Source organism: Oncorhynchus clarkii, chromosome 16, assembly GCF_045791955.1.
Source record: "Oncorhynchus clarkii lewisi isolate Uvic-CL-2024 chromosome 16, UVic_Ocla_1.0, whole genome shotgun sequence".
NCBI lineage: Eukaryota > Metazoa > Chordata > Actinopteri > Salmoniformes > Salmonidae > Oncorhynchus > Oncorhynchus clarkii.
The window spans coordinates 11,482,378-11,542,377 of NC_092162.1; the positions used below are offsets into that span (position 1 = coordinate 11,482,378).

General features: G+C 43.1%; 3 protein-coding genes and 1 pseudogene across 4 annotated transcripts in view; all 4 read right to left on the minus strand.

Annotated features, from left to right (window-relative positions):
- The window catches only part of LOC139367844 (protein kinase C epsilon type-like), a 16,619-nt pseudogene extending 15,822 nt beyond the window's left edge, over positions 1-797 (minus strand).
- A 5,179-nt stretch (positions 798-5,976) lies between these two features.
- LOC139367963 (homeobox protein SIX3-like) lies at positions 5,977-7,671 on the minus strand. The gene is made up of 4 exons (XM_071106389.1): positions 7,522-7,671; positions 7,075-7,446; positions 6,715-6,878; positions 5,977-6,454 (listed from the first exon to the last, which is right to left on the minus strand). The coding sequence occupies exons 1-4, from the start codon at positions 7,648-7,650 to the stop codon at positions 6,322-6,324; spliced, it is 798 nt and encodes a 265-aa protein (XP_070962490.1). The 5' UTR covers positions 7,651-7,671; the 3' UTR covers positions 5,977-6,321.
- Positions 7,672-18,998: 11,327 nt separating this feature from the next.
- On the minus strand, positions 18,999-49,085 carry LOC139367962 (protein phosphatase 1B-like). 2 transcript variants are annotated; one of them, XM_071106387.1, is made up of 8 exons: positions 48,725-49,085; positions 29,347-29,838; positions 28,655-28,828; positions 28,349-28,522; positions 23,947-24,064; positions 22,975-23,086; positions 22,799-22,856; positions 18,999-20,924 (listed from the first exon to the last, which is right to left on the minus strand). In XM_071106387.1, exons 2-8 carry the CDS (start codon positions 29,827-29,829, stop codon positions 20,901-20,903), a joined length of 1,143 nt encoding a protein of 380 aa, XP_070962488.1. In that variant the 5' UTR covers positions 29,830-29,838; positions 48,725-49,085; the 3' UTR covers positions 18,999-20,900. The 2 variants fall into 2 exon arrangements, with proteins under 2 accessions (XP_070962488.1, XP_070962489.1); XM_071106388.1 differs by having other exon boundaries at positions 29,347-29,841.
- Positions 49,086-58,757: 9,672 nt separating this feature from the next.
- The window catches only part of LOC139367959 (metastasis-associated protein MTA3-like), a 32,130-nt gene continuing 30,887 nt past the window's right edge, over positions 58,758-60,000 (minus strand). Inside the window, exon 19 of the mRNA XM_071106384.1 lies at positions 58,758-59,717. Within this exon, the coding sequence (XP_070962485.1) occupies positions 59,546-59,717 (172 nt within the window). The 3' untranslated portion in view covers positions 58,758-59,545. The remainder of the gene's footprint in view (positions 59,718-60,000) is intronic.

A 60,000-nucleotide genomic window follows, 5' to 3' on the forward strand; every position in this document is an offset into this window, starting at 1 on the left:
ACACACAAAGACGAACAGACACAAATGTTACCAAAGGAATTTGAACCCAAGTGTTAGCCCTCTGAACAAAAGCCTAGGCATTAGTTTGGGGAGCTAATGCATGTCTAAATGTCTCAGTCAAGGTTACTAATCATGGAAGCATGATTCTCTCTCTCTCTCACACACACACACACACACACACACACACACACACACACACACACACACACACACACACACACACACACACACACACACACACACACACACACACCCCTTCCCAGGCCTGGTAGTGTGTGCTGCTGTTCTGCAGAATGTCCTCCAGCTGTATGGTGCAGTTAGCCACAAAGTCGTCATATCCGATTGGTGCATCATGGAACACTGACATCTCCAATTCCTCCCCTCACCTGGACTGTAAAGTCCTATAAAAAATAGAATAGAATAGCATTTGTGTCACTCTTTATCCATCTGCAAACCTTCTGCCCATTAGCCCACCTCTTTAATCTTAAGGCTGGCCCTAAACTGAAGAGCATAGTTCAGGTGTGTTAGTGTTGGTCTGGAGCAAAAGTGTGCCACCAAAGCTGCCCGGTCCTGGAGGAGTGGATCTGGTGCCGTACATGGCTCCATGCCAGGGAGTTGATCCTGTTCTCGGTGCAGGTCTGTCCCAGGTGCGTCTGGTCCAGGTTGAGGGTGAGGTAGGGATCCAGGAGGAATGAGGAAGAGTTCTTCCCCCCCGCATGGCGGAGTGCCCAGGGGGTGGGCTTCAAATCCACCGCCTCACACACACACACCTTCAGCAACCCATGGAACACTGGCATGGTGGTGTGTGTGCAGATGGTCTGTCTGTAAGTCTGTTAGTTCTAACTACTCACCATATTAGATGGGTGATCCTACATACCAATAATCCATTCAACCACTCAGAAATGTACACATGGTCACAGATATATACACACACACGCGCGGTAATGTTAAAAACACCCCTCTTCGTCCCTAATAGTCTATAGGACACAGTCCGGTACCGATCCTCATCGCGCAGAACCAGATCGGTTACTGACAGACGACAGTCGGTGCCTTCTGTGTTTGCTTACAGTCCGTCTGTGCAGATGGTAGATATAAGGAGGGTTATCGTCAGCGGAAAGAATAAGGAAGAGGTCTCGGTGGCGGGAGGAGAGGAGTAAACCCCGATGAGGAATCACAGAGAACGGCTCCGGTCCTGATCATCTGATCGTAGACTGTCCCAGTTAGAACAGCTTCTGACCCGGTCACGGGCTGGGAAGACCAAAACATCAGCAGCTCGCGCTCAGTAGCCTAAACAGCTTCTGAGCGCTGGTTCTCCTTTTTACCCGGGATGTCAGTCTGCTTGTCCGGTGGGTCCCACGGCTAACAGAGCTAACCAGTGGCAGGCTATCGATCCCCTAAATCGCTCTCTCGTTTCCTCTCTCCCTATCGCTCTCACCCATTTCACTATGTGAGCGCAAGCTTCAGGGAATGCGCGAAACGCATCAGCCGCGCCGCCTGCGCTGAATAGGTATTGTGTATGTGTGTGTGTGTGTGTGTGTGTGTGTGTGTGTGCGTGCTGGATACCACACCTAATATGGTCAATCAGACAGTCTCTGCGTAACGAAATAATACGGACACACACACACACACAAGTTTAGAAGAGATGGTTCAGTGAGCTACACTGATGAATAGCCTAGTGGTTTGGCTTTAGCTCAACGTGCTAACAGTCTTGTGGCACACTGACTGCGCAGACAACCTAGGTTCAAATCCAGTGGTTTACCAAAGGACATGAGGGGTGTGTTGATGAAAGCTTGACTGTCCCTGCTATAACATCATACATTAATTATATATATCTCCTTGCTGTCAGTAAACCCTTCTGTCACTGTGATGCACACACACACCCACTGTCTGAAACAGTGTAACTCCTTTCTTGCCCAAGCCTAGGTTTTTGAAAGCAGTTCGCTAACTCCCCTCGAATGTAGCCTACACCGAACAACAAAAAATACTCAAAACACTGTGATTGTGAAATGAAACCATGAAAAGTAGTGTACCTGAGCTGAGACCTGCACTATAAAACATTACCTGTAACACACATTTACAGCATATTACTTGAGCAACTGACTACAGTAGCATGTTCAGTGCATTACTGGAAGCACAGAGGTTAGTAAACTGTTGTATATTTACAGGGCATTACTGGAAGCACAGAGGTTAGTAAACTGTTGTATATTTACAGGGCATTACTGGAAGCACCGTGGTTAGTAAACTGTTGTATATACAGTGCCTTGCGAAAGTATTCGGCCCCCTTGAACTTTGCGACCTTTTGCCACATTTCAGGCTTCAAACATAAAGATATAAAACTGTATTTTTTTGTGAAGAATCAACAACAAGTGGGACACAATCATGAAGTGGAACGACATTTATTGGATATTTCAAACTTTTTTAACAAATCAAAACTGAAGAATTGGGCGTGCAAAATTATTCAGCCCCTTTACTTTCAGTGCAGCAAACTCTCTCCAGAAGTTCAGTGAGGATCTCTGAATGATCCAATGTTGACCTAAATGACTAATGAGGATAAATACAATCCACCAGTGTGTAATCAAGTCTCCGTATAAATGCACCTGCACTGTGATAGTCTCAGAGGTCCGTTAAAAGCGCAGAGAGCATCATGAAGAACAAGGAACACACCAGGCAGGTCCGAGATACTGTTGTGAAGAAGTTTAAAGCCGGATTTGGATACAAAAAGATTTCCCAAGCTTTAAACATCCCAAGGAGCACTGTGCAAGCGATAATATTGAAATGGAAGGAGTATCAGACCACTGCAAATCTACCAAGACCTGGCCGTCCTTCTAAACTTTCAGCTCATACAAGGAGAAGACTGATCAGAGATACAGCCAAGAGGCCCATGATCACTCTGGATGAACTGCAGAGATCTACAGCTGAGGTGGGAGACTCTGTCCATAGGACAACAATCAGTAGTATATTGCACAAATCTGGCCTTTATGGAAGAGTGGCAAGAAGAAAGCCATTTCTTAAAGATATCCATAAAAAGTGTTGTTTAAAGTTTGCCACAAGCCACCTGGGAGACACACCAAACATGTGAAAGAAGGTGCTCTGGTCAGATGAAACCAAAATTGAACTTTTTGGCAACAATGCAAAACGTTATGTTTGGCGTAAAAGCAACACAGCTCACACCATCCCCACTGTCAAACATGGTGGTGGCAGCATCATGGTTTGGGCCTGCTTTTCTTCAGCAGGGACAGGGAAGATGGTTAAAATTGATGGGAAGATGAATGGAGCCAAATACAGGACCATTCTGGAAGAAAACCTGATGGAGTCTGCAAAAGACCTGAGACTGGGACGGAGATTTGTCTTCCAACAAGACAATGATCCAAAACATAAAGCAAAATCTACAATGGAATGGTTCAAAAATAAACATATCCAGGTGTTAGAATGGCCAAGTCAAAGTCCAGACCTGAATCCAATCGAGAATCTGTGGAAAGAACTGAAAACTGCTGTTCACAAATGCTCTCCATCCAACCTCACTGAGCTTGAGCTGTTTTGCAAGGAGGAATGGGAAAAAATGTCAGTCTCTCGATGTGCAAAACTGATAGAGACATACCCCAAGCGACTTACAGCTGTAATCGCAGCAAAAGGTGGCGCTACAAAATATTAACTTAAGGGGGCTGAATCATTTTGCACGCCCAATTTTTCAGTTTTTGATTTGTTAAAAAAGTTTGAAATATCCAATAAATGTCGTTCCACTTCATGATTGTGTCCCACTTGTTGTTGATTCTTCATAAAAAATACAGTTTTATATCTTTATGTTTGAAGCCTGAAATGTGGCAAAAGGTCGCAAAGTTCAAGGGGGCCGAATACTTTCGCAAGGCACTGTATACAGGGCATTACTGGAAGCACAGAGGTTAGTAAACTGTTGTATATTTACAGGGCATTACTGGAAGCACTGTGGTTAGTAAACTGTTGTATATTTACAGGGCATTACTGGAAGCACAGAGGTTAGTAAACTGTTGCATATTTACAGTGCATTACTGGAAGCACAGAGGTTAGTAAACTGTTGCATATTTACAGGGCATTACTGGAAGCACAGAGGTTAGTAAACTGTTGTATATTTACAGGGCATTATTGGAAGCACCGAGGTTAGTAAACTGTTGTATATTTACAGGGCATTACTGGAAGCACAGAGGTTAGTAAACTGTTGTATATTTACAGGGCATTACTGGAAGCACAGAGGTTAGTAAACTGTTGTATATTTACAGGGCATTATTGGAAGCACCGAGGTTAGTAAACTGTTGTATATTTACAGGGCATTATTGGAAGCACCGAGGTTAGTAAACTGTTGTATATTTACAGTGCAGGTTTCTAGTGCCACAACAGGCAGTAATTCTGTTACATGTATTTGATTTAAGTATTTCAACACTTTCAAAACCTATTTCGTCATTTGAATTTTGCTGACCTGAAATACAATTCATGCAGACTATTTTGTAAGCATTTCATTAGAATACATGTATTTTGTATTTTTTTAATTAAAAAAACATACTTGCCCGCTAGATCGTTCTCCTTAACGGTAACGCCATCTTTTTATTTGCTATGACTGGGGTATATTCTTGTTTAACTTAGTTTCTTTCACTGACTGTAAGTCGTCTGCTAGATGACCAAAATGTAAATGTAAAAATGAAAACTTAGAAAGCACTGCTGGGTATTATTCTCATGACCTCTGCCCCCAAACAAGGCCAAATTTTATCAAAATACAAAATAGTTGAGGGCAGAGCTCGTTAGAATAAAACCCAGCAGCAGTATGCTTTGCAAATGCTGTTTTTTAACATTCACATTCTGGTCATTTAACAGACTCCCTTTACAGAGCGACATCCAGTCAGCACATTCATCTAAGGTTGATTTAAAAAGAACACATATCACAGTCAAATCAAGTAAAAAGCTGTTGTAGTTAAGGATACATTGGTCTTAAAAATATACTTCATTTGTAAAAAATACAAATAAATAAAACCTTTTGAATGTATCTTTTCCCATCCTGGTTAGTGCTAAATATACTGAACAAAAATATAAACACAACATGCAACAATGTCAAAGATTTTACTGAGTTACAGTTCATAAGGAAATCAGTCAAGGGGGTGTGGTATATACTTAAACAATAAGGCCCGCGTTGCGTCTTGCTTAAGAACAGCCCTTAGCCGTGGTATATTGGCCATATACCACACCCCCTCAGACCTTATTGCTTATATGAAGGCAGTACTGCTCACTTGAACTATTTCTTTTTGACTTGATTTTTGATTTTTTTTTTTTTTTTTTAGGTCCTCAACATTTTTGAGTAGCCAGAATTTATCCAGTTTTATAGTGTACCATGCCACCCACAAAAGGTTTTTAGATTCCAAAAATACAGTATGGTAATGTATTTTGTGGGGTGGTACTGAATTACAGTAAATTACTGGCAGCACAGTAGCCAGTAAGTTACTGTAGTTTTACAGGACACATGTAAAACAATATGGTACTGTATTCTGTGCGGTACAGCATTCTCACCAATGGCCTAGCGTCGTCAGAGTTATTGTGTCTTCCGCATGCCGAAATGTGTCTTCCGCATTTAACCCAACCTCTCTGTTTTGTACTGTTGGCGGTAGGAATATAAACATTTTGCTATACCTGCGATAACATTTGCAAAACGTGTACACAACCAATAAAATTGTATTTGTAAAAGACCAAGGACATGCTGTTGGCGCCATACAAATAGGTAAATGGCTCTGCATTCTAGTCTGTTGTCTCCATCCATTGGTCCCAAGGAGGTAGTGCGTCTGCCAGCATAATGACATCTCATTGTGGCCACCAGACTGCGCTGTTTCACATGAATTGATGCCAGTTTGTTCGCGCAGAGATGAAATAACACGTTGCAAAAAGCAGTCAGACTCCGTGTATGACAACGCTTTATAGAATAACCACCAACTCTAGTCCAATAATAAATGAACTCATAACAATGATCAACTTCACATTTATTTTCATAAAGTACATACTTGTCAATTATAAACCAACAAACAGGCCTTTACAGTGCTTCAAAGGACCATCTCTACAATTTTCCTGACATCAGGTGAATCATTTATTTACAGATAGACAAGACTAGGAAGGTGCACTAAACACCATGATTGTCAGAAAAGCATCAGAAGAGAGAGAGAAAGAGAGATGTATGTTCTGCACATAGTAAATATCATGTAGGTCTATTTCAGACAGCAAACTCATAACATAAAAATAAATATGTCCATATAAATTCTCCGGGAAATCCAAGCCCCTTAGTAGCATGTATCCCGTTATCAATGGGCAGTTTCAGATGTCAAAGTCAGAGTCGCTGTCCATTACCGAGAGGATCATCTCCGGGCTGCATGCACTTCCGGTGGGGCTGCATTCTGTCCTGGCCAGAGCGAGCATGGCTCCCGGTCGCATCCCGTGGTGCGCGAGCCTGGGAAATAACACACAAATTGTTGTATTACCCAGATCACAGCTCACCACCCAAATGTTTATAGACAGACACACAAATATTTGCGGCGCAAAATAGGTAAAAGTCCTATACACATCAGTGCGTCCCATACAATATGTTTATCCAGAACTCATGTAAAGTCCAAGGCTTTCCATTTGGGTTCACTTTGCAGAATCAGATTTCCCGTCTATGTACGGAAGTTGTGGATGATATAATCACTTTTATTTATGTATTGTATTAACCTGTTCTTGTTGGCGGCTGCGCGGTCTCTCTGTCTCCGGTTCTTGAACCAGTTCCCGACCTGTGTTGGAGTGAGCCCGGTGGCGCGCGCCAGCTCCCTTTTCCTCGCGGGGTCTGGGTAGGGGTCCTTGAGGTACCGTTCCCTCAGCAGGCCCCGCGTCCGCTCCTGGAAATGATCATCAACATCATAAACTGTAGGCTATTTACGGGAAAACAAATAATAATGTAATCCAAACAATACGGAAATAAATCTAAATTAAATGTAGGCTATCCATAACAATTAAAGTGTAGAATTGGACTACAACTCCATAAAAGCCACAGCCTGAACAAATATTAAAACACCAATAAAACAAACAAACAACCTTGAAGCAGTGTGTGTTTGTCTCGCCGTCCCAGATGGTTCTTGGTAAAGGGAACTTCTTCCTGATACGGTACTTGTCCACCGGGCCCAACGACCGCCCGCGCAGCCTCTCAGCCTCCCGGTAGTGCGCCTCGAGCCACATGGCCTGTAGTTTACCGTGCGAGGCGCGGCGCATAAAGCTGTGGTTCTCCAGGATGCAGTAGAGTTCGCGGTAGTTCCCGGTGTGAAAGGCGACCACGGCACGCGCCCTCCGGACGGACTCATGCTCTGTAATGAAGCACGCGCCACCTGGGGCCACCGGCAGGGACCACAGAAACCGCGCGAGCCGCTCGACGTCCCCGGTTTCCTCCAAAGTCTCACACACACCGGCCACCTGACAAGAACAACAACAACAACTGTAATCTCCAAAAGTAAGACACACATCACAAACAAATAAACACACACACACCTGCGCCGCGGAGAAACGGAGCCCAGGGAGAGCAGAGGCAGGTGCGCAAGCAGGGGGTTCCTCCGGTAAGAGCATGCCGGGCAGGAGGAAATGGGCGGGAAAGAGCTCTAGCGGGGATCTGAACACCATCGGGTCAGCGTAGAGAGAAGAAAAAAAAAGAAGAAAAGGCCAGTTGTCCGCTATGAGCTCCGTTATGAGCGCGACAGTCTGGTGGAGTCTTTCTATAGCTCACCTGATGGGCGGGGTGGGATCCTAGGTCTGCATCTCCATTGGGTGCCCTGCTGGAAGGGGCGGGGCTGTGAAAGCAGCAATGCCCATCACAGCCTAGCAAGTGACAGACCCTTTCCCCTCCGAAGGGGGTCAAACACACATGAAGAAGAGGATGAAGAGAGGAGAGAGTGTTAGAAAAAGGGTTACAGTTTATCCAGAAAAAGTGTTCTGAATTCTACAACATCAATGTAAAATCTCAATTGGATTTATTTTATTAATCTCATGCCTCCTCCCCTTCATTTTAAAAAGTTCAAAGGTAATTGAGGAGAAGCAGTGAGGAGAGGGAACTTGGAGAGAATGTGGAAACAAATGTGCTTGTAAGAAATTAGACTCTCGTCCACTAGCATGTCATCAGGCAAATGATGTTTATAGAGGTGGAATCCCAAAATACATGTGTAAAGTGGTAAAAATATATGTAGCTAGTTGGTGAAATTAGGTGAAATAGGTGAAATAGCCACTGGGGATGTAGAATTTCAGGATATTCACTTTAAAAACAAAAACATTCACACCCCTACTAATTTCACCCCTGGTGGTCTCCCATTCTCATTGGGTCATAGCACTATCAATATGGCTCAGATTGAAAAGGAGGAAGTGCATTCGTTCTGGTGGTTTTCCTGTTGGCTGGGGAAAAAAATGTGGGCAGCAAATTCAGAATGACCGAGATGCTGACAGAATCTTGTCCTGGAGGCAGAACTGAGTGATTTCCACTAGATGGGCCAGCTGCAAAGTCAAATTTGTCTGTATTGTAAAATCACGTTTTGGTCTTCAGTTAAGGTTAGGCAGTAGGGTTAGCAGTGTGGTAAACAATAGCTTTTTAATTCCCCCCCCCCCCCCTTTATTTAACTAGGCAAGTCAGTTTAGAACAAATTCTTATTTTCAATGATGGCCTGGGAACAGTGGATTAACTGCCTTGTTCAGGGGCAGAACGACAATATAGCAACCTTTCGGTTACTAGTCCAACGCTCTAACCACTAGGCTACCTGTCGCCCCGGTCTACCTACTGAGGCAGAGGTCCTGAGTTCCAGCCTCGGTATGAGCCAAATCAGGAGGAAGTGGTACTCGCTAAGCAAGCAGCGTGGCCTCCTTTAAACAAGGAACATCAACCCAAGTCCCTTTCGTATTCTAGACAGGATTACTTTTGAATGGAGTGCCATCACTCCAATGACGTGGCTAAATGGGCCATCCATTCAAGCAGTCCCTGGGTACTGTCCAGCTGTCACCTGTGTGTGCTTTATGTTGAATGCACTGTAGCTGATCATACAAAGTGAACATACAGACAAGGGTCGACACACCAGGGAATGGGTGGACTTGAAAGTGGACTTGATCCACTTTATTGTAAACATATAACCTGCAGAGGTGGTTTCATATTGAAAGTGGATCTCATCTCCCTCTGACACACTGGTTGAATCAATGTTGTTTCCACGTCATTTCAAATGAAATGACGATGAACCAACGTGGAATAGAACGTTGAACTGACTTGTGTGCCCAGTGGGTCCAACTGCCCAGTGGGTCCAACTGCCCAGCGGGTCCAACTGCCCAGTGGGTCGATACTTATACCTAATTTGAGTGTCACTACAGTACCAGGCATTTTGTTGATGTGAATGAGAAAAAAGTTACCTCTAACCAAGGCTGGAATTAATCGTTACATTCTTAGATGTGTTTAGTGGACATAGTTGAGTTAAATAAATAAATACCCTGGATTCTGGAATGTATAAATGATCAATTATAATCTCATAGACCGACACAAACTAAGTTGGGCTCCCGAGTGGCGCAGTGCTCCGAGGCACTGCATCTCAGTGCTCCGAGGCACTGCATCTCAGTGCTCCGAGGCACTGCATCTCAGTGCTCCGAGGCACTGCATCTCAGTGCTCCGAGGCACTGCATCTCAGTGCTTGAGACGTCATTACAGACACCCTGGTTTGAATCCAGGCAATATCACAACCGGCCGTGATTGAGAGTCCCATAGGGCGACGCACAATTGGCCCAGCGTCATCCAGGTTTGGCCGGTGTTGGCCGTCATTGTAAATAAGAATTTGTTCTTAACTGACTTGCCAAGTTAATAAAGGGTCAAATGAATAAAAGTTGCTCTGGATAAGAGTGTCTGCCAAAGGAATAAAAGTTGCTCTGGATAAGAGTGTCTGCCAAATGAATAAACTGTCAATGTAAGATGACGTTTAGCCTTGGCTAGACCTGTGTTTTGTGCATCTCTTAGAAACGGGGTATTCTTATACAAAATATGATTTAAATCAGATTCTTGATGAGAATGAATACCCATCTGTTCACTATTTGATGATGTACTGGCATTTCAATAGCAAAACAACTCAACCATCCATGTCCTTGTTCGTAAAAGCTTGTCCTGTTATGTGACATGCATGTCCCCATTTTGAAACACCATTGGTACAGGATCAATTGTGTAAAGTCTCCCATTGGACCTTTGACAGTAACATCTATCAGAAGAGGAAGCTGTCAAGGTCTGGGCTCTTCTTCCAGCCAGATAGTAGGAGCCAGGTGCAACCAGAGTAAGTATGTGAAGACACAGCGGTTTAGAAAACTAGCACCTTAAATGTAAGATATACAGTTGAAGTCAGAAGTTTACATACACCTTAGCCAAATACATTTAAACTCAGTTTTTCATAATTCCTGACATTTAATCCTCGTAAAAATTCCCTATTTTAGGTCAGTTAGGATCACCACTTTATTTTAAGAATGTGAAATGTCAGAATAATAGTAGAGAGAATAATTTATTTCAGCTTTTATTTCTTTCATAACATTCCCAGTGGGTCAGAAGTTTACATGCACTCAATTAGTATTTGGTAGCATTGCCTTTGAACTGTTTAACTTGGGTCAAACGTTTTGGGTAGCTTTCCACCAGCTTCCCACAATAAGTGGGGTGAATTGTGGCCAATTCCTCCCGACAGAGCTGGTGTAACCGAGTCAGGTTTGTCGGCCTCCTTGCTCGCACACGCTTTCTCAGTTCTGCCCACAACTTCTTTCGGATTGAGGTCAGGCCACTCCAATACCTTGACCTTGTTGTCCTTAAGCCATTTTGCCACAACTTTGGAAGTATGCTTGGGGTCATTGTCCATTTGGAAGACCCATTTGCGACCAAGCTTTAACTTCCTGACTGATGTCTTGAGTTGCTTCAATATATCCACATAATCTTCCTGCCTCATGATGCCATCTATTTTTGTGAAGTGCACCAGTCTGTCCTGCAGCAAAGCACCCCCACAACATGATGCTGCCACCCCCGTGATTCACGGTTGGGATGGTGTTCTTCGGCTTGCAAGTCTCCCCCTTTCTCCTCCAAACATAACGATGGTCATTATGGCCAAACAGTTCTATTTTTGTTTCATCAGACCAGAGGACATTTCTCCCAAAAGTACGATCTTTGTCCCCATGTGCAGTTACAAACCGAAAGTCTGGCTTTTTTATGGTGGTTGTGGAGCAGTGGCTTCTTCCTTGCTGAGCGGCCTTTCAGGTTATGTCGATATAGGACTCGTTTTACTGTGGATATAGATACTTTTGTACCCGTTTCCTCCAGCATCTTCACAAGGTCCTTTGCTGTTGTTCTGGGAATGATTTGCACTTTTCACACCAAAGGACGTTCATCTCTAGGAGAGAGAACTCATCTCCTTCCTGAGAGGTATGACGGCTGCGTGGTCCCATGGTGTTTATACTTGCGTACTATTGTTTGTACAGATGAACGTGGTACCTTCAGGCGTTTGGAAATTGCTCACACGGATGAACCAGACTTGTGGAGGTCTACAATTGTTTTTCTGAGGTCTTGGCTGATTTCTTTTGATTTTCCCATGATGTCATGCAAAGAGGCACTGAGTTTGAAGGTAGGCCTTGAAATACATCCACATGTACACCTCCAATTGACTCAAATGATGTCAATTGGCCTATCAGAATCTTCTAAAGACATGACATCTTTTTCTGGAATTTTCCAAGCTGTTTAAAGGCACAGTCAACTTAGTGTATGTAAATTTCTGACCTACTGGAATTGTGATGCATTGAATGATAAATGAAATAATCTGTCGTCTGTAAACAATAGTTGGAAAAATTACTTGTGTCATGCACAAAGTAGATGTCCTGACTTTCCAAAACCATAGCTTAACAAGAAATGTGTGGAGTGGTTGAAAAACAAGTTAATAACTCCAACCTAAGTGTATGTAAACTTGACTTCAACTGTATATATACACACACACAATTTCATTTATAATGTATATACAGTGCCTTGCGAAAGTATTCGGCCCCCTTGAACTTTGCGACCTTTTGCCACATTTCAGGCTTCAAACATAAAGATATAAAACTGTATTTTTTTGTGAAGAATCAACAACAAGTGGGACACAATCGTGAAGTGGAATGACATTTATTGGATATTTCAAACTTTTTTAACAAATCAAAAACTGAAAAATTGGGCGTGCAAAATTATTCAGCCCCCTTAAGTTAATACTTTGTAGCGCCACCTTTTGCTGCGATTACAGCTGTAAGGCGCTTGGGGTATGTCTCTATCAGTTTTGCACATCGAGAGACTGACATATTTTCCCATTCCTCCTTGCAAAACAGCTCGAGCTCAGTGAGGTTGGATGGAGAGCATTTGTGAACAGCAGTTTTCAGTTCTTTCCACAGATTCTCGATTGGATTCAGGTCTGGACTTTGACTTGGCCATTCTAACACCTGGATATGTTTATTTTTGAACCATTCCATTGTAGATTTTGCTTTATGTTTTGGATCATTGTCTTGTTTGAAGACAAATCTCCGTCCCAGTCTCAGGTCTTTTGCAGACTCCATCAGGTTTTCTTCCAGAATGGTCCTGTATTTGGCTCCATCCATCTTCCCATCAATTTTAACCATCTTTCCTGTCCCTGCTGAAGAAAAGCAGGCCCAAACCATGATACTGCCACCACCATGTTTGACAGTGGGGATGGTGTGTTCAGGGTGATGAGCTGTGTTGCTTTTACGCCAAACATAACGTTTTGCATTGTTGCCAAAAAGTTCAATTTTGGTTTCATCTGACCAGAGCACCTTCTTCCACATGTTTGGTGTGTCTCCCAGGTGGCTTGTGGCAAACTTTAAACAACACTTTTTATGGATATCTTTAAGAAATGGCTTTCTTCTTGCCACTCTTCCATAAAGGCCAGATTTGTGCAATATACGACTGATTGTTGTCCTATGGACAGAGTCTCCCACCTCAGCTGTAGATCTCTGCAGTTCATCCAGAGTGATCATGGGCCTCTTGGCTGCATCTCTGATCAGTCTTCTCCTTGTATGAGCTGAAAGTTTAGAGGGACGGCCAGGTCTTGGTAGATTTGCAGTGGTCTGATACTCCTTCCATTTCAATATTATCGCTTGCACAGTGCTCCTTGGGATGTTTAAAGCTTGGGAAATATTTTTGTATCCAAATCCGGCTTTAAACTTCTTCACAACAGTATCTCGGACCTGCCTGGTGTGTTCCTTGTTCTTCATGATGCTCTCTGCGCTTTTAACGGACCTCTGAGACTATCACAGTGCAGGTGCATTTATACGGAGACTTGATTACACACAGGTGGATTGTATTTATCATCATTAGTCATTTAGGTCAACATTGGATCATTCAGAGATCCTCACTGAACTTCTGGAGAGAGTTTGCTGCACTGAAAGTAAAGGGGCTGAATAATTTTGCACAGCCAATTTTTCAGTTTTTGATTTGTTAAAAAAGTTTGAAATGTCCAATAAATGTCGTTCCACTTCATGATTGTGTCCCACTTGTTGTTGATTCTTCACAAAAAAATACAGTTTTATATCTTTATGTTTGAAGCCTGAAATGTGGCAAAAGGTCGCAAAGTTCAAGGGGGCCGAATACTTTCGCAAGGCACTGTATGTGTGTCTTTTTAAAAAAAACGTATGTTCCATGGTTCAGGAAGCCTAACCTAGAGCATACTGCTGAGCCAAACTGGATCTGTGTTAATGCAGATTGAATGTGTTTATCAGACTAATGTTGGATATGATAATCTGACTATAATAGAATGGCTTAACACTCAAATGATGAATATGATGAAGCAGAACAGTGGTTAGAATAATGGCTTATATTAAGGGCAGAACACAGAGTAACACATGCTCCGTCTGTGGTCTAGGTGAGATTCTCCGCCACAATGCCCCCGTACCGGATGTTTGCCATTACCAGTATTAATGGGGCAAGCTGCTTAACGGTGATATAGTGGACAGAGGTCACACCCTGGACCTGCGGTTTATTTCATCATAATGATAATTGTCTGTGTGCATGTATGCGCATATGTCCAGTGTGTGTGTCCACTACCTTGGGATGCAGACATCATACAGTGAGATTTGATTTCAGAAAGATAGATGAAGATCTATATATCTGCAGGAGTGCCCATGAGGTCTGGGGAGTTGATTTGGGATGGGGCAAGATTGTTGTGCCCTGTCCAAAAACAACCGTACACCAGATAGGTGATTGACACATCTGATCACTTATGACACATTGTTGTTCTTCATGCTTCCAGATGAATCAAAAACAACGAGAAAAAACACACACAGGCCCATGCAGATGTGTCAGTGTGGACTGTGGGGGGGGGGGGGGGGTCACTGCACAGCTCAAAGAGTTAATGCCTATTACCCCTACATGCAGATGGACCTGTCTGAGCCCTGTCAGTGTGTGTGTGTGTGTGTGTGTGTGTGTGTGTGTCTGTGTGTGTGTCTGTGTAGTGTTCTGCATTGTCTAGGAATGTGTTGTTTTATTCACTCAGGGTGATGCATCTGAACCAGGATATGTCAAAGCTGTATCCATTCCATCAATTCTCCAACTCTCTCGTTCTCTCAAACAAACACGCGCAACTAGAAATGTCTTAGCTATTGGTCACAGTCTGTCAGATCCACTGTGGAGTCTAAAGCAGACTGCTGGATCTATAATAGAACTATGACACCAGGTAGGTGTGGTTCTACTTGACCCACACAAGGAGACACACAAAGGTACGCTGGTATCAATGTTCTGTCCTTATAAGCTGTATAGCAGGCTGGTTCTATACTCAATACACATCTATTGTCCCCAATCTCCCCATGGAGAAATATTAACCATACAGAAACATTTAAACTGGAGGCCAAATATGAGGAGGAGAGGAGTAGAGAAGGGGAGGAGGAGCAAAGGGAAGGAGATGAGTTGCCTGATGATTCTCACTGAATTTAATAAAAAACAAAAAAAGTGAGTAGGCATTGTGGTCTGAAGCCAAAAAAGAAAGTAAATTCACGAGCACAATGCGCTACTTTACCCAACCAAGGTTTTCCAGCACACTGCTTTGACCCACTACAGTAGCTATGTTGGTCTAGTGCACTTCCAACGTTGTGTAGGCAGGATGCTTATGATTCAAACCTTCTCAAAACAGCCTAATTCATAGTCTTTGAGGAGGCTCTCCCACAATGTAATTTGTACCGCACACAAGGTAATGTGTTGCATTTCTGTATGGACCTCGCTTTGTGCACGGGGGGCACTGTCATGCTGAAAACGGGAAAGAGCCTTGCCCAAACTGTTGCCACAAAGATGGAAGCACAGAATTGTCTAGAATGTCATTCATTGTGTTGTGGTGTTAACATTTCCCTTCACTGGAACGAAGGGGCCTAGCCCGAACCATGAAAAACAGTTCCAGACCATGATTCCTCCTCCACCAAGCTTAACAGTTGGCACTATGCATTCGGTTAGGTAGCGTTCTCCTGGCATCCGCCAAACCCAGATTAGTCCCGTCACACTGCCAGATGGTGAAGTATGATTCATCGTTCCAGAGAACGCAGCGAGATTTACACCACTTCAGCCGTTGGTTGGCATTGCGCATTGTGATCTTAGGCTTGTGTTTGGCTGCTCTGCCAAGTTTTAAACCAATTTCAAACTCCCGATGAACAGTAATTGTGCGGACTTTGCTTCCAGAGGCAGTTTGGAAGTCAGTAGTGAGTGTTGCAACTGAGGACAGACAATTTTTTACGTACTACGCGCTTCAGCGGTCCCGTTCTTTGAGCTTGTGTTGCCTACCACTTCGTGGCTGAGCCGTTGTTGCTCCTAGACGTTTTCACTTCAAAATAACAGTACTTACAGTTAATCGGGGCAGCACTAGCAGGGCAGAAATTTGAGGAACTGACTTGTTGGAAAGGTGTCATCCTTTGAAGGTGCCATGTTGAAAGTCACTGAGCTCTTCAGTAAGTAACTCATTTTACTGACAATATTTGTCTATGGAGATTGCATGGCTGTGTGCTCGATTTTCTACACCTGTCAGCAACGGGTGTGACTGAAATAGCCAAATCCACTAGCTTGAAGGGGTGTCCACATACTTTTGTATATAAAGTGTACGTCAACTTGACACTATTGAAATGGACAGTCTGGTGACGACAGTTACAAAATGTGTTTGTTCATTTACTCTGTTTATTTCGCTTGCTTGTCTGTCTAAAACAGTTGTGTTGGAAACAAGTTAGCAAGCATGGATGACAGTCTTCTGACTGCACACAGGTCGCGTAAGCAATTAACATAGTGATGTTTTATCTGGGTGCTTCGTGTTTAACCCACAGCCCTGCTACTTTTTACTGGGTGGATAGCGACTTCAGGAACACATTAATAAGTAACTTGACACTGTACTGATCAGTCAGTGTAAAATTGGATTATAATGACAAGAAAATGTCATTGACAGAGGAAGGAGTGTACTGAATTCTCACATAAATTAAGGGATATAATTTGCTCTGGGTTTTCCAACAGCGACACGTCTGATCTGGTGTGTGTATTATACATTAGCAGCGTTGCAGTTTTTCTAAAGTTCCCAAAGTTTGGTGTTTCTAACTGGCTCTGATAGCTGCCAAGGATGTCCGCTAGTTTATTTGTTTGTGCCCGGATTACGCAGAAGTGTCCAGGTCAGCAGTTAACACATTACTTCAACCATATGAAAAACCTTCCATAGTAAAAATCCAGCTACCTTTTGCTTCTCACCTTACTGGTGTTAGCTGCTACTATTGAGTAGAAACCGAGTTGCACCCGGTTTTAGAACTTGGCTGAAAAGATTTTAGCATTGTCAGAAATGCTACATAAAAAGGTAGCACAACATTGGTTTGTATTGGGCAGAAATGTGCACGTGAAAGCCGTACATCGTGATTTTTTTTTAAATTATAAAATTTAAAAAAAAACTGTTGCACCTACAAACTTAAGTCCAAATCTAAAGGTCACTTTATGGATGCTGTAGCCTTGTTAAAAATCCGACGTTTAGAATTTGAGAAAAACTATTTGACGACCCTAATGCTAGCGACCCTGTAAAAAAACAAAATAGTTATCGGTAACGGTGGGACAGATCATTACGAGAGGTGTGTTGCATACCTCCAATTAAATTCATTTGTGAATTTTCAGCGACATGTGTGTCATTGGCTTAGATATGACGGTAGGAAAATGTGAATTCAACACGGAGCTTCAACCGGCGCGACTATAATTAATCTCTCTCTACATACATTCAGTCAGACGGCCCTCGTAGAAGTCCTTTGTGCTTAATAAATCATCAGTAATTGGATCAGAGTATCAAAGCCAATAACTATTTCCTAAACGCTGCTTTACTCACCTGTTCAGGCTCTGGGCCAACCCATCGGTTTCTGGGACCAATCAGAACGGTTTGAATGTGTTCACATTCGAGAAGTCTTCAGGGAGGAGATCAAATCCAGCCTCACAGTGGAAAATAAACATTAGTGGGCCTGGTGTTTGGCAGGAGCAATGTGGATGAGTACCCACTCAATTAAAAACACAAACACCCATCACACACCCAAAAGCATAAACACTCACCTATTAACACAAAACTATAAGATTATAAATAGATAATATGTCCCAAATAAGTCCTCTTCTGTGTGTATGTTTGGGTAAATTGAACTGGGCAGATTTTTTTAAACAGTTTACTCTAATTAAATAATTATCCAGTAATATGGTGACATCACATTAACAAGGTTGTTTTTAATGACTGTGTGGACAAAAACACAAACAGCTGGAGGAACACACTCAAATAGACAGGACAAACTGAGGAGAGAGAGAGGACAGGACAAACTGAGGAAAGAGAGGGGACAGGAGAAACTGAGGAAAGAGAGAGGACAGGAGAAACTGAGGAAAGAGAGAGGACAGGAGAAACTGAGGAAAGAGAGAGGACAGGAGAAACTGAGGAAAGAGAGAGGACAGGAGAAACTGAGGAAAGAGAGAGGACAGGAGAAACTGAGGAAAGAGAGAGGACAGGAGAAACTGAGGAAAGAGAGAGGACAGGAGAAACTGAGGAAAGAGAGAGGACAGGAGAAACTGAGGAAACAGAGGACAGGAGAAAAAGGAAAGGGACGAGGGAAGGAGGGAGTTGTGAGTCATGTTTACTGTTTAATATATACCCAGAGGGTGGCGCTATATATATATATATATATATATATCCATCTATCTCTACTTCACTTGCTTTGGCAATGTAAACAAGCTTTTCCCATGCTAATAAAGCCCTCAAATAGAATTTAATTGAAAACAAGGAGGGTCGGAAGAAAAATGGACAGAGATAGGAAGAGGAGGAAGGGACAGAGGGCACAGGAGTAAGGTAGGAGGGAGGCAGCAGTAGGGGAGGGGCATGGCGTGTCTTTGTGCGGATAATAATCTGCTCTAATCCAGAGCGTGTTAACCCATCTGAGCAGTCAAAGCAGATTATCCCTCTAACAATGGCCTGACCTCATCTGCTAAATGACTCCACTAGAAATCATATGCTGTCACACACACACACACACTTTTACTATCTATATGCAGAATCGTCCACAAAACAAAAGAATCGCAGGACAATGTCCAGTCACACCTCTGCCCTAGGAGAGGCGCTGGTGTGTGTTACCTTGAGGTACAGATTAATAAAAAATAAATATTTTCTAACTGAAGATCCTCTGACCCCGGGAGATAGAGTAACCCATCACAAAATTAAACAACTCCCCCACAAAAACACACAAACGGCCCATAATCCCCTAATCCAGCTCAGATTAAGAACACCTTAAAGATGTGATTTCAATTGGAGATTATGGTGAAATGATGATTGAGAAACAGAGGGTATTGGGGGGGGGGTCTGCAGTTTGATTCTCCCTGAAGTGTACACTCCATTCATTGTCCCTCCATGAGGAGGCATGAGTGTCCACTTCCAGAAAAATAAGTGAATAATAAATAGGGTAAGGCATACACACTACCCAGAGACTGTGGCCACTGGTCCTTGGCAGGTATTTTATTTCATATATAGACGCTTTCTGTAATCAAATGTGAGTGCAACCAAACAGCAAAAACAAAACATTACCGATGTAGTCCGAACCAGGAACAACACTGGGGACTCTACCTGGGTTAAAAGGTACATGCCACAGTCTGACGTCCTCATACAGTGAGGGCAGCACTCTGCTTTAAAGAAAACAGCAACAGATTATTAAGTGTCCGTTTTGGCAGATTTTAATTGTGTAACCAGGAAGTTGCCCTGCAGTGTATGGTTATGTCACATTGCGGGGTGCACCTTTAAAACTAGAAGCCTGGGGGCCAACTGAGTCTACCAGAGGGTATGTCGTCACAAAGCAGGATCAAATTTTTAGGTAAAGTTCCTAAATATTCTCAAAATCCATATTTCCTAGTTTTAAAAAAGCGACATTTGAATTCAGCTTCTGTAATAATTTGTGAAATAAAACGGCTACGTGACTGTTGATCAAAGTGACTAGGTTAACCATTGATCCTGCTTCGATCAGGGGGCAGGGCTGGGAGGTGGTGAGAGAGCGGGATCTAGGAGAGGTCTGTTTTAGACATTGTAGGTCCAACAGTGACACCCTAAACCCTACTCCCTCCCTCCCTCAGTCCAGCCAGTGACATCACACAGGATGAGCTCTTCACACAAAACCCACCCCCTCAGAATCCACCATTGTGAGCCCATTCCCACCCGAGAGAAGAGAGATTTATAGTCCTCTGCTGAATCCCAAACCAGTCCCATGCGTCTACCAACTCACTGAGGTCCCTCCATTGTCACACTTGCTGACAAAACAGAGGCTGATTTTCCGCACAACGAAGTGATCAATGAACCCCAACTTTGGGACACACATGACTTGCATGATGCAATTCACGTTCATAAATTAAATGTGCATGAAATCCTAATTGAGAAACGTCCCATTGTTTCAATATAGTGTAAATCGTAGTAAATTGAACATTTCATTTGGAAGGAATTATAATTCATTACGTCAGAACAAATGTGTGTGACAAATTGTGAAAATACGTGCCTAATTATGAAATTACACAAACTCCAAAACATGTTGTGTTGGGTGTCGGTATACTAGTTTTCTGTGAAGTATCAAGGTGTAACAGAGGGTCGAATTAGCCCCTAATCCCACAATATTTTCACTCCCTCAGCTTTGGGAATCTAGGGCCGAGGGGGAAGGAACTGGTTTTGGATTCAGCACTCCACTTTCTCCTCCTTCCTTTATCTGACAGCAAACAAGAGGAAAAGAACATCACAAATCTCCATCCATCAGCAGGAGCCAATCAGAGGCAGTCAGGTGGGATCAGTTTTAACCAATAACTGTCCAGTAGCGGTGGCGTTTTGCAGAGGGGGTCATGAGGGGTTGGATAACCATCAACATGTAGCACGTGGACCTTCCTCTGAGTGTGTGTGTGTGTGTGTGTGTGTGTGTGTGTAGGTGGTACATGCATGTGCAGGGTGTGGTGTGTAAGGTTGAAGGATGTGTGTGTGTTCGGGTCCAAGACAAGAGCCAGATTGAACCAGTCTGGTTCCTGGTCCCCCACCTCAAAGCTTTCTTTCACACACACAAACAAATACACCTCAGGTCCTCATGTCCGTGTGTAGTCGGGTGATCAATGTCAACAACATCAAAAAAATAAAATAAAACACCAGAAAACCTGGAAGGTAAAAATCATCTTCTACCATCCTGACGTTTCATCAGTCCTTAAAACCGCAACACCTCCAAAAACACACTCCTCCCAGGTAACAGCAGAGCGTGTGTGTGTGGGTTCGTCCTCACACACATGCACGTCGTCCACTGGGCGTGTGGAGGAGGCAACTCCCCCTCTGGGTGGCTAGACCAATCACAGGAGGAGACCGGGGTCGCCGTTACCACGACTACCAGTGGTCCTCCAGATCACACTGAGAGAAAGAGAGAGGACAGAGAGAAGGTGTTTATGAGGTGGCATAGGAAATACAATATAAATCTGATGTTATTTACGTACTGATGTTGAGAAGTGTGTGTGGATCCCAGGCTAAGAATGTGAGGGGTCGATATGTGGGATGAGTCCATCTTGGACTCTGACGGTGGACTACTGAAAGGCCGGCTGTGTCTCAATTCTTATACTAGGCTACATCCCATTTAATAGGATTTGTGTCAGGAATATAACATTTGTACTGAGTATGCTAGAAATGCCAGGATGCCTATGTAATAGGAATTCACTGTACACTATTCAGCACGTGAAGAGCCATTTCAGACCCACAATGGAATGTTTACAGGAAAAAGTGTTTCTATACCAGAACAGAAAGACTGTCAGACACCGACCAAATCTGACAGACAAGAGACAAACCAAATCAGATACAGATCTTAGTATGATTATTAAATCAAATCACTTTTATTATTTTATTTGTTCACAAATCGCTGTATGGAACAGATTCAGCACCCCCCATAGCCTTTTTACAAGTGAGAACCGGCAAAATGTCTTCAGTTCTCTCGATTTTAGTTGGTTTACTGTTGTTGTGAGGACTTCTGGTACTCGGACGTATAGTAAAACGCGCATACACACAAACCATCATTTTGTGCCGTGTATTTATCTCAGAATATGGCACTTAGTATATGAGGGCAACAACTCAGTATTTAGAAATACAACAATGATAGGGGACAAAGCTTTTGAAAAGCAAGTATTTCAAAAAAACTTCTGTATTTTAAACTTTGCATTCTTTTAGAACATTGTATTTTTCCTGAATTTTGAAGTAGAACAGGACCTTAAAGTACTGAAGTGGACACACACACACACACACATTCTAGCAAACACACACACTGGCACGCACAGACTCTCTCTCACGCATGGCCGACCAGACAGGCAGGCAAGACAGACACAGACAGGTGGTTTATGGGAACTTGTGCTTTTATAACGCCAGTCCAGTAGAGGAGAGAACTCCTCTCACTCAGTCGGGTAGAGGTCCATACATGATCGGCCCCTAGACTTAGACCACTCATCTTTCCATCTGTCCCCTTATGGTGTCTGAGAGCGTGGACGGGGGGAGGGGGCCTGGTTGGACAAACTTTTTCGGAGCCACCGGAGGATCTGGTTGGTTGATGTCTGCCAGAGCTGCTAGAGGGGCCATGTCTTTGGTCCTCTCTGCGTCGGGGTGGGGGGGTTCTGGTGTCTCGACGACGGCGGTGAAGGTGGGGGAGAGAGAGGGGGAGTCAGGGAGGTCATCTGCAATAAATGAGGAGGATTCCTCACGTATGGGCTGTATTTTCCCCAGGCAGACGGTAGACAGCGAGAGCTTTACTCCAGCACTGAGCGATACTGCCCCCGGTGGTGCAGGTGGAAATGACGCACACTTACGCACGCACACAAACGCTTCTCACGCCATACTAGCCCTACCCCTGTGGCCAGCTACCCGTAGTGACATCGTCTTTGTCCAGTGAGGAGAGGAGAAGCCACCAGTGCCTTCCAATCCCCCACTACGAGTCCCAATTCCCAAAACACAGACACAGTAAAGACAGTCTAGACTACGCCATATAGCTAGTTCCTGTTCTTAAGACGTCCTGGACTTTAGTGGGATTTTCTAAAAGGTTGGGACATGGCAGGAACATCAGGGAGCAGTTTTCATGTCATGTGAAAAAGTCTCGACTCTGGATCAAGTACTCCATTTTGATCACGCTTGGTAATCGAAGGTCCTCGAAGCCCATTCACACCCCGGCCCAGAGGGTGGCGCTGTTGTGACTGGGCTGGAGTGGATCATTGTGGAAGTGGGAGGTCAGCGGTCAAAGGAGAGTTACTCACCCCTTCCTCTTCTCTGTGTGGGTTCAGCCTGCTGTACACCGCCTCGATCACACTGCGCCTGAATACACACAGAGATTATACATTATAGTTTGTGTGCATTAGTGAAGATTGATCTGAAAAGAAAATGGACAATGAAGTACATTTCTTCAGTGTGAGTGTGTGTTCATAGTATTTACTTGCTGGCCAGGCCTCCTCCAGGAGGTAGGTTGGGGATGTTCTCAGAGGCGATGTACCTCAGAACAGACACAAGGTCAGGAACCCCCTCTTCTCCACAGCCACCCAGCAAGTCTATGGACAGACACAGGGTTAAAGTGGAAACAGAAAGATGGACGGCTGGGTGCCTTTGAACAGATTCTACATGTTGAATCGGCGCAAACAGCCATTGCTCGTGGCTCGCTAAAACACACTGCAGCGACAGCTAGCGATAGGGCGGCTGGCTAAAACACACTGCAGCGACAGCTAGCGATAGGGCGGCTGGCTAAAACACACTGCAGCGACAGCTAGCGATAGGGCGGCTGGCTAAAACACACTGCAGCGACAGCTAGCGATAGGGCGGCTGGCTAAAACACACTGCAGCGACAGCTAGCGATAGGGCGGCTGGCTAAAACACACTGCAGCGACAGCTAGCGATAGGGCGGCTGGCTAAAACACACTGCAGAGACCGCTAGCGATAGGGCGGCTGGCTAAAACACACTGCAGAGACAGCTAGCGATAGGGCGGCTGGCTAAAACACACTGCAGAGACCGCTAGCGATAGGGCGGCTGGCTAAAACACACTGCAGAGACAGCTAGCGATAGGGCGGCTGGCTAAAACACACTGCAGAGACCGCTAGCGATAGGGCGGCTGGCTAAAACACACTGCAGAGACCGCTAGCGATAGGGCGGCTGGCTAAAACACACTGCAGAGACAGCTAGCGATAGGGCGGCTCACTAAAACACACTGCAGAGACAGCTAGCGATAGGGCGGCTCACTAAAACACACTGCAGAGACCGCTAGCGATAGGGCGGCTCACTAAAACACACTGCAGAGACAGCTAGCGATAGGGCGGCTCACTAAAACACACTGCAGAGACAGGGCGGCCACTCTGCTTTTAGCTGTTCTTCGGTGCAGTGTGTCCAAGCTCTCAGAGAGGATGTGCGTGTTCTCACCCTCTACACGAGTCTCCAGGTATTTGTCCAGTTCCTCCTCTTTCTTCAGCGCTTGTTCAGACACCTTGGGAGCTCCCGGTAAAGTCACCAACACCACACTCATGTTATCCCTACTGCCCTGGACACACACACACACAAAGAGTTGGAACGTCAAATAAAATCTTATAGGTCACGTGCTGATCGTACTGTGAAACGCTTATTTACAAGCCCTTAACCAACAATGCAGAAAATAAAAATAAGAATTTAGAAAATATTTACTAAGTAAAAAAGTAAGAATAAAATAACGAGGCTATATACAGGGGGTACTGAGTCAACGTGCGGGGGTACGTACTGGTTAGTCTAGCTAATTGAGGTAATATGTACAATCAAAGTCGGAAGTTTACATACACTTAGGTTAGAGTCATTACACCTTGTTTTTCAACCACTCCACAAATGTCTTATTGACAAACTATAGTTTTGGAAAGTCTGTTAGGACATCTACACGTTTGAGATCTACTTGACACAAATAATTTGTCCAACAATTGTTTACAAACACACTCTGCAGTGTGTTTTTCACTCATAATTCACTGCATCACAATTCCAGTGGGTCAGAAGATTACATACACTATGTTGACTGTGCCTTTACACAGCTTTGAAAATTACAGAAAATGTCATGGCTTTAGAAGCTTCTGATTGGCTCAAATGATGTCAATTAGCCTATTGGAGGTGTACCTGTGGATGTATTTCAAGACCTACTTTTAAACTCAGTGGTTCTTTGCTTGACATCAGTGGGAAAATCAAAAGATATCAGCCAAGACCTCAGAAAAAAATATTGTAGACCTCCACAAGTCTGGTTCATCCTTGGGAGCAATTTCCAAACGCCTGAAGGTGCCACGTTCATCTGTACAAACTACAGTAAGCAAGTATAAACACCAAGGGACCACGCATCCATCATAGCGCTCAGGAAGGAGACGCGTTCTGTCTCCTACAGATTAACGTACTTGTGTGAAAAGTGCAAATCAATCCCAGAACAACAGCAAAGGACCTTGTGAAGATGCTGGAGGAAACAGGTACAAAGGTATCTATATCCACAGTAAAACAAGTCCTATACCGACATAACCTGAAAGGCCGCTCAGAAAGGAAGAAGCCACTGCTTCAAAACCACCATAAAAAGCCGGACCACGGTTTGCAACTGCACATGGGGACAAAGATCGTAGTTTTTGGAGAAATGTCCTCTGGTCTGATGAAAGAAAAATAGAAGTGTTTGGCCATAATGACCATCGTTATGTTTGGAGGAAAAAGGGGGAGGCTTTCAAGCCGAAGAACACCACCCCAAATGTGAAGCACAGGGGTGGCAGCATCATGTTGTGGGGGTGCTTTGCTGCAGAAGGGACTGGTGCACTTTACAAAATAGATGGCATCATGAGGCAGGAAACTTGTGTGGATATATTGAAGCAACATCTCAAGACATCAGTCAGCAAGTTGAAGCTTGGTCACAAATGGGTCTTCCATATGGACAATGACCCCAAGCATACTTCCAAAGTTGTGGCAAAATGGTTTAAGGACAACAAAGTCAAGGTATTGGAGTGGCCATCACAAAGCCCTGATTTCAATCCTATAGAACATTTGTGGGCAGGACTGAAAAAGTGTGTGCGAGCAAGGAGGCATACAAACCTGACTCCGTTACACCAGCTCTGTCAGGAGGAATGGGCCAAAATCCACCCAACCTATTGTGGGAAGCTTGTGGAAGGCTACCATAAAACAATTGACTCAAGTAAAAAAAAAAATACAGCAATGCTACCAAATGTGTGTAAACTTCTGACCCACTGGGAATGTTATGAAAGAAATAAAAGCTGAAATAAATCTACTGTTATTCTATAATTATTTCATATTTTAAAAATAAAAGTTGTGATCCTAATTGACCTAAGATAGTAATAATTTACTAGGATTAAATGTCAGGAATTGTGAAAAACTGAGTTTAAATGTATTTGGCTAAGGTGTATGTAAACGTCCGACTTCAACTGTACATGCACAGTGCCTTGCGAAAGTATTCGGCCCCCTTGAACTTTGCGACCTTTTGCCACATTTCAGGCTTCAAACATAAAGATATAAAACTGTATTTTTTTGTGAAGAATCAACAACAAGTGGGACACAATCATGAAGTGGAACGACATTTATTGGATATTTCAAACTTTTTTAACAAATCAAAATCTGAAAAATTGGGCGTGAGAAGAAATCCAAACAGGAAGTGCGAAATCTGAGGTTGGTATATTTTCAACCCATTCCCTATTGAAATCACATTGGGATATGAATGAAGATTCACTTCCTAGGGCTTCCACTAGATGTCAGCTGTCTATAGAAACTTGAATGAGGCATCTACTGTGTTGTGGGACTGAATAAGAGGGGAATGAGTCAGCTTACTGGCAGAGAGCAAGGTCCTGGTCATGCGCATACCACATGTTATCTTCCTGCGTTCTGTTCCTCCTCAAGACACAAGGGAATTCTCCGGTTGGAACTTTATTGAAGATTTATGATAAAAACATCCTAATGATTGATTCTGTACTTAGTTTGAAATGTTTCGACCTGTAATATAACTTTTTGTAGATTTTGTCCGAAGAAATGGTCGACCAGCACCAGCGTTTGGATAGGTGTACCAAACGCGCTAAAAAAGGTAGCTAATTGGACATAAATAACGGACATTATCGAACAAATCAAGCATTTATTGTGGACCTGGGATTCCTGGGAGTCCATTCTGACAAAGATCATCAAAGGGAATATTTATCATGTAATTTCTGGTTTATGTTGACTCCAATGGCGATTTTATTATATTTCTGAGCACCGTCTCAGATCGCATGGTTTGCTTTTTCCGTAAAAAATTGAAATCTGACACAGCGGTTGCATTAACCTCTTGAAACTAGGGGGCACTATTTTTATTTTGGGAAAAATAATGTTTCCAAAGTAAACCGCCTATTTCTCAGGACCAGATGCTAGAATATGCATATAATTGACAGCTTAGGATAGAAAACACTAAAGTTTCCAAACTGTAAAAATATTGTCTGTGAGTATAACTGATATTGCAGGCAAAATCCAGAGAAAAATCCAATCAGGAAGTGACTCTTATTTTGAAACCCCCGTCTTTCTATGCATACCTATTGCCCATTGAAAGGGATATCAACCAGATTCCTTTTTCTATGGCTTCCCTAAGGTGTCTACAGCCTTTAGACGTAGTTTCAGGCCTTTATTTTGAAGAATGAGCGTAAACGACTACATTGCGTCAGTGGCCAGCTGAGGGCTCTTAGAGTGATTCTTGCATAAAAGACAGAGGTAGTCATTTTTCCTCTCACTCCTACTGAAAAGCCAATCGTCCCGGTTGATATATTATCGAATAGATATTTGAAAAACATGAATATGAATATTTTCAAATATTTTTTGACCTATGCTATTTAGTGTAGTTGATGACAATTCTCCTGGATCCAGGATGGGTAGTTCCAAGAGGTTAACGGACTTGTCTAGTTAAATAAAGGTAAAGTAAATATTCCAGTCTATGCTAGCAAGACTCCTGTAGCTTAGCATCTGCGTCATCTGACCACTTTCGTATTGAGCGAGTTACTGGTATTTCCTGATTCAGTGTTTTGTTTGTAAGCAGGAGGATAGACTTATGGTCATTTGCCAAATGGAGGGCGAGGGAGAGCTTTGTATGCATCTCTGTGTGTGGAGTAAAGGTGGTCTACAGATTTTTAATCCTGTAGTTGCACATGCTACATGCTGGCAGAAATGAGGTAAAACAGATTGAAGTTTTCCTGCATTAAAGTCCCCGGCCACAAGGAGCGCCGCCTCTGGATGAGCATTTTCTTGTTTGCTTATGGCCTAACACAGCTCGTTGAGTGCGGTCTTAGTGCCAGCATCGCTTTGTGGTGGTAAATAGACAGCCACGAAAAATATAGATAAACTCTCCTGGTAAATAGTGTAGTCTACAGCTTATCATGAGGTACTCTACCTCAGGCAAGCAAAACCTCAAATATGAGATTTCACGCACCAGCTAGCCTGTCTTGCCAATGCACGGAAAACCCAGCCAACTGTATATTATCCAAGTCGTCGTTCAGCCACGACTCGGTGAAATATAAGAGATTACAATTTTGGTTGGATAATCTCGAACGGAGCTCATCCAGTTTATTCTCCAATGATTGCATGTTGGCCTATATGATGGAAGAGGCGGGTTACCCACTCGCCAAACAAATTCTCACAAGGTACCCGGATCTGTATCAGTGCTCTCTCTTCATGCGAATGACGGGGATTTGGGCCTGGTCCAGCTGCAGTAGTAAATCCTTTGCGTCTGACTCACTAAAGAAAAACTCTTTGTCCAGTTCGAGGTGAGTAATCGCTGTTCTGATATCCAGATGCAGAAACATTGTGTGATGTGTACCTTGTGCAGGCAGGTGTCCACGACAGCGTTGCAGACTCTCTCCAGGTCGTCAAACACCTGTAGCCGGGACCTGACGAACTCGCACAGCTCCTCGTTAGACATCACATCCCAGATCCCATCGCACGCCAGCACCACAAACTCATCCCCCTCAGCAGCACGCTCCAACACACACACCTGGGGGAGGAACACACACCTCAGCCTGAGAGATCACACACACACACACACACACACACCTCAACAAGGACAAAGAACTATTAGCTGTTCCAATCAACATGCTACAGTAATAAAGGCTTTTTAAAAACACACCTCTGGCTCTGGGCTGACCAGCTGTTCTGTGGGACCCTTCCCATCCACACACTTGTAGTCATAATCCCCCAGGGCTCTGGACACAGCCAGGGAACCATTCACCCTCTGGATCATCACTGACCCCCCTGCATTCTGGATACGCTCCTTCTCTCTGGGGTTACACGGCTTGTGGTCCTAAAGGGGGGGTCATATGTGCATCCCAAATAACTACTCATTACATGATCAAGATTAGAGATTCTGCACCTCACCTAGCTCAAACAGATCCCCTAAAAATACATGATTAATGTCACTATCGCTCAGTTCCTTCATCAATCCCACCCTCTCCTCTTACTCACCCTCAGTATTATACTCGTGTAGAAAATCCCCCCTTCCACCCACTCTCCCTTTGAGTGTGTGTATCCCAGTATGTATGTATCCCAGTATGTATCTATGCATGCATCCCAGTATGTATAGATATATTGTATAGTATTAGACCATTATAAATCTAGTGCAGGGTTCCCCAACCCTGTTTCCGGAGAGCTACTCTCCTGTAGGTTCACTCCAACCCCAGTTGTAACTAACCTGGTTAGGCACATCAACCAGCTAACTATTAGAGTCAGGTGCTCTAGATTAGAGTTTGAGTGATAACCTACAGGACGGTTGCTATCCAGGAATAGGGTTGGAGAGTCCTGGTCTAGTGCGTAGTATTGTACCTGTGTGGAGAATCCAACTCGCCCTTCTCGGCTCAGCACGGCCCGGGAGTCGCCACAGTTTATGAAGTAGAGGTGGGAGGGGCTTAGCAGCACACCCACTGCCGTGGAGCCGCTGCGATCCAACCCATGCCGCAGGTCCGAGAAGTTGCGCATGTACTCGTCGATCCTCAGGAAGCCGGCGCGGATCCCATCTTTCACGCCCTCCACTGAGCCCATACCCGGGGTGAACTCTGCCCCCCCTAACAGGATGTGCTCCAGCAGGTGGGCAGAGCAGTAGTTGGCGACGCGGGAGCCGGCGTGCCCGTCATAGACGGCGAAGAAGGACCAGTCGTTGAGGCCTTGGGGAAGGCCCACCATGGCAGTGTGGGCATCCTCCATCTCCACCCGCCAGCCCTGCATGCTACTCAGGCCATAGTGCAGCCCGTTGCCCTGGCCATGGGCCGTGTGCTTCTCGGTCTTAGGCTTGTCCAGGAACGCCCCCATACCTACACACTGCTGACAGACAGTACATAAGGTACATAATCAACATTGACATATTAACGTATGACTATGTTACCTTTAGGAAGTCTAGACACTTCTTTTATGTTCATGAGGTACAGGTTTTAGACAAACTTTTCCCACCGGTGCCACCATTTCCACCATTTCCACTGGTGCTACCATTTCCACTTGTGCAACAGCAACTTTTTCCAGTTGACTGCCCCAGCACAAGGTTTGGACACACCAATTTATAATTAAAGGTCCTATCAAATCTATTTTATTCTCTTCCCGAGTCCATTCTTCCCCCCAAGAATGATGTTTCCCCAGTTTTTCACTAAAATATCTCTTTTTTAATTAAATCACACTTTATTAGAAAAACAACCAAATTGGATGTTCTAAATCCGCAACAAAGCTTAAAACACACCCAGAGACCACTTTTGAGGTCTGGGAATTGTGGGTGTAGTTATCCTTTAATGCAACTGTGCACCAGCCAGAGACAGTTGTTTGGTTAGCGATGTTTCGGGGGTGCTCATATTGCAGAGTTTGCAAAACAAATGGCCACTGGATTGATACAAATAATATATAATTCTGCCAGGTAGTCATAGGCTACTTTGCAGTTAACATCTAATTGAGAAGGTTTATGGGAAATCATTTCAGTCTACCAGAAGACTGTTTTCATTAGCATCATCGCTAACGGCTAAACACAGACGGCACATGAATACCCCGTTTCAGAAAGTTACATGAAAATACAAATCACTGATGCATTATGATTACCTTGGGCTAATTAATGCATTTAGTTGATATCCTACTAATAAGTTTAATAAAAAAATATTGTTGAATTCCGTTTTAATGTCCGAAATCCATGATTCCGTCTGCGTTGTCCTGTGGCGATAATGACCTGACCTGTGTGGTTTATACAATCAATTTGACTTTGTTCCTAATAACAGTAATCATTTATTTGAACAGTAAAATCTATTGATACTTTGCGTAAATCAAGATGTAGCCTAGGCCTACTCACAATGCAGGTGAATAGGCTGATTTCATGGGGCTACAGACAAAAAAAATCCCTTTCATTTGTGACTTATTTTATTGTTGTGATCAACATACGCATAGAAGAAGCAATGTCTTCTTTTGTACACAGTGAGAGAGAGAGAGAAGAGACGCGAGGGAGACTTAAGGCGTCCGCGTGCTTCCCAGCCAAAACAGTTCGGTGGAGTTCGTGGATATATTATGACGTTTTGGACTTTGAGGGATATTTTTGATTGTTCGGACACACCAAAAATATTCTGGAGGCAAACCGAAGTTCTGAGGCTAAATATACGCCCCTTCGTGGGTGATTGGTCGACAGTAAGGATTATTCAATAAAGTGTGTTATCATTCAGCGAGAGACGACTCATTTTCATGCACGTTTTTTCATGGCGAAATACCACACCAAACATTTTAGTTAGATGTCAAATTGCACGACTAAAATGTCCTAAGTAAAAAAACGTAAAAACTCATGAAATCTGTCATTACCATAGATTATTTTGACGAGGTTCATACTGGCTACGGCGTCTCAAAATGTTAATATTGATTTCCCTCTGAAAAGTAATTTAGCTTAGGCTGCTATTGGGTCAATATAGGGCTGTACAATTAATCAAATTTTTATACAAATTGCGATACTGATATGTGCCATATCCATATGGCAAGAGGCCGTGATATTTTGAAGGGAGTGGCTCCTAAGCCGTCAACATATTTAATATTTCTGGGGCTCTGTATCCATGAGCACGCAAATTCTCGCAGTATTTTGTGGGAATTTGGGACTTCGTCCATTCTCATACTGAAACCAGATTAGATACATAGCTAATTAAATCAGAGTTAAATGCCCAAAAGATGATATTCGCAATGTCAGTAAGCAAAAAACAGCAATAGCCACTACAATGTCAAAACATGATTGTCATGAGTTCAAAACCATTTGCTTGATTTTGCAGACCCACGACTATGGTGTAGTCATTTGCTAGCGACGCTAACATTAGCAAGCTAGCAAGCGTTAGGTACCTAGCAAAGAGGCACTGAGTTTGAAGGTAGGCCTTGAAATACATCCACAGGTACACCTCCAACTGACTCAAATGATGTCAATTAGCCTATCAGAAGCTTCTAAAGACATGACATCATTTTCTGGAATTTTCCAAGCTGTTTAAAAGGCAGTCAACTTGGTGTATGTAAACTTCTGACCCACTGGAATTGTGATACAGTGAATTATAAGTGAAATAATCTGTCTTTAAACAATTGTTGGATAAATGACTTGTGTCTTGCAAAGTAGATGTCCTAACCGACTCGCCAACACTATAGTTTGTTAACAATACATTTGTGGAGTGGTTGAAAAACAAGTTCTAATGACTCCAACCTAAGTGTATGTAAACTTCTGACTTCAACTGAATGTGAAATACATAATAATAAACATAAGAAATATGATAAGGTTGGTAACTACATAATATACTTACACCAACCTAATACGTACAGTTCAAGTCAGAAGTTTACATACACTAAGTTGACTGTGCCTTTTATAAACAGATTGAAAATTCAAGAAAATGGTGTAATGGCTTTAGAAGCTTCTGATAGGCTAATTGACAACTTGAAGGTGTACCTGTGGATGTATTTCAAGGCCTACCTTCAAACTCAGTGCCCCTTTGCTTGACATCATGGGAAAATCAAAAGAAATCAGCCAAAACCTCAGAAAAAAAAAATAGTAGACCTCCACAAGTCTGGTTCATCCTTGGGAGCAATTTCCAAACGCTTCACAAAATAGATGGCATCATGATGCAGGAAAATTATGTGGATATATTGAAGCAACATCCCAAGACATCACTCAGGAAGTTAAAGCTTGGTCGCAAATGGGTCTTCCAAATGGACAATGACCCCAAGCATTCTTCCGAAGTTGTGGCAAAATGGCTTAAGGACAACAATGTCAAGGTATTGGAGTAGCCATCACAAAACCTGGCCAACAAAACCTGACTAAGTTACAGCAGTTCTTTCAGGGGGAATGGGCCAAAATTCACCCATCTTATTGTGGGAAGCTTGTGGAAGGCTACCCAAAACATTTGACCCAAGCTAAACAATTTAAAGGCAATGCTACCAAATACTAATTGAGTGCATGTAAACTTCTGACCCACTGGGAATGTGATGAAATAAATCACTCTATATACTATTATTCTGACATTTCAGTCTTAAAATAAAGTGGTGTTCCTAACTGATTTAAGACAGGGAATTTTTACAAGGATTAAATGTCAGGAATTGTGAAAAACTGAGTTTAAATGTACTTCACTACTTCAACTGTATATTTCTCAGAAGAATGTATTTTCTTCAGGATTGCTCTGTTTTTGGCCAGCTTCTCCATGAACTCCTGGCAGGGGAGGTAGAAGTTTGTCTTCACAATAAGCATGGCCTTGATGGTAGGAACAGTGAACCTATTTCTTGCTGCTGTCCATATATCATTCATTTGGGAGAACAATCTCCCGACTGGTGCATTACTTCCAGGTAAGCACATGACAACTGAAGCTAATTTAGCCAAGTTAGTGTGTGGGATGTCATTTCCTTTGAAGTGGGTAACCACCGTGCTCCATCTCTGACTACGCAGTGTCTCCACCGTGCTCCATCTCTGACTACGCGGTGTCTCCACCGTGCTCCATCTCTGACTACGCGGTGTCTCCACCGTGCTCCATCTCTGACTAAGCGGTGTCTCCACCGTGCTCCATCTCTGACTACGCGGTGTCTCAGATGTTTTTCGTTCTTCAATCGAACTCCCCTTCAGGAACTCTTGCAGGCTAGTAACCTTGTCAAACAGTGCATCCACATTGATGGTTGGATCTCTTCACATTGAGGTTGCCTTTTTAAAAGGAGACAATGTAAATCTTATAGATTATCTGTGTGCTTTTCCCATGCTTGCAAGTAGTTCACAGCCGTAGTGAAGAATGATTGGGATGTTTTGAGAAAGCTCTCTTTAGACATGGTTCCATTGTCCTCTAGCTCTCTCAGAAGTCCTCATCACGTCTTGCAGTCGATTTTGCCTCACCGTTTCTCACAATTGCAGCGGACTCCACAGCACAGCGGTCCTGGCCTTCAAGCATCTTGATCGTGTCACTGAATACAGTCAAGTTTCCATGGACAAAGGCCAGCCAAAGTTCAGTCAGTGGCTTTTCGAACATTGTTCGCAGGACAACAGGGCATTTGTCTTAAAACCTGTTGAGGATATGGCAGACTTATGCCCCCTTTGGAGGAATTGGGTACCCCTAGTAAACTGAAAAAAAAATCTGTCAAAAATTGGTAATATATGCATATAAAAATTATTATTGGATAGAAAACTCTAAAGCTTCTAAAACCGTTGGAATTATGTCTGTAAGTATAGCAGAACTCACAGGGCAGGCATTCTTCCAAACTAGTTTTTGTGGTCATGAAAGTTGGAGCAACTTTGACGTCATCGCCCCCACCCTTCCCAACCAGTTATGAATCTGGGGAGACTTTCTATGTCTTCCACTAGATGTCCTCATTCAGTAGAGCTTTTAATCGTCCAAATCCCGCGAGAATTGGCCCTATGGGAGTGAAATTAGTGTGTGCCATGAGAAAATATGTTGTGCGTTGGGGCGCGAATTGGTCCCAGCCATTCCTTTGTTCCAGCACTCAGAAGAAGGGCAAACAATGACCGGTTGAATTGAAAATTGTTTTGTATGTCTATAACATCCTAAAGCTTGATTCTGCACTTAGTTTGACCAGTTTAGTCGACATATAATATGCAATTTTGAAGTTTTGATGCGCAACTTTTCCGGACCAGAGGACATTTTGGGTGCATTTCAGCTGATGTTATTAGCAGTAGCTAATACAAAGACGCAAGACTTGAAACCAAACGATGTATTGGGTAAGTATGAACCTTTCCAGAACATTCTGAACGAAGACCATCGAAGGTAAGGGAATATTTATGCTGAAATCTGTGTTTCTGTTGACTCCAACATTACGGAGAAATGTAGCTTATATCTGAGCGCCGTCTCAGAATATTGAATAGTGTGCGATTTCTGTAACGTTAAAAATAAATGTAACAAAGCGATTGCATAAAGAAGCAGTGTATCTTTCTAACTATATGTAGAACATGTATATTTAGTCAAAGTTTATGATGTCTATTTACGTTATCTTGCCGCGCTACCTAGATTTCCTGCGGACATTTTTGAGTATTTTCTGAACATGAATTCAATGTAAATGGACATTTATGGATATAAATGGCATATTATTGAAAAAAAAAAAATGTACTGTGTAACATGTCCTATTACTGTCATCTGATGAAGATTTTCAAAAGGTTAGTGAATGATTTATTTTTTAATCCTGCTTTTTAATCCTGTTGATTGCATGTTTTGGCTATTCAAATGAGCTGTGTCTGGTGGTGGTTTGACATATATATGTGCTATGTTTTCGCCGTAAAACATTTTAGAAATCTGACTTGCTGGCTAGATGAGCAAGGTGTTTATCTTTCATTTGAGCTATTGGACTTGTTAATGTGTGGAGGTTAAATATTTCTAAGAATATTTTTGCGTTCCATGCGCCACCGTTCCAGCTGAACGTGGGAGGGTAGATTCCCAAATGGGAACCAGTATCTTTAACAGGTTTTAAATTAAGAAAGAAAAAAGGATTTCAATGGCACATACATTTTCAGCACTCTTTCTAGAGCAGGGAGCATGGACAGCCAGCGAACATTGCTGTGTCCTAAAATGTTATGGTGCTCCTGGCCAACAAACTCACCTAACTCTGACATGAAAATATCTTTTTGAGCAGATACTCAACATCATATCCAAAGCTGTTCTGGCCGTGTTATGAATGATGTGTGCAGGACAACCTAAGCCAATCACCTCCCGCTGCAGCACATTTTTGGTATTTGTGTTGTCGGCAGAGTATGTTTTCCAGGTTACATTTTTGGATGACCACACAGACCTCAGCTGCAATTTCCTCTGTTTCTCCTTTCAATTCAACAAAATCAAGCAGTTTTGTTTCCACTGATGTGCTGCCATCATATATCTTACAATATCTGACTACTAATGGCAGCAGCTTTACATGTCCATGACTGGACAGGGACACAAATTTAACCTGGTCTAGGTCCTGTGTTTGCCAAAGAAGGTGCCCATGTTGCTAACACGTTACCCACTATGGCGTCACATTTTGGCCTAACACATGTAAACTTTGACTCATAAAGCTTCCGTGTCAGTTGTGCTGTGCAGTCCATAGATCATTAATTAACTATGATTGTGTAGCATAGTGTGGTATACAAAGAAGGCTCTACCTTCTTGAAGAATGTGGTAACAGAGATCATACCAACACTGCAATCAGAGAGGCTTTATGCTTTTCGTCTGTTGATGTTCTACCACCGCTGTCAAATGAAAGAGGAATTACAAAGGGTGCAGTGATCAACTATCGTCTTGACCTGAGAGTATAAATGGAAATTCTCTCATGTCATAAAAAGTGCATTTCTGTTTCTTGGAAAGAGCCATTGTACCTCTGTCTGCTCTTCTTCACTCTCCTTGTCGCTCTTCATACTCTTAACTTTTTAATTCTCCTCTTTTCTTCACTCGTCATCCTTCCTTTCCTTCTCTTTACCTTTCCACACTCGCTTCACTCTTTACTCCCTTAATTTTTCCTTCTCCTTCCTTTCCAATCTTGAATAATAAATAGTACACTATTAGATAAAACAGATTCCCATTGCTTGCCTAATTTTTGTATTTTATCTCAAAAACATTGTTTGGAAAAATAAATTGGCAGGCTCTGTAATCATATCTTTCCTCCTCCTCCTCCTCCTCCATCTTCCTATCCAGTCTTCCTCCTCTCCACTGCTAATGTTATCCATGAACACATTCCTCTACTACCCCCTCCATCATCCCTCTCCACCCACTGGCCCCTCCATACATCCACCCACCCACTAGCCCATCCATCCACCCCTTCCCTCCACAAGCCCCTGCATCCACCCCTTCCCTCCACAAGCCCCTGCATCCACCCCTTCCCTCCACAAGCCCCTGCATCCACCCCTTCCCTCCACAAGCCCCTGCATCCACCCCTTCCCTCCACAAGCCCCTGCATCCACCCCTTCCCTCCACAAGCCCCTGCATCCATCCCTTCCCTCCACAAGCCCCTGCATCCATCCCTTCCCTCCACAAGCCCCTGCATCCATCCCTTCCCTCCACAAGCCCCTCCATTGTTTTTAGCCTAAATAATCAATATTTCAACCGGACAAAAGCGTTTTAAATATAAAAGAAAAACGAGAAAAGCGCGCTCTCGGTCGCGCAGCGAAGAGCTCTGGGGACATCACAGGGTCCACTCCCTCAATGTGGTCATTCTCCCTAATTTTTCAGAATAACAGCCTGAAACAATGTCAAAAGACTGTTCACAACTAGTGGAAGCCATAGGGAATGAAATCTGGATAGGCTTTCATTGGAAAAACAGCCACTTCAAAATAATGGCACTGCCTGGATGGATTTCTCAGGTTTTCGCCTGCCATATCAGTTCTGTTATACTCAGACACTATTTTAACAGTTTTGGAAAACGTGTTTTCTATCCAAATCTACCAAATATATGCATATCCTAGCTTCTGGGCCCGAGTAGCAGGCAGTTTACTTAGGCCACGCTTTTCATCCAAAATTCCAAATGCTGACCCCTATCCTAAAAAAGTTAAGCCATTTTGCCACAACTTTGGAAGTATGCTTGGGGCCATTGTCCATTTGGAAGACCCATTTGCGACCAAGGTTTAACTTGCTGACTGATGTCTTGAGATGTTGCTTCAATATATCCACAATTTTCTTGCCTCATGATGCCATCTATTTTGTGAAGTGCACCAGTCCCTACTTCACCAAAGCACCCCCACAACATGATGCTGCCACCCTCGTGCTTCACGGCTGGGATGGTGTTCTTCGGTTTGCAAGCCTCCCCATTCTTCTCCAAATATAACGATGGTCATTATGGCCATAAGGTTCTATTTTTCTTCATCAGACCAGAGGACATTTCTCCAAAATGTACAATCTTTGTCCCCATGTGCAGTTGCAAACCGTAGTCTGGCTTTTTTATGGCGGTTTTGGAGCAGTGGCTTCTTCCTTGCTGAGCAGCCTTTCAGGTTATGTCAATATAGGACTCATTTTAATGTGGATATAGATACATGTGTACCTGTTTCCTCCAGCATCTTCACAAGGTCCTTTGCTGTTGTTCTGAGATTGATTTGCACTACTTGCACCAAAGTAAGTTAATCTCTTGGAGATCTCCTTCCTGAGCATTATGACATCTGCGTGGTCCCTTGGTGTTTATACTTGCGTACTATTGTTTGTACAGATGAACGTGGTACCTTCAGGCATTTGGAAATTGCTCCCAAGAATGAACCAGACTTGTGGAGGTCTACAATTTTTTTTCTGGGGTCTTGGCTGATTTCTTTTGATTTTCCCATGATGTCAAGAAAGGAGGCGCTGAGTTTGAAGGTAGGCCTTGAAATACATCCACAGGTACACCTCCAATTGACTCAAATGATGTCAATTAGCCTATCAGAAGTCATGACATCATTTTCTGGAATTTTCCGAGCTGTTTAAAGGCACAGTCAACTTTGTGTATGTAAACTTCTGACCCACTGGAATTGTGATACAGTGAAATAATCTGCCTAAACAATTGTTGGAAAAATTACTTGTCATGCACAAAGTAGATGTCCTAACCAACTTTCCAAAACCATAGTTTGTTAACAAGAAATTTGTGGAGTGGTTGAAAAACAAGTTAATGACTCCAACCTAAGTGTACGTAAACTTCCGACTTCAACTGTACATTGCTCCCTCCACTAGTCACTCCATCCCTCTCTCCACCCACTAGCCCCTCCCTCCTAAAAACTAGCTACTCCATCCATCTCCCCCACCACTAGCTCCTCCCTCCACTAGCCCATCCATCCCTTCACTAACCCCTCCTCCATCCATCCCTCCCTCCATCCACTAGACCCTCCATCCACCCACCCACTAACCCTTGCATACATCCACCCACCCACTAGCCCCCACCATCCCTCCATCCGTCCCTCCCTCCCTCCACTAGACCATCCATCCACTAGCCCCTCCCTCCATCCATCCATCCATCCACTAGCCCCTCCCTCCATCCATCCATCCATCCATCCACTAGCCCCTCCCTCCATCCATCCATCCATCCACTAGCCCCTCCATCCATCTATCCATCCATCCACTAGCCCCTCCATCCATCCATCCACTAGCCCCTCCATCCATCCATCCATCCATCCATCCATCCACTAGCCCCTCCATCCATCCATCCATCCATCCATCCATCCACTAGCCCCTCCATCCATCCATCCATCCATCCACTAGCCCCTCCATCCATCCATCCATCCACTAGCCCCTCCATCCATCCATCCACCCACTAGCCCCTCCATCCATCCATCCACCCACTAGCCCCTCCATCCATCCATCCACCCACTAGCCCCTCCATCCATCCATCCACCCACTAGCCCCTCCATCCATCCATCCATCCACTAGCCCATCCATCCATCCATCCACTAGCCCCTCCATCCATCCATCCATCCATCCATCCACTAGCCCCTCCATCCATCCATCCATCCACTAGCCCCTCCATCCATCCATCCACTAGCCCCTCCATCCATCCATCCACTAGCCCCTCCATCCATCCATCCACTAGCCCCTCCATCCATCCATCCACTAGCCCCTCCATCCATCCATCCACTAGCCCCTCCATCCATCCATCCACTAGCCCCTCCATCCATCCATCCACTAGCCCCTCCCACTACCTACCCATCCCTCCATCCACTAGCCCCATAACTCAATCACCTTTACCTCCTCATTTTTTGTGTGTGCTTTGTAGTCCACCATTCACAGCCCACATTTCACCAACCACTCACATTTTGTCCAAGCCAAGAAATCACATGCACATGGTTTTGTAATGCGAAAACAATTTATCACAGTGTATTCTATCCCTTTTCTAGCAAGCAAGGTCTCCATCGTTCTGTCTATTGTATGAACCCACGCAGTACCCCACCCTGCTTTCACCACTGTAGCGTTGAGACTCTCTTCCAGCACTGACATACGCACAGAACTATGGAAAAAAATAAAATACAACCGCTCCCAAATGCTGTGTGACCACCCACCAATGTGGCCAGTAAGAATAGACATTCTTAACATACATTCTAGCATTTTGCTGGTGGCTGGTGTTGATTTCCCACTCTGTCAGTGTCTGTCATGTAAGGCAGCAATGCTACTCTCTAAAAATAAAACAAACTCACTGTGCAGTTTAGGCTTCATTCAGCTACCTCAGTCCACACAATCTCGCAAAATGGGAGCAGTGTGTGTGTACTGTGTTAGAGGTAGTTGCATAGCCCGCCTGTAACGACAGGGAAACACATTTCTTAGCACCCCCTTTATTCTCCTGTGTCATTTAAGATGGACTGCCACACACACACACACACACACACACACGTAACATAGGCATAGCTTTTATTGAGAGACATACACCCCCTCACTTGGACGAAAGCACACACACACACTCGACCATTCAACCCTCAGACCGAAATCAGATTTCCCACAGAGGTTTTTTTCTGCATTAGAAAAGTGATCAAAAGGGGTGGCAAAACAATTTTCTGTGGAAATGTGAAGTTAGTCAGCGGACGTTACACAAGCTGCACGGCAACTACTGCGATGAGCAAGATACAAGACTTCACTCTCACAGTCAAACACAGCCGTGCACATGCGCCGATACTTCGCTTCACACACACTTACAATGTGGGATCCAGGGGACCAAGACAGTGGAGAAGTTTAGCCTCGCACTCCAACGCTCTTAGTTGTTGCTGAAATGTACCCACTATGCGGTTTACTTTGCGCATCTACGTCATATCGCAGAGTCCACCTTTAATACGACTAAAACCAGATATAAACCACGCAGGAAATATAATGAACCTATAACTTGTTGTTGATTAAAGCGCCAAGACAAAAAACAAAACAGGGGGAGGAAACATTTTTGTTTAGGCCCCATTTATTTTTGTTATGTTTGAGTCACTCAGCATAAGAAAATGGCATGAACCATGGCAAAATGTGTAGATTTGTAGGAAACTTGCTTTAAAACGGCAACATTTGGTCTCTGCGGCCAAGAGGGGCTCAAAAATGTACCGTCGGTGACCGCGCCATTGGCCAAGCCCACTGGCCCCGTCACGCCCACCACCTAAGCCCCATTTTGATCCTGAAAAATCCCTGACATGGCTGCCAAGTGCCACTGACTCTGCAGAGGGAATGAACTCTGAGTTCAGCTCTGTGGTCACACACAAATGTACTTTAAAACTGTTCACAGATCCATTTAGAATCTTCCAATACACTGCTTCTTGTCTATAGGCTCCACTCACGTAATCACCCAGTTAACACACACACCCACCCACCCACCAAACCACATTCTGGGTTTGAGTCATTCTGGCCAACACCCAGACACACCCATCTCATGGCATATAATGTACACACACAACCTTCTGCAGACAGTCCTCATCTTTCCCTGACCAGACCCCTCTGGCCTCAAGCCCAGCCAGGGTGTGAGAGTTAGCATCTCACCTTTAGGACCTCATCTGCTGTTCACCCAGTTCATACTAACTGGACCCATCTCGTATCAACTCTGCCTAACCTGGTTCTAGACCCTACACACTAGGGATGGTTAATTGAATATCAACTCTGCTTAACCTGGTTCTAGATCCTACACACTAGGGATGGTTAATCTCGTATCAACTCTGCTTAACCTGGTTCTAGACCTTACACACTAGGGATGGTTAATTGAATATCAACTCTTCCTAACCTGGTTCTAGACCCTACACACTAGGGATGGTTAATCTCGTATCAACTCTGCCTAACCTGGTTCTAGACCCTACACACTAGGGATGGTTAATCTTGTATCAACTCTGCCTAACCTGGTTCTAGACCTTACACACTAGGGATGGTTAATCTCGTATCAACTCTGCTTAACCTGGTTCTAGACCCTACACACTAGGGATGGTTAATTGAATATCAACTCTGCCTAACCTGGTTCTAGACCCTACAAACTAGGGAAGGTTAATCGAATATCAGGATATACGAAAGGACGTTAGTATTCGATTACTTGATGTGTTCAGTATGAGAAAAAAAAAATGGTATGTCTATTTTAACAATGAAAAAGCCATCTAAACGTAATTATACTTGACATTGGCATTACATTTGAGATTCTTAATTTTACTTATAAAACAAACTTTTGAATATAGTGTTTCCAGAGGTGCGCTGCGCATATAGCCCTCCAGGCTACCCTGACAGTTTGCTATCTTCCCCATTTCAAATAGCAATTACAGGTGAGTTTCCAAAAGACATGTAACAGAGCAATGTAGAACAGCCACCATAAAACCCCTTTGTAACAGAATCAGGTCTATCAGGGCGAAAATCAGACTTCTCTTTCACTGTTGACAACTTGCCGAAGGAAAGCACACTGTCCGCCGTGCATGTGTGTCATTCTGACTGTTTTTTATTATTATTATTATTATTTTTTTTAGAATGACAATTCCCATCTTAGTATATATTTTTTTCGCATAGAAAGTCTTGGGTGGACCACTTAAGTGTTTATTCGGGCCGCCTATGTCCAAACAGTAAAAAAAATAATAATAATCCATTATTCGGGGTGAAAAAAAAAGATTGTGAAAACTTAGACTAAAACAAGGGAGAATCTAAAACTCTAAAAAATTATGCATTTGAGTATTTTTGTCATTGATTTTGTTATAATTTAACCTTTAACTACGCAACTCAGTTAAGAACAAATTCTTATTTATAATGACGGCCTCGCCCAGCCAAACCTTAACGATGGTGGACCAATTGTGTGCCGCCGCCCTATGAGACTCCCAATCACCGAATTGCACGAAATGTGCTTTAAAACAGCAAAATGTCACTGTGGACAACAGGAGAGCCTGTACATTTTTGGGTCGACATTTTTGGGTCGACAGGGTGTGCCCTTGACACACCCTGCTGACAGCAGGAATGTCCACGAGAGTTGTTGACAGAGATTGTAATGTTAATTTCTCTACCATAAGCCACCTCTGTCGTTTTAGAGAATTTGGAAGTACGTCCAACCGGCCTCACAACCGCAGACCATGTGTAACCACGCCAGCCTGGGACCTCCACATCCGGATTCTTCACCTGCGGGGTGGTCTGAGACGAGCCACCCCGACAGCTGATGAAACTGGGTTTGCAAAACTGAAGAATCTTTGCACAAACTTCCAGAAACAGTCTCACCGGGGTCTTCACCAGACTGTAGTTCGGCATCGTAACAGGGAAAATGCTCACTGGCACGCTGGAGAAGTGGCAGACGTGTTGGTGAGCGGTTTGCTGATGTCAACGGTGTGAGCAGAGTGACCCATGGTGGCGGCCGGGGTGGGCAGGCAAACGCTACAGACAACCAACACATTTGATCTATGGCATTTTGAATGCAGAGATACCGTGACAAGATCCCGAGGCCCATTATCGTGCCATTCATCTGCCACTGTCGCCTCATGTTTCAGCATGATAACGCACAGCCCCATGTCACAAGGATTTGTACACAATTCCTGGAAGGTGAAAATGGCCTGCTTACTCAGATATACCACCCATTGAGCATGTTTGGGATGCTCTGGATGGACTTGTATGACAGCGTGTCGCAGTTCCCGCCAATATCATGCAACTCCGCACAGCCATTGAAGAGTGGGACAACATTCCACAGGCCAAAATCTAGTCTGATCAACTCAATGCGAAGGAGATGTGTCGCCCTGCACGAGGCAAATTTTATTTTACCTTTATTTAACTAGGCAAGACAGTTAAGAACAAATTCTTATTTTCAATGACGGCCTAGGAACAGTGGGTTAACTGCCTGTTCTGGGGCAGAACGACAGATTTGTACCTTGTCAGCTCGGGGATATGAACTTGCAACCTTTCACACCAGATACTGACTGGTTTTCTGATCCATGGCCCCACCTTTTTTTTTTAAGGTATCCGTGACCAACAGATGTATAAATGTATTAGATTTGGGCCTAATGACTGAATTCCCTATATGAACTGTAACTCTGTAAAATCCATGTAATTGTTGCATGTTGCATTTATATTTTTCATTCAGTATACATTTGACCGTCGTGCTTATCGGTCTATTTACATAATAAGTGGAATTAAATTGCAGTGTGTGTATTCATTAGTCATCATATAGCCTGGTGGTTAGAGCATTGGACCAGTAACCGAAAGGTTGCTAGAACAAATCCTCGAGCTGACAAGGTAAAAATCTGTTGTTCTGCCCCTGAACAAGGACGTTAACCCACTGTTCCTCGGTCGTCATTGTAAATAAGAATTTGTTCTTAACTGACTTGCATAGTTAAAAAAAGGTCAAATAAAAAATAACTTATACAACTATAACACGTGCACATCATACACAGACCCCTTTTGCGCAAATACGACCATGGAAACACGGAGGCAATTATTTTATAAGGACTTCATAGTCGGCGTGTGAGTTTCAAGTTTGGGGAAGCTTACAATTTATCCTACCATGTCTACTGATCTGCATGCCAGTTATCATATTCTATATGTACATTTTCATGGAACAGTTATTTCATTAACTTATTTCAAAATAATTGTCATGTGGTTAATACACTGTGATCACCAGCCTCTGCCATATGGACATATTGATACACCGTGATCACCAGCCTCTGCCATATGGACACATTGATACACCGTGATCTATTGGCGGCTAAAACGAGCGCATGAAACTCAGCCTATATGCCAAAAACTTCCATTGTCAACTAGGTCAATACACAACGCCGACAAAAAGTAGAAAATTATCAATTCAGGACCTTTCAAATGTAATTAATCTCAACTCAGCCTGTCTGCCTCACTTTCTATGTCTTGAGCTGCTCTTTTTTTATCAATTCCCCATTACATACGTTTACCACCAGTGACAAATGTAATGTGGAATTGATCAAAATAATAAACAAAAGGGAAAACAATTCACACAACGAAACGATGAATGTGCAAGAATTGACAGGAGACAGCTGAGCCATTCTGGCGAGAAACGCACCTATATCTTCGCCACACCCCTCTCCTCATCTCAATTTTTAATTATACTCAAGACACATCTTCGCACATATTTCAGATGTTTTCCACTGATGGCTGCAACTCAATAATCAGCAAGGCCTATTGCCACGTGCACTGGTCAAATTACACAATTCCCAAATAGGCATAGGTCTACAAGCTTGAGATTTTAAACAATCCACAGCTACAGTGGGGCAAAAAAAGTATTTAGTCAGCCACCAATTGTGCAAGTTCTCCCACTTAAAAAGATGAGAGAGGCCTGTAATCTTCATCATAGGTACACTTCAACTATGACAGACAAAATGAGAAACAAAATCCAGAAAATCACATTGTACGATTTTTTATGAATTTATTTGCAAATTATGGTGGAAAATAATGTTTACACCTTTTTTTTTTTTTAAACACAATATGTCCGCCTTTGTACGTATACGCAGTATGGGCACACTCATTCAAGGGATTTTCTTTTTTACACTTGGTAGAATAATAGAGAAGAAATAAAAACTATGAAATAACATATCATGTAGTAGCCAAAAATATAATTTACAAATATATTTTATATTTCAGATTCTTCAAATAGCCACCCTTTGCCTTGATGACAACTTTGCACACTATTGGCATTCTCTCAACCAGCTTCATGAGATAGTCACCTGGAATGCATTTCAATAAACAGGTGTGTGAAATGTCTTTCCTCAAAGTGTTTGAGTCAATCAGTTCTGTTGTGACATGGTCGGTGTGGTATACAGAAGATAGCCCTATTTGGTAAAAGACCAAGTCCATATTATGGCAAGGACAGCTTAAATAAGCAAACAGATATGAAGGTCAGTCAATCTGAAAAATACCTAGAATTTAGAAAGTTTCTCCAACTGCTATGATGAAACTGGCTCTCATGAGGACCACCACAGGAAAGGAAGACCTCTGCTACAGAGCATAAGTTCATTCAAGTTATTTGCAGCCCAAATAAATGTTTCAAAGTTCAAGTAACAGACACATCAAGATCAACAGTTCAGAATAGACTGCTTGAATCAGGCCTTCATGGTCAAAATGCTGCAAATAAACCACTACTAAAGGACACCAGTAAAAAGAAGGGACTTGCCAAGAAACACAAGCAATGGACATTGGACTGGTGGAAATCTGTCCTTTGGTCTGATGAGTCCAACCGCCGTGTCTTTGTGAGACACAGAGTAGGTGAACGAATGATCTCCACATGTGTTTCCCACCGTGAAGCATGGAGAAGGTGTGATGGTGCTTTGCTGGTAACACTGTCAGTGATTTATAGGACAATGACCCAACAAACCTCCAGGCTGTGTAAGGTATATTTGACCAAGAAGGAGAGTGATGGAGTGCTGCATCAGATGACCTGGCCTCCACAATCACTCGACTTCAACCCAATTGAGATGGTTTGGGATGATTTGGACCTCAGAGTGAAGGGAAAGCAGGAAACAAGTGCTCAGCATATGTGGGAACTCCTTCAAGACTGGTTGAGAGATTTCCAAGACTGTGCAAAGCTGTCATCAAGGCAAAGGGTGGCTACTTTGAAGAATCTCAAATGTATTTTGATTTGTTTAACATTTTTTTTAGTAACTACATGATTCCATCTGTTTTGTTTTGATGTCTTCACTATAATTCCCCAATGTAGAAAAGAGTAAAAAAAAAAAAAAAGAATAACCCTGGAATGAGTAGGTGTGTCCAAACTGTTGACTGGTTCATCTTACTCTCAGAATGGGTGGAAACCTATCCAGTCGAATTAGATCTACAGCCCAGCACCAACACACCTGATACAGCTAACCGAGATCTTGATGGGAGTTGATTAGTGGAACCAATCATGTCTGTTAATGCTGGTCTGGAACTAATACCTGCACACCCTGTATCTCTCCAGGACCAGGTGAGAAGATAAGTGTCTGTTCAGAGTCTAACATTTTGGTTTCAGAACATTTGGTTACATTCGGCCTGAACACGACCCTGTACTGAACCTTTCATCCTCTCACTCCATTTCCTGCCTTGTCTCTTCTCGCTATATTCTCCATCTTAGTTCCAGTAGTGATAAAGATAGGGCTGTGTCAATGCTAAACGTCTGTCCAAGTTCACATAACACTCATCCATCCAAGAGTCACTGCATATTTATTGTGTTTTTATCTTATTTAACTCTGCATCATTAGGAAAGAGCTTGTAAGTAAGCATTTCACTGCATTACACCTGTTGTATTCAGCATTTCACTGTAAGGTCTACTACACCTGTTGTATTCAGCATTTCACTGTAAGGTCTACTACACCTGTTGTATTCAGCATTTCACTGTAAGGTCTACTACACCTGTTGTATTAAGTATTTCACTGTAAGGTCTACTACACCTGTTGTATTAAGCATTTCACTGTAAGGTCTACTACACCTGTTGTATTCAGCATTTCACTGTAAGGTCTACTACACCTGTTGTATTCAGCATTTCACTGTAAGGTCTACTACACCTGTTGTATTCAGCATTTCACTGTAAGGTCTACTACACCTGTTGTATTAAGCATTTCACTGTAAGGTCTACTACACCTGTTGTATTCAGCATTTCACTGTAAGGTCTACTACACCTGTTGTATTCAGCATTTCACTGTAAGGTCTACTACACCTGTTGTATTCAGCATTTCACTGTATACTACACCTGTTGTATTAAGCATTTCACTGTTGTATTCAGCATTTCACTGTAAGGTCTACTACACCTGTTGTATTCAGCATTTCACTGTAAGGTCTACTACACCTGTTGTATTCAGCATTTCACTGTAAGGTCTACTACACCTGTTGTATTCAGCATTTCACTGTAAGGTCTACTACACCTGTTGTATTCAGCATTTCACTGTAAGGTCTACACCTGTTGTATTCAGTGCATGTGACAAATACATTATTTGAATCACTACTCTGTGTATATCTTTATATACCTGAAGAATAGATAGGGGGTCAGAGTCTAGGTGACCTTACACAACCTGGGTCAGCAGGTGACAGACCTCGCCCACTGCCCCTGTCAAGGGTCACCCCAGAATGCCACACACACCCCACCTGGCCCACTGCTACACCGACGCCAAACCACAGAGGCCCTGCTCTAGCTGTGCAGTAGCAGGGGTTTGTAGCATGGTGAATGGACCAGTCCTGGGTTAAGATTCTACCATTGGTGGGTGAAACTATAAAGCTACATTTATGGTAGTATTCTAAATCACCCAGACTGGCCATCACAGACCACTAGCATTGAGCATTTAGTTAACTAGTTGGATAGTTATCTAACTGTAGTCAATGGTTAACGTCAGTTAGCCAAATGCCAGTATGTGTCGGAGTTAAAAAATATGCGATGCTAATTTAACGCAGCAAAATGTGGAGTGGGGGAGGCGATTATATAATTAACTGTGCTAATAATATTACATTTGATCCGATTAGGTTAAACGCGTTAAACACAACTGCCAACAAACCAAACGATACAGTTAACTGGCAAGGTGTCACCTGAAAAATAGGTGGCTAACGTTAGTTAGCTAACTAGCTAGCTAAATTGTTGGCAAAACAATGACATTTCCCAACCCACGCACGGAATTGGAAAACAATTGATGCACCTTTTAGACGACGTTGACAGTCAAACGCACGTAGCCAAAAGCAGCTAACGTGCAAGCTAATGTTAGCTGCTACCCAAACTAACGTTACACAACAGCATGCGAGAATCAATAGAGTAGCTATCTCTGCGATAACGTCAGATAGCCTAGCATGGCCTATTAGCATTTTGCTAACGTTAGCAAGCTAACCAACAACGATTGCTCCACCAGCTAAACCTCTTCACTTATACTTACGTTTCCAACTGTAAAACGAATGTAGATGTTTTTGAGGTCCCTGTGTAGTGGGTATTTTCGTGGTGATGTGTCGAGCTAGCTGACGTTCTTGTTTTGTTTCCTTATTTGACAAAACAAAATCGGCGAGTTTGGCCTCAGATGAGTGGCGATAATTCCTTTCTCGGCGGTTCCCTGTTCGGATGGCGTAGGTTTTTACGCATGTTTGACACTAACTAAGTTTGTCACATCAAGCGGAAAAAAAAATATTCTGTACGTTTCTACACAAATATGGGCAGTCAGTAATAGTTAGCTAGCTATAATAGACAACACAGACGAATCTCGCACTTTCGTCCTTTGGGTGCTGAACAAGAGGAGGTGCTATTTTCGATATTCGTTCGCTGATTGGTCAAAAATGCTCGAGGACGCTAACACTGATTTGTTGAAATCACTCTCAATCAGTTCTGCCCCCCGTTCAAATCTGCCGTTTCATTGGTTGTTGTGTGTTCCTCTAACATTCTGACGTTTCGCAAAGTTGCGCTCGTTTTCCCCGATGGTGTGTCCTGAGATCCGCAGATGAGTTTAAGGGTCAGTTAGTTAACGAGATTGACAAATGTATAATAAAAAAACACAACTCCACACTACAAATTCTCCAGTGTTAAAAAAAAACACTAAATTAAAACTGAGAGTGCTAAATCAACACAAAGTGTGGAGTCTGTGGACCCATAGATACCGAAACAGTGTTAAATGAACAAACTGCTTAGTGTAAAGCCTTATTCAAATACTTCCCAGAATGCCTTGCCTTTGTGGACCCAAGAAGAGTAGCTGTTGCATGTGCAGCAGCTAATGGGAACCTAGTAAACTACATTTCCCGGCATTTGGAGTAAATTGTAGTTACCACGGTTTCCACTAGACAGCACAGCCACAAAGTCAAACTTGCATATGTCATAAAAAAAACGAGAAAAAAACGAGGTTAGTGTTAAGCATAAGGTTAGAAGCGTGGTTAAGATTAGGGTTAACACTAGGATTAGGTTTAAAATCACATTTTAAGAAGATTCAAGAAGATTTTAGAAGATTTTAAGAAGAACTGTAGAAATAGGTGGGGGGTGTTTATGGCTTTGTGTCTGTGGTAGTTAGTGACGACCACTTACCACCAGTTACTGTATTTGTTAGTGACAGAGCCATGGTTATTACATTAATTCATTTTCAGTCCTATGAACTTCACCAAGTGAGATCCCAAGCGAAAATGTTATCATAAAAATATATGTTTAACACAATAACATCTGTATTTCATGAGGCCTTATTTTGAGGGCCTAGTTTTTCTTTATGTATTTAACTAGTCAAGTCTGTTATGAACTAGTTATTATTTACAATGACAGCCTACCCCAGCCAAACCCTAACAATTGTGCACCACCCTATGGGACTCCCAATCACAGCCAGTTGTGCCTCGAGCACTGAGATGCAGTACCTTAGACCACCTGCGCCATTCTAATCCAGAGGCCTGAAACGCGTAAAATATCACTTTGAACCAAAACCACACCCATCGTTATCATATATCCCAGCATGCTCTATTGCAGGTAGATTTTTTGAATTGTTTGTTTCAATATCTATGTTAAATCCTATCTAATATCTAATTAATCTTACGTTACTCAAATATAAATTACAACAATTTTCTAAACTAATTCAATATGTTACTGGGATTTATGTTACTGAAATGTTTGTTCCAGTTCAGATGGTTTATGTAGTCTCATCACTGAATTTTGCGCCGGGAGGGGGTTTGAATATGGAGGATGAGGACAGGAGGTTGATACGCGTCAAGTACAAAAGTGGAAATTCGTAGCTTGTAAGAAAGCAGGAAAGTTGAAGAAACAAGAAAAACCTGTGACGAGAAGTTATTGAGAAAGAGAAGCAAAAAAAAACGAAATTGCGCTACAGCAGTTCGGATGTTGAAACTGACAAGAGGAAGGTGGTGGCAGGGTGGAGGGAACAAGGAAAAAACCTCAGCAAATCAAATGTATTTATAAATCCCTTTTTACGTCAGTAGATGTCACAAAGTGCTTATACAGAAAGAGATGTTGGGTGTCAAGTACAAAAATGGAAATCCGTACTTTAGTAGCTCAGAGAATGAATCTGATGAAAGTGACATAGAGTTTGAAGGAGTTGAAGAGAGAGAGGTTGACATTTTTTTATGGAGGAACAAATTCGGATTCGGAGCAGCAAGGTGTGGATGTTGATATGTCTGTCAAGAGTGGGACTAAACGAAAGGATGGCAAAGATGATTTTGGCCCAGTGGGAGTGAGATTCTGGGGAGAAAATCTATCCTTGCCTTCTGACTGGTCCTTATCTGGTGTCCTGTTGGGTGGAGAAGAGGTTTGGGGACTGTTGAGTCTGTGAAAGTACCTCGAAGTGGACTCAGTATTATACACTGCTCAAAAAAATAAAGGGAACACTAAAATAACACATCCTAGATCTGAATGAATGAAACATTCTTATTAAATACTTTTTTCTTTACATAGTTGAATGTGCTGACAACAAAATCACACAAAAATGATCAATGGAAATCAAATTTATCAACCCATGGAGGTCTGGATTTGGAGTCACACTCAAAATTAATGTGTGAAACCACACTACAGGCTGATCCAACTTTGATGTAATGTCCTTAAAACAAGTCAAAATGAGGCTCAGTAGTGTGTGTGGCCTCCACGTGCCTGTATGACCTCCCTACAACGCCTGGGCATGCTCCTGATGAGGAGCAACTCCTGGACAGTCTGTGGTGCAATGTGGCGTTGATGGATGGAGCGAGACATGATATCCCAGATGTGCTCAATTGGATTCAGGTCTGGGGAACGGGCGGGCCAGTCCCTAGCATCAATGCCTTCCACTTGCAGGAACTGCTGACACACTCCAGCCACATGAGGTCTAGCATTGTCTTGCATTAGGAGGAACCCAGGGCCAACCGCACCAGAATATGGTCTCACAAGGGGTCTGAGGATCTCATCTCGGTACCTAATGGCAGTCAGGCTACCTCTGGCGAGCACATGAAGGGCTGTGTGGCCCCCCAAAGAAATACCACCCCACACCATGACTGACCCACCGCCAAACCGGTCATGCTGGAGGATGTTGCAGGCAGCAGAACATTCTCCACGGTGTCTCCAGACTCTGTCACGTCTGTCACATGTGCTCAGTGTGAACCTGCTTTCATCTGTGAAGAGCACAGTCAGTGGCGAATTTGCCAATCTTGGTATTCTCTGGCAAATGCCAAACGTCCTGCACGGTGTTGGGCTGTAAGCATAACCCCCACCTGTGGACGTCGGGCCCTCATACCACCCTCATGGAGTCTGTTTCTGACCGTTTGAGCAGACACATGCACATTTGTGGCCTGCTGGAGGTAATTTTGCAGGGCTCTGGCAGTGCTCCTCCTGCTCCTCCTTGCACAAAGGCGGAGGTAGCGGTCCTGCTGCTGGGTTGTTGCCCTCCTACGGCCTCCTCCACGTCTCCCTTTATTTTTTTTGAGCAGTGTATTTTGCATTCCTTCCATCCAGAGAGAGCGGGCGCTCCTTAACTGTGACTTGCTTTGCTCTCTGGCGCCGTTGAAGGGAATGATAACTGGGGTGATGGTAAGTGTTGGAGAGGATCAACCAAATTGATGATTTTGTTACGTTACAGCCTAATTTAAAACTTTTTTCTTTTGCATTTATTTAACTTGGCAAGTCAGTTCACTGACTTATGGTACTGTAAACTGCTGTTGTATTTGGCACGTGACAAATAAAATTTGATTTGGACTTATTTACAATGACGGCTTACCCCTAATTTCAGGAAAGTTCTCAGAATTTTGCAGCCCTACCTGTAAATCACATTATGCTGAGGAGACTACCGAATGCGTTTAAACTGGAACCTTTATTCAGTAACTGGTGCAAAAATTCAAACTAACTGATTGGATTAGTATATACAACTGTATGTTATTTATATTTGTGTAGCATAAGATTCATCTATCAATCAATGCACAAACATAGATATTAAAACAAACATTTCAAAAAATCAACCTGCAGTATAGCATGCTGGGAAATATGACAATGATGGCCGTGATTTTGGTTCAGCGTGATGTGTCTGAGTTTCAGACCCCTGTATTAGGGTAAAAGTAGGCCTTATGAAATACTTATGGTACTGTGTTAAATATACATGTTTTATTATAAGATGTTTGCTTAGGATCTCACTTGGGGAACTCCATAGGACTGAAAATGAATGAAAGCAATAACCATGTGTCTGTCACCAGTGGAGGCTGGTGGGATGAGCTATAGGAGGAGGAGCTCATTGTAATGTCTGAAATGGAATATATGGAATGGTATCAAACATATAAAACCAACTCCAATATTTTCTCTCGCCAGCTTCCTCTGTCCATCACTAACAAAAAAAGTCATGGGTGGTAACTTTACAATTTACTCGAAAGGCAAGGCACTCTGGGAAATATTTAAATAAGGCCTTACACTAAGCAGTGTGTTATTTTAACACTGTTCCGATGTCTATATGGGTCCACAGACAACACTTTCAGTGTTGATTTAACACTGTTCCGATGTCTATATGGGTCCACAGACAACACTTTCAGTGTTGATTTAACACTGTTCCGATGTCTATATGGGTCCACTCTGTGTTAATTTTTTTTTTTTTAACACAGGAGAATTTGCTGTGTACCCTAAACCTAACCCCTAAGCTTAAAATAGCCTTTATCCTCATGGGGACGTGAGAAATGTCCCCACAAGGCAGAATTTTCCTTGTCTTACTATCCTTGTGGGGACTTTTGGGGATTTTAGGTCCTCACAAGGACAGAAGAACCAACCCACACACACAAATCAAATCAAACTTTATTTGTCACATGCGCCGAATACAACAAGTGTAGACTTTACCTTGAAATGCTTACTTACAATCCCTTAACCAACAGTGCAGTTCAAGAAGAGTTAAGAAAATATTTACCAAATTAACTAAAGTCAAAAATAAAAAGTAACACAATAACATAACAATAAAGAGGCTATATACAGAGGGTACCAAGTCAGTGTGCGGGGGTGCAGGTTAGTTGAGGTAATTTGTACATGTAGGTAGGGGTGAAGTGTACCAAACAAATGGAGAGGGGGGGGGACTACTGAATGTAGTAGTCCGGTGGCCATTTGATTAATTGTTAAGCAGCCAAAAGGTTCCTTAACAGAAGCTGTTAAGGAACCTTTTGGTCCTAGACTTGGTGCTCCGGTACCACTTGCCGTGCGGTAGCAGAGAAAACAGTCTATGACTTCGGTGACTGGAGTCTCTGACAATTTTATGGTCTTTCCTCTGAAACTACCTAGTATATAGGTCCGTCCTGGATGGCAGGAAGCTTGGCCCCAGTGATGAACTGGGCCATACGCACTACCCTCTGTAGCGCCTTACGGTCAGATGCCGAGCAGTTGCCATACCAGGCAGTGATACAACCAGGATGTTCTCGATGGTGCAGCTGTATGATAGGCAGTGCAGATAGACAGTCTGAGGTCTTTAGGATTAATATCAGAGATTACCCCTCCGTGTAAGACTCAGGGGAGCTTGTTGTCATGTAGTGTTTCTTGGTGTTTTCCAGCAGGATTAATATCAGTGTTATTATGAACAACTCATCAGATACCACAGCAGCTTTTGCCGAGGCCAACAAGCATTGTGACACACAGCCACAGGCCAGTGTGGAGTGGGTATTTCATTTGCTGAAATGTAGGATTATCATTGATAGAATTCAATCATTCTTCTCTGATCTCAGGATGTTCAATCTCAGTTTACCCCCCAAACAGACACAGACAAACACACACACACACAAGCTCCGGGTCAGCTGTGGGGTTAGGGGTGTGTGTGTATGTCTGTACAGTGCATTCGGAAAGTATTCAGACTCATTTTGTTACGTTACGTCCTTATTCTAAATTGGATTAAATAGTTTTTTTCCCCTCGTCAATCTACACACAATACCACATAATGACAAAGAAAAAACTGAAATATCACTTTTAAATAAGTATTCCGACCTTTTACGAAGGACTCTGTTGAAGCACCTTTAGCAGCAATTAGATCCTTGAGTTTCCTTGTGAATGACGATACAAGCTTGGTAAACCTGTATTTGGGGAGTTTCTCTCACTCTGCAGATCCTCTCAAGCTCTGTCAGGTTGGATGGGGAGCGTTGCTGCACGGTTCAAGTTCGGGCTCTGGCTGGGCCACTCAAGGACATTGTCCAGAAGCCGTTCCTGTGTTTTCTTGGTTCTAGAAACATCTCAAGATGATCAATGGAAACAAGATGCATCTGAGCTCAATTTCGAGTCTCATAGCAAAGGGTCTGAAATCTTGTGTAAATAAGGTATTTCTTTTTTAAAAAAATTTAATATATTCGTAAACATTTCTAAAAACCAGTTTTTGCTTTGTCATTATGGGGTAATGTGTGTAGACTGCTGAGGAAAAGGTTTTATGTAATCCATTTTAGAGTAAGGGTGTAACGTAACAAAATGTGGAACAAGTCGAGGGGTATGAATACTTTCTGATGGCACCGTATGCATTTATGTATGTAAGTACAGTACCAGGCAAAAGTTTTAGAACACCTACTCATTCAAGATTATTTATTTATTTTTACTATTTTCTACATTGTTGAATTAATAGTGAAGACATGCCAATATTGTGCAAAGCTGTCATCAAGGCAAAGGCTGGCTACTTGGAAGAAAGTCAAATATAACATATATTTTGATTTGTTAACACTTTTTTTGGTTACTACATGATTCCATATGTGTTATTTCATAGTTTTGATGTCTTCACTATTATTCTACACTGTAGAAAATAGTACAAATAAAGAAAACCCCTTGAATGAGCAGGTGTGTCCTAACTTTTGACTGGTACTGTATGTATGAGAGAAACAAGGGGTCAGGCAGAGGCTGTGTTGCGCTGCACCCTATAGGGGATTTAGAGTCTTATAGCAGCGGCTCAGAATCCTAAATTAAAAACTGTACTGTCTAATCTGCCAGTGACACACACACACACACACACACACACACACACACACACGCAAACACCCTGAAATCTGAGCACTAATCCATTATGTTGTCATGGCTCAGGGCACACACACACACTGATAAAGACACACTGATTGTGTCCAGGGCTGGATGAAAGAAAGGATAGAGGGAGAGAGGAAGGGAAGGAGGAAGGAGAGGTAAGGGACACAGATTTACATTCTCATTGTCAGTTCAGAGATCAGAGACATCTAGGTCACATCATTATTACAATCTTCTGCGTGTTCATTCCCAGTTTACACAGCTTACAGAGCTATATATATATGTAAACACACACACAAACATTTGAATGCACAATGAAACATTGTTAATAGAAAGAACACACATATTTAATAAGTCATACTTGATGGTTCTCCCCCTTATCAATGTTATGTTAGCTTTACATTGAGGCTTGCCCCAAACTGGCCACAATACTATTTTGGGGGGGTGCTGGCCTCATCCATGTAAACACAAAAGTCTGACTCATCAATCATGAATTTAAATATATTTATTGAAAATACTGGTCAGTTTTCAATTCATTAATGACATTTTTATTAATTTCCTGAATCATCTGAATATACCTATTTTGTAATGGCCCTAACTCGGGTTTAAGAAGCTGTAACCATGAGAAGTTAATACTGGAGAATACTGGGACAAGATATGTAGGCCTATACCACAGATGAAAGGGGTTATGAATATCTTTGCCTGTACTGTGGCACTGGGACAAAGGTTTGGGAAGACTGGGTGTGGAATAGACGGGGGGGAGGGGAGGGAGGTAGCGATGTGCTGCCCTCTGGTGGAGAAGAACAGGTTTGCATTGTTGTGATTATGAAACACGCGTTTCTTTTTTTTCTTTTTATTTATTTAACCTTCATTTAACTAGGCAAGTTATACTTTCATTACGACAGAATTATTTATTCACAATGGGAAAAAATCCCTAACTTCTGCAGCAGTAAATTAATGTTTCCTTTTTACCTTTAAAGTAATATATTTCCAACCGGTAGAGAGACCATCTACAACTCTCAGTTGCAACAATCCTAATATAAGCAGAAAATGTTCATCGTTTTCTCTCCTGTTTACAAGTAGGGTGTGCTGTTGAGCAGCAGTTGAAGAGGTATTTGGTATTAATGTCTATGATTTGAACACGGACAGCCCCAAAACTTCAGCCTTCATCCCCTTTGGGTTGTAAAATTAGTACAAGCAATAGATCAGTCAGAGCAGAAGTTGTGTATTCTACAGATGAGATGAGCACTTACAAATTGAATTAACCCTTACAAATAAAGAGAGCCGTTTTGAAACTCCAGTATTTCCAACATAGTACAGTCGTTTTCAGTACGGGAAAGTCCAGTTGCAGGTACGCCGAATACTGCAGCATCAATTTTTAATTTTACTCATTTATTTAACCAGGGAGGCCAGTTGAGAACAAGTTCTCATTTACAACTACGACCTGGCCAAGATAAAGCAAAGCAGTGTGACACAAACAACAACAGAGTTACACATGGAATAAACAAACGTACAGTCAATAACACAATAGACAAATCGGTATACAGTGTGTGCAAATGTAGTGAGGAGGTAAGCAAAAAAATAGGCCATAGAGGCGAAGTAATTACAATTTAGCAATTAACACTGGCGTGATAGATGTGTAGGTAGAAATACTGGTATGCAAAAGTACAGATGATACACCGCTGTAGCGTGTACTTTAAGTCTTTTAACAACTTCTTCTCTGCGGTTCGGTAACCGAGCACCGTTAAAAACGCTCGGCTCCAGGTGAGGGCGTTAGATCCGCCCACTCTCTATTGCCTAGCCTTGGGGAAATGTCGACGTTTTCTGTCATTTTTCCTTTTCTACCCTTTTTCCTATTTCTAACAACTTGGTCGCTTGCAGCTAATTGTATCGACATGTCTGACTGACTGGGACGTATGTAGTGAACTTACTGCAGAGGGGAGCAACACGGGAGAGAAAAACGTTACCAAGAGGAGTATACAGAATAGAGAATGCTGGTTCAGAAAAGAGAAGAGGTTAATGGGGATTAAAAGCAAAAAAACGATTTTCTAATAATATGTATGCTCTTTCTTTCTAAATACCTAATGTCCTCTGTAATAACAGGGACCGATGGTGCGCCACCGTGGGGCTTGATGGATCAGCCCTACCACCCACTAAGCACACTGTAGAGACAGGGTGCATTTTGTGTATTAAGCTATTGTTCATTTCCCAGTATGCTGTGGCAAAGATGATTCTCATATCCCATTTCGCCTATTCGTCTGTGGTTGAGGGGTTCTTATTGAAATGCCTCTGTTAACAATAGGTCTTGTATTGTATGCCCACGGTCTGTGTACCGTATTGTGTAATATCATTCACTGGATGTCGATATGGAGTTTCTTTATGTGTGAGAATGAGACTGGAACAGTCTGCCATTACATCTGTGTTGAAGGCTGGGAGGCAGAATATGAGAAATCACCCTGCATGAAATAACACATAAATCAATGGGAGGGGAGGGGGAGGTGGTGTATTTGTTTTATGTTATGGTCTCACCCAAACAACCCAAGCATAAACACACAGAAATATTAGTTAAATCTTTCTCATACAAACAGACACACACCTATACTTGTTGTGCTTTCAAATCGCAAACACACACAGACACATCCCTGCTGTGTGCTGTAATCTTCAGCGTGTGATTGGTGCTCTGAGCAGAGTCTTCAGTCTTCTCTGGTTAGTGTTTATTATTGTGTTTCCATGGGATATTTACAACGTCATTCCGATATAAAATACCCAAACCTGAAAACCCAGCCCCCATCCAACATAACAGTCACACACACACACACACACACACATATGCACGCACACACACAACACACACACATACTGATCCCTGGGACTAGGAGTGTTGAATTAATTCAAGCTTCGGGCCCTCTGAAGGAAAGGACACAAGGAGATACGGAGAGAAGATGAGGAGACAAGTAGAGGAAACTGTGTTGTTTTTAATCAGCATATTTCATATTTCAACACGTGACATTCATGAACACCAACATAAACACATCAGGAGGCTTGACCTCAGTGGCATGCTACAGCAGGGGGCGTCCTAAATAGCCCCTTATTCCCTTGGGCACTAGATGGCTCTGGCCAAAAGTTGTGCCCTACACAGGGAATAGGATACCAAATCAGATTAGATCTGTCATGAAAGTCCCAGGTTCCGTTGAGAAGAGAGTCAGTGTTCTGCCTATAGCAGTGCTAGGTAGAGCATAAAATATAATGTCTAGACTGTACAGAGTTGCAATCGGTATAGTAATATACAATGAGCGTATTTCTATGTTGTTGACTCAGAAGTTAAGAGTGTCGTGGAACTGTAGGATACATAATGATGCAGTTATCTAGTTAGTGATCCGATCCCTTTAACCATCTAGTTTGTGATCAAACCATCCCTGTAAATCCAGCCGATCTGGTTAGTTGATATCAGGTTTGACCTCTCTGACAAACCGAGGATTGCTCACAACCACCAGTCACTGACATGCAGTAGGTACTGAAGAAGAAAAAACATAATCAAGGTCACACACTCACTGGTTTTCTGTCCCAGGGGAGTTGGATCTGTACAGGTGGGAACCCCTTTATGTCTGTCTCCACGGCAACGAAGCACATCCCTTCCTGCCGAGGTGAAGGGTCAGATTCCGAAGAGTTCAGAGGTTCACCGTTTTTTTTTAAAAAATTTTAAAGGGGGGCGTTGGGGAGGGCGGGGGCTGGGTGAAACTAGGATTAGGGTCTTGCATGTCGAGCTGAGCATAGGCAGGGGACAGGTATGGGAGGGAGATAGGGTCAGGGGTCAGTCGTGGATGACAATGGGTCCCCTCATCCGGAGGCTGGGGTGGGGGTGTGGAAGGGCGAGGAGCGGCCCCTGTGGTGGTGCCTGGGATGCCCTGCGCAGGGTGATCTGCTCACAGGGCTGTCGACAGGCGCGCCTCAGCTGGGACCGAGACAGCAGCCGCCTGACCCTCCTGGAGAGACAGGACACGACATCAGGTGGACTGGACATGACATCAGAGGGGAACTCAACAGAACATTAGAACACTGTTAACACATTAGTCGCTCACATAGACAGAGAGAGAAATGAAGTAAAGGGCTGTTGTTCGAGGGAGTCGATTACTGCAGCAGCATCTCTCACTCACTCACTCACTCTCACTCACTCACTCACTCACTCACTCACTCACTCTCTCTCTCTCACTCACTCACTCACTCACACTCTCTCTCTCTCACTCACTCACTCACTCACTCACTCAC

Coding starts and splice junctions, on each gene's coding strand:
- LOC139367962 (XM_071106387.1), bottom strand. CDS start 29,829: ATGGGGGCGTTCCTGGACAAGCCTAAGACCGAGAAGCACACGGCCCAT. Junction 24,065..28,348: donor TGGACACCTGCCTGCACAAG/GTACACATCACA, acceptor GTGTGTGTCCAG/GGCAGTAGGGATAACATGAG. Junction 20,925..22,798: donor CACACAGAGAAGAGGAAGGG/GTGAGTAACTCT, acceptor TCTTTCTCTCAG/TGTGATCTGGAGGACCACTG.
- LOC139367963 (XM_071106389.1), bottom strand. CDS start 7,650: ATGGTGTTCAGATCCCCGCTAGAGCTCTTTCCCGCCCATTTCCTCCTG. Junction 7,447..7,521: donor TCCGTTTCTCCGCGGCGCAG/GTGTGTGTGTGT, acceptor TGTTCTTGTCAG/GTGGCCGGTGTGTGTGAGAC. Junction 6,879..7,074: donor CAAACACACACTGCTTCAAG/GTTGTTTGTTTG, acceptor GATCATTTCCAG/GAGCGGACGCGGGGCCTGCT.